Below are 72,089 nucleotides of genomic sequence, written 5' to 3'. Positions count from 1 at the left end.
TCCAGCCAATATTCTGATTCTCCCCTCTAAAAATTGCCCTCAGTTAATTATTCATGATTCCATGTTAACAAGTGAAAGTGATAAATGCCTACGCTATTATATAAAGAGCGTACACGATTTTTTATTATGAACACATTTTTTTTTTTTTTTTTTGTACAAATTGTGTGAATTAAATAAAAGAAATAGATTAATGCTAAATTAAATTGGAAAAATCACTGAATAAGAATTCATGGGAAATTACATCTTGATGAACAGAAATATATATAACAAATTAAAATACTAAAATGAGAAAAGAAAACAAACTAAAACTTGTATGATACCACAGTCTTCTTAAAACAGATTCGCTGTCTTACCATGAATGCTGGAGATATGTCGGCGTTTGTCTCTCAAGACACGACGGTTTAAAACCTGTTGACGGAGAAGCATTTTCTGCTTAGCTTCAGAGAACTGACAATGACAACACTCTCTCATACAGAAAGAAAACATTATAGGAACGGACTGACTATAATATGAGAGTAAAAAAATTTGTACTCGAACCAAAGAGTATGGTCTCCTTTTATACACAATGGGGAAAATAGAATGAGAGAATTTAGCTTATTTTTGTGATAATATTCACAATGTTGAGCATACCCTTATATAGTCATCTTTAGTAAGACATATGGCAAGGCCATGTGTACCTCATGACTTCTAAAACCATGTGTCCCTCATGGTCTAAGATACTATGATGGTCATATGTCCCTCATGGTTAAGTCATGTGTCTTTCCTGATTAGACCATGTATAAAATGCTCAATCATCATAAGACCAACTTTATGAGGTAATTTTCATTCAATTCTCAAACTAAAAAACCATTTTTCTGTCCAACACACTTGATTAAATTTCATAAATTTATTTGGTTAAACTTCATGAATACAAAAATAAAATAAAAAAGCATTTCAAGTTATATCACCAAAAAAAACCTTTTATAGGCATATATAAGAATATGTAAGAACAGAAAGCAGATGTAACCATCTATCTCAATGCCATAAATAAATAAATATATATATATATATGGGGGGATGTATTTTCTGAATACCAACACGTGGCATGGTGACGCCGACGTGTCATCCGAGGTGCCACGTGTCTTGGTAGTTATGCCAAGGTTATCTTTGGCGAGGCCGAGGTGATCTCCAAAGATATCGGAATCCGAGATAAGCGGATAAATGGATAAGGGGCAAGAGTCCTAGATAAAAGAGATGACTTTGCTAAGATAAGGATAAAGCTCTTAGAGGGTTTATCTTTTGAAGAATCCAAAGTAAGTATTGAATTGGAGTCCATAAAAGTCAAGCTTCTAGTGGGATTTGGATTGAGTAAACTATAAAAGAGAGGCACCCCCGTGGGTCTAAGGTACGCAGTTTTATACTCAAGCTTGTGAGTTTAGCACTTGATTATCTTTGAGAGATATACTGACTTGATCGTCGGAGTGCCCCGGGTAGAAGAACCACCGCCGGAGCCTTTTCTTTTTGTTACAGGTCTGTTGAAGCTATCTATTCTGCCGGTGCTCTCCAGCTGATTACTAGGCGGGCAGTGTGGTCAGAAAATTACCCACACAATTTGGCGCCGTCTGTGGGAATCTTAGAAGAATAGATGGCCAGTGACGGACAGAGGGAAAACATTGGGGGCGATACTCCCGCCAGGAGTGGCAGACCAATTGATCTTGACGTTGAAGGAGACAACCACAGTACAGAAAATCATGACCAGGGTCACGGAGAGAAAGACGTCGGCCAGGAGGGCGGTACTTCGAAGCCAACAGACCAAAGCAAGTATTATAACGAAGATAACCTTCAGGTATGGAGGGATAGGTGCCTACGGAGAGATGAGGAAGTAAAAGACTTGGCAAACAAGTTGGCAGATCTACAGTCAGTGGTCAACTTCATGATGCAAAACAATGTTATGCAGCCACCATACCCGCTGCAAGATACGCCGATGCCGGCAATTAACACCCAGAAGGGAGGAAGGAAAGCAATCCCCGAAGCCCCTCAGCACACCAGGAGTGGAAGGCACTCACACCGACCTTCCAGGGAATTCGGACGAGAGGAGCCGAGGCAAGAAGAGTCCCGAAAGACACATCAAATGAAGGATCCAGGGCATAAAGAACATCGGCATGTTCAAGGGCAGGCACTCTACTTTGACACAACCTATGGAGAAAGATCGAAACGGGCCCACCACGAGGCCGAAAGTAGTGTGCCAAAAAGATTGAAGTCAAGAGATAGCCGAGCTCCAGGTAGGAGTAAGGAAGACTTGAGGGATTACCTCAAAAGAAGGCAGCAGAATGTTGAAGCCGAGGTGACATCCCCAGTTAAGCCGAGAACACCGTTCTCGGTGGAACTGGACAAATTTGAAGCACCAAAGAGATTTAGTATGCCAAGGTTCCAAATTTATGATGGTAAGTCAGATCCCAACTTTCATGTTGGACTATACCTGAACTCAATGGCATTATACAGTGGGAACGAGCCGTTGCTCTGCAAAGTATTTCCCTCATCCTTTGGGGAAATTGCATCTGATTGGTTCCATAAACTACCGAAGGGAAGCGTAAAGACATGGGAAGGCCTAGCCGAGATGTTTGTGGCCAGGTTTGTAACAAACAAATTACAGCCCTTGAGGGTCGACGCCCTGATGGCTTTAAGAATCACCAAGGAAGAAAGCCTTAGGGCCTACGCGAAGAGCTACTACGAGGTGTTCAATCGAATACCCGAATGCAACTAAGAAATGGCGGTCGTGTCTTTCAAGAACTGCCTGAAAGATGACTGCCCACTACGGAAATCTTTGGCAAAAACATTGCCAAAAAGCATGGAGGAACTCATGGCGAGAATCGAGAAGTACGCTAGAGCTGAGGAAGATACGTCGGGAAACAAAGAGATGAAGTAGGAGAAGGGAAACGGCTCGCCGAAGCGAGGCCGAGGTACCAACGGGCCAACCAAACAAGAAACAGAATTGAAGGGTAAACAGGCAGTGACGACGGTGTTCCGAATCCTTATCCATAAAGTCCTAGACCAAATACGAAATCAACCCTATTTTAGGGCACCGGCAAGAGCACCAGGGAATTTATAGGAAGAAACGTTGGTAGGCGTTGTGCTTACCATAATGAAGAAAGACACCCAACTAAGGGTTGCAGAGCCTTAAAAGCACACTTAGAAGACCTAGTAAGGCAAGGCCATCTGAAGGACCTTGTTGATGAGGCCAGGACAAGAGAAGAACAGGCAAGATTGCCTCAAGCACTAACAGCACCGCCTCCCCCAGCACAGCAACCACAGGCAGGAGGACCACGGGTGGTTAATGTAATCCACTCAAAGGTGAACGAAAGCGACATTCGGGGAGAAACCCAAAGAGTAAAACACCTGCAGCACGTGAATCGGGTCGGATACAAAAGACCTCGGCCTGAAGAATGCCAAGGACCGATGATAACTTTCACGGAAGCCGACCTGGAGTTGGTCCAACATCTGCATAATGATGCCTTGGTAGTATCCCTCCAGGTTGGGGAATGCTAAGTGAAACGCATCCTGATAGATCAAGGCAGCTCTTGTGACATCATGTACATCAGATGTTACAAGGAGCTGGGCCTTCACCCTGACGACCTGGAACAATCCAGCAACCCTATGGTCGGCTTCAATGGAACACCGACATGGCCACTGGGCGCAGCAAGCGTGGAAGTACAAGCTGGTACTAAAAAGATCAAGACAGAATTTATGGTGATTGACACACCCTCGCCATTTAACATCATCTTGGGAAGACCATGGTTACATGCAATGGGGGCAGTTCCTTCAACACTGCATCAACTACTACGGTTCCCAATAGAGCATGGGATTGAAAAAGTCAGAGGCAATCAACTGCAGGCAAAAACTTGCTCCATGGCAGCAATGAAGACTACTTGCAGCATTCGAAAGCCAAAAGAGGCAAAGATTGAAGACGAGGACATGGAGGTCCTAGAAGATGTCGGCAAGGAGCCAACCGAAAAGAGTGAAGAGACACTAAAGAAAATCCTTGTCCAGGAGGGCGATGAAGAACGCTTCTTTCTTCTCGGTTCAGGCTTAGCCGAAGAAGAGGAAAGAGAACTGGAAGATTTTTTGAAAGCCAACATTGAGGTGTTCGCCTGGATACCTTACGAAATGCCTGGCATTGACCCCGAGGTCACTTGCCAAACACTAAATGTCGACAGGTCGGCAAAACCTGTAATTCAACGAGCTAGAAGACCGACGTTGATGCACGTCGAAGCAGTAGCAGAAGAAGTAGACAAACTTCTGGAGGCCAGGGCCATCCGAGAAGTTCACTACCCGACATGGCTATCCAACACAGTAGTAGTGAAAAAGAAGAACGGCAAATGGAGGGTCTGTGTAGACTTTACCAGCCTCAACAAAGCCTACCCCAAAGACAGCTTTCCTCTGCCCAAGATTGACCAGCTAGTAGATGCAACTTCAGGGCACGAAAGGATGAGTTTTTTGGATGCATACAGGGGGTACCACCAGATTGCCATGTACCCTCCAGACGAGGAGAAGACCGCGTTCATCACCCCTAAAGGCTTGTACTGTTACAAGGTAATGCCTTTTTGGTTAAAAAACGCAGGAGCAACATACCAAAGGTTAGTAACAAAGATGTTCAAGCACCTGATTGGCAAAACGGTAGAAGTCTACATCAATGACATGGTTGTGAAGACCAAGGAATCTAAGGGCCATCTTGCCAACCTAAAAGAAGTCTTTGATATACTTAAAACATACCGGCTCTGACTCAACGCATCAAAGTGCACGTTTGGAGTTGGATCAGGTAAGTTTTTAGGGTATCTGGTAACAAGAAAGGGCATTGAGGCCAGCCCAGACCAAATTAAGGCCATCCTAGAGCTGAAGAGCCCAACGTCGGCAAAACAAGTTCAGATGCTTACTGGAAAGGCCGCACCCCTAAACAGATTCATCAGCAGAAGCTCAGATAAATGCAGACCCTTCTTCAACTTGGTGAAAAAAGCCACAGACTTTCTGTGGATAGAAGAATGCGAAGCCGCTTTAACCGACCTAAAGAAGTACTTGACCACAACTCCAGTTCTCTCCAATCCAGAACCAGGGGAAGAACTGTTTTTGTACTTGGCAGTTTCAGAACAAGCAGTCAGTGCAGTACCAATTCGAGAAGAAAAAGGGGAGCAAAAGGCTGTTTATTATGTAAGTAAAACCTTGGCCGATGCAGAAACAAGGTATTTACCACTGGAGAAATTAATGCTAGCCTTAGTAATGGCTTCAAAGAAGTTGAACCATTACTTTCAGGTACACAAGATTGTGGTCTTAACAGAGCATCCACTGAAATCCTTGTTGCAGCAAGGAGACTTAACAGGAAGGATAGCAAGATGGGCCGTAGCCCTAGGTCAGTATGACCTGGAGTTCAGGCCGAGAACAGTAATTAAAGGCCAAGTTTTGGCCGACTTCGTGGCAGAATTCACCCCCGAAACCATCGAACATCGGGCTCCGTTGAGCCAGGATGAGCATTGTCCCAGCAAGCAAGGAGAATCCCAGCCAAAAGTAAAAGAGCAAAGGAAGGAAAAGCTCAGACCCTGCAACATCTACATCGACGACTCATTCAAACTATTCGTCGATGGAAGTTCGAACCGACAAGGAGCGGGGGCAGGAGTACTGCTGATATCTCCAGATGGAGAAATAATAGAACAGTCCATCCGTTTGGGGTTCAAGGCCTCAAACAATGAAGCGGAATACGAAGCATTAATTGCAGGGCTAAAACTGGCAGCAGCAGCAGAAGCAGATGAGGTAATAGTTTTTTGTGATTCACAACTTATTGTTAACCAGTCAACAGGTGAATTTGCAGCCAGGGACGAAAGGATGTCGGCATATGCAAAAGAGGTCATCAGATTGGCAACCCTATTTCAGAACTGTCGACTACTCCAAGTTAGCCGAGATGACAACACCCACACCGACGCATTGGCTAACGTGGCAAGTTCAATACAGACTGGAAAAACAAGGACAATTATGATCGACTATATGTCGGGCCCGAGCATAAAACCAGAGAACACAGAGCAGCAAGCAATGTGTGTGGACATTGGGCCAAGCTGGATGGATGCAATTGTTGCATTCCTGAAAGAAGGAAAGCTGCCAGAAGATCGTAAGGAGGCACACAAAGTCAGATTGAAATCTGCAAGATTCAGTCTGACAGAAGATGGACATCTTTACAGAAGATCCTTTACTGGACCTCTTTTAAGGTGCGTACACCCTTTGCAGGTTGAAGATTTCCTATATGAAATTCATGAAGGAATTTGTGGAAGTCACGCTGGGGGCAGATCATTAGCCCACAGGGCCATTACCCAGGGGTATTGGTGGCCCTACATGCAAAAGGATGCTGAAGCCTACGTGAAGAAGTGTGAACAATGCCAAAGGTTTGCACCTTTGATACATCAGCCAGCTGCTGACCTAAACCCAGTATCCAGCCCTTGGTCGTTTACCCAATGGGGCATGGATCTTGTTGGGCAACTTCCCCAGGCAACTGGGCAGAGAAAATACCTGCTGGTGGCAACAGATTACTTTACGAAGTGGATAGAGGCAGAACCTCTTGCCAAAATCCGAGATGTGGACGTCAAGAACTTTATATGGAGAAACATCATCACCAGATTTGGCATTCCAAAAGCAATAGTTGCCGACAACGGAACACAGTTTGACAGTAAACTCATCAAGAACTTTTGTGCCAAATTCAAGATCAAGAATTACTTTTCAACACCAAGTTTTCCCCAAATTAATGGTCAAGCAGAAGCATCCAACAAAGTAATTTTGGATGGAATAAAGAAGAGGCTACAGGCAGCAAAAGGAAAGTGGGTAGACGAGTTGCCCAACGTGCTTTGGGCATATCGGACTACGCCGAGAAGATCAACAGGGGAATCCCCCTTTGCCATGACTTATGGCACAGAAGCTGTCATCCCATTGGAGATCGGCATCCCAAGGGTCAGGACCTAGGGAGTAGAGAATGGCACCAATGACATACTCTTAGCCCGAGATCTGGATCTTCTGGAAGAACGAAGAGAAAAACCCGCAATACAGCTTGCAGTTTACCAGCAACAGCTTGCCAGAGCTTACAACAAGAAGGTCAATCCAAGAGATTTTCAAATCGACGACCTAGTCCTGAGAAAAGTCGTCGGCAACAAGAAGGATCCCAGAGAGGGCAAGCTTGGCCCAAACTGGGAAGGACTGTACAGAATTACTTCGGTATTAGGCCATGGCGCTTATCGGCTTGAAGATAACGAGGGAAAAGCATTGCCAAGACCTTGGAACACTTGTAATTTGAAATTCTTTTATCATTAGATGTGCACTATTTTTGGCCGATGTCATCAATAAAATCTTTTCCCTTTTCTTTAAAATACATATGATGGATAAAGCAACATATTGGTGTTTTTTTGAAGACATGAGTAATGAGAACCCAAGTAGAACTCAGGTTCACATTGGGGGCAGAAAGAAGACACAGATACTTAATTCACTTGTTGAAATTTGTAGCAATTTACAAGTCGGAATTAAGCTGATTCCTTATCTTCACTTGTTGAAATTTGTAGCAATTTACAAGTCGAAGTTAAGCCGAGATTATTCCTTAATTCACTTGTTGAAATTTGTAGCAATTTACAAGTTGGAATTAAGCTGATTCCTTATCTTCACTTGTTGAAATTTGTAGCAATTTACAAGTCGAAGTTAAGCCGAGATTATTCCTTAATTCACTTGTTGAAATTTATAGCAATTTACAAGTTAGAATTAAGCTGATTCCTTATCTTCACTTGTTGAAATTTGTAGCAATTTACAAGTTGGAGTTAAGCTGATTCCTTATCTTCACTTGTTGAAATTTGTAGCAATTTACAAACCGAAGTAAAGCCGAGGTTATTGGTTAAACACTTGTAGAAATTGACAAGTTGGTTAACCCGAAGAAGATGCTTAACACATGTTGAAATTTGTAGCAATTTACAAGATAACGTTAAGCCGACATGTGATCATATGTTGAAATTTGCAGCAATTTACAGGTTGAGATAAAAGCTAAGTATATTGTTTAAACACTTGTTGAAATTTGTAGCAATTTACAAGCAGATCATTGTCATAACCTAAGAAAAATTTACAGTATATGTTAACACTTGTTGAAATTTGTAGCAATTTACAAGTAGGTTAGACCGAGATCACTGTTTGCAAAGTACTTGTTGAAATTACTTGTTGAAAATACTTATCGAAACTTAAGAAAAAGTCTGCAAAGTTGACATTGAATAGTATATGTTTTACACTTGTTGAAACTTATGAAAAGATTGCAGGTCAGTATCTTGCTGAAGTAAAGCTTGTAGTTATTACACCCGAGATATGTAACCCCGAGAAGATTGCACAAACAAGGAAAGAAGTATGTAAATCATGCAAAATATTCTAAGTATAGAAACCACGCAGAAGCAATCAAAGAAAAGACAAAGATTCAAGCATTAAGAAAAGGAAAGCCGAGTTAACATTTACAAAATTGTGAGGCACGTCGGCCACGCAAAAGCTTACATTGTTCAGAAAAGATAAAGGAAAAAACAAAATACAAGTAAGCAAAAGAAGAACATAAAGCTAAGCGTCTTCTCCTCCAGATTGTTGGATTTGGAGATCAGATACAACCTCGGCCTCTTTCTCTGCCGCTATTTCGGTGTCAATTTCCTGAAGAGTTTATTCGACAGTCTTAACCTCGGAAAGAATATCGGCTGGAACAGTGTCAGGAATAGCTTCAGGGATAACCTCATCACCTTCTTCATCTTGAGTCAAGTCAAGGACTTGCTCATTCTGAGGAGGGGACTTAGCCCCATCAGCATCCTTTGGTTTTCTGACCAAAGCTTCATCATCTTCCTCATCAGCATCCTCAGTCTCAAATTCAGATTATCCTCTAGGTTGACTTGATAGAGTAGGAGTGGGGAATGGCAGAGGAATAGCATCGGCATTGCGGAAGGGTGAGTCAACAGGAAGATCAAGTTTCTTTATCAGGGACATCCAACCAAGGGAGAAGCCTCTGTTGCATGCCTGCCTGACCTGAAGTTTATACTCCTCAGTAACGTCGGCCATGCACTGGGCGTAAGCCCTCTCATCAGCTTCCTTGATCTCGGCTTTTTTGGTGGCCAGAGCCTTCTGAAGCTCTTTTTCGGCCAGGGCCTTTTTTACCTCGACTTCTTTTTTCTCGGCCTCGGCAACTTTTCGGATAGCTTCAGCAGACTCCGCTTTTTCTTTGGCCATCTGTTGGGCCTTAGTGGCAGCCTCGGCCTGATCTTCCAGCTTCTTCATCTTTTTCAGAACAGTTTTGTTTTCCTTTTTCAAGGCAGAAACCTCCCGCCTCATGTCGGCCAACTTCTCCCTCGTTTCAAAAGCTTGCATGGAGAGAGAATGTGTATATTGAATGGCCTGAAATAACCCAAGAGAAAAATTATTACACAAACCTTGCAAGTATAGGAAAAAGGGACAAAAAGACAAATTACCAAATGGGGGAACTTACTTGTACAGAGCATTGGAGCATGAGGGCGTAGTTCTCATACTCGCTCATCTTGGCATTTCGCTCAAGATCACCAGGAAGGAGAACAGCAGTACTAAGTGCCACGCCGACGTTTATGTCTTCGGCACTATCAGAAGGTAGAACAGGCTTGTCCTCCAGAGTGATTTGAGGCACCCAGGGGACTCTTGGTACTTTGGAACCCGAGGTCGTCGCAGACGATGACCTCGGCTTCTTCGATTGAGTGGACTCTAACGGCTGGGCCTCAGCAGACCTCTTGGCAGAAGCAGAAGCAATCTTTTTACTCATAGCCAATTGTGAGATGGGCAGAGCGTCCTCAACCTCAATCTCAGCGGCTTTGGCCTTGGGCTGAGCCTTTTTAATTCTCTTCGGCTTTGGTGGGGGCATGGTTTGCGTCGGTTAAGCGTCAGTATCCGTGGGAAGGTCGGCTAGGAGATCTTGGGCAACAGGCTTCGGGCGACCCATCTTAGCAGTTTTGACGAGTCGTCGCCGACGCTTCCTTTCTGGTATTGGGATTAAGTATGGGGCTGAAGTTGTTGGTTGGTCGGCTGGATTCGAGGTTGACCCTTGGTCAGCCCGAGATGTTGATGCTGTTTGTAGAGTGGTAACAGAGGGAGGAGATAGGCTCTTCTTCTTTCTTTTTGGGACGTCGGGCAATGTGGATTTGTATGTCTGAATAAAGTTCAGAAGGAGAGGTGCTTTCCTTTTGTAGACAGGCAAGTCCAAGAGCCTTTTCAGATCCTTGCTAAGAACGTAGGATTGGCGAAAGTCTTTCGGTAACTTACGAACGTCTGCAAGAAGAAACAAACATTAGAAACAGATTAAATATTGAAGACTTGAACAGAAACAACTAAAGTATTGACATTGGGCTCTTACCCTTGCCCTCTTCAATAGATTGGGGAAGAGGGTAGAGATGGGCGTCCTCGTCTGGGCCAAACTCCCAATTTCCCGAAGCAATAACGTAGTCATCTCCAGCCCCCTTGTTAGAGTCTGGGAGGTCAGCTACGATTTTGTATTCTGTCGACCTCGGCTTAAGATAATAAACGAAGCCTTTTTCCTTCAGGCTAAGGGGGCACATGGTATAACAGAACTGAATGTCGGCCAGGGTAATCCTAGCGTTCTCCTGCCTAGCCAAAGCTATGATGCCATTGATCACTCGATAAGAGTTTATGGCGAGTTGCATAGGGTTCAACTTGTAAAAGTGAAGAATTTCGCGAAAAAGAAGGTTAAGTGGGAGCCGGAGTCCGCACTCAGTAAAAGCTACTATAGGAAAGGGCATTGAATCATCTGTGGGCATGATAGAGTCATTATCTTCAACCAGCCTCAGATGGACATCGGCAGGAATTGAGAACTCCCGCCTGAAATACTCAAGTTTGGTCGGGGTATCTACCCTATGTCTCCACATACCCATAACGTCGGCCTAAAATCAGAGGGCTAGGTCTCAGAAAGAAGGTATTCTTAAAGGGTTATTGGAACCTCGGCAAAAACCTAAGAGAGTATTGGTACGGCTTGTTTCAGTTTTCCCTAAATTAAAGGTTCTACAAATAAATCCCAAGCCTAAGAACTATGAAGATGAAGATCAAAGGCATAGATCTGGAAAGGAAAAACAGAAAACAAGAAACAAAGTATGACGTTTCAGAAACGAAGAACAGAGGTATGGTTCTCAAAAGCAAAAGAAATACAGAAGTAAAAGGTCAAGAACAGTGGCAAGAAAAGTATTAAAACAATGCAAGTGTTCAAGATATGAGTAAAGTCATGGAATAGACGCATCCAGATGAATAGTTCAACAAATTAAAGGTTTGAACGGCGCAATAATGGCAGTAAGTAAACGAAAGCACATAAAAGAAATTGGAGGAACAGAAGCTTACCAGAACAAATGAAGCCGGAATGAAAGTCGCCGAGGTAAGGCAACGGTTGCAGACAAGACGGAACGACGAAAGCTTCGCTGGAAAGGAAGAATGAAGACAGTTACAGAGCTTGGAGCTAGAGCAATGGCGGGTTTGAGAAAGTTTAGAGAGAGAGAGAGAGCCAGAAAATCGAATGCAAAAGTAAAGAAATGAAAATGGAGAGAAAAGTTTTATCAAAAACTTGAAACGGCGGCAAAAGCAGGGCATTTATTACGCCTGGAGCAACGCACACGTCAGACGGCGCAGATGGGTGAAATACAGCTTTCAGGCGCGTCACAGACACGGGCCAATGAGGATAAAGCACGTAAGGGGGACGGTTGAGAAAAGGTGCATGACAGCTCATGCGCGTGGAGAAGTTCATTTGAGTTCTTGTTCTTTGATGAAGGCATGTCGGCCTAAAATGAATGATCTCGGCCAAAAAAGTTCTCACGCCGAGGTACTGAAAGAAAATACAGATATAGGTTCCATCACCTCAGAATGCCGAGGTAATAGAACCTAGGGGGCAGTTGTGGGGATGTATTTTCTGAATACCAACACGTGGCATGGTGACGCCGACGTGTCAGCCGAAGTGCCACATGTCTTGGTAGTTATGCCGAGGTTATCTTTGGCGAGGCCGAGGTGATCTCCGAAGATATCGGAATCCGAGATAAGCGGATAAATGGATAAGGGGCAAGAGTCCTAGATAAAAGAGATGACTTTGCTAAGATAAGGATAAAGCTCTTAGAGGGTTTATCTTTTGAAGAATCCAAAGTAAGTATTGAATTGGAGTCCATAGAAGTCAAGCTTCTAGTGGGACTTGGATTGAGTAAACTATAAAAGAGAGGCACCCCCGTGGGTCTAAGGTACGCAGTTTTATACTCAAACTTGTGAGTTTAGCACTTGATTATCTTTGAGAGATATACTAACTTGATCGTCGGAGTGCCCCCGGGTGGAAGAACCACCGCCGGAGCTTTTTCTTTTTGTTACAGGTCTGTTGAAGCCATCTATTCTGCCGGTGCTCTCCAGCTGATTACTAAGCGGACAGTGTGGTCAGAAAATTACCCAAACAATATATATATAATTCAAACCTTCAAGATTGATACCCGGTTTATCCCACAATTTGATCATTTCAAGGCATCTTTCTAACATTGAAAATGGCAAAAAAATTAAAATAAATACATAAACTAACAGGGCCATAATCAGCCGGGATATGGGGGTTTGGAGAATGCCTAAGCAGCTGATAAATTCAGAAACGATCAAACCTAGGCATGTTTGATTGGATGAATTAGAGTATTGGATTGGGGTTATTAATCTGTAAGTCTAATTATCTTATATTTGTTTTAACATTTTAGTTTAGGATTGTTAATCCAATGAATAATTAATCCAACAAAATTGTAGGATTATTAGTAATGGGGTAGGGGGTGGGATTATTAATCCCATGGATAATTTATCATATTAATCTAATTGAATAGTGAATACCACACTAATTTGATAGGATTATTAATACCTCACTATTAGTCTTGTAAATCAAACATGACCTTAGGATGTGTTTGTTTTGAAGGATTAGGGTGTGGGATTGGACTATTAGTCCCACTGGACTAATAGTCCATTGTTTGTTTCAATTTTTTGGCTCCGGACTATTAGTCTCATATTTGTAGGACTATCCTATCTCATGGGGGGATTATTTCCACGAGATTGGTATCCCATGGGATTAGGCTCTGAAATGTCCATTTTACCTCATGCAATTACTTAGCAAACAATTAGAAAATGATAAAATAGTCTTTTGAACATTTATAAATTATATTTTTAGTGTTGTTAATTTAAAATTATATATTAAATAAAAAAATTTACTTATAAATTATAAATTATAAATTTAATTTAATTAAAAATAATAAATTAAAAATTATGGCCTTATAAATTAAATTTTTTTAGTATTGTTAAAAAAATTAAATTTACATATTAAATAAAATTATTTTTTTAGTGTTGTTAATTTAAAATTATATATTAAATAAAAAAATTTAATTATAAATTATAAATTATAAATTTAATTTAATTAAAAATAATAAATTAAAAATTATGGCCTTATAAATTAAATTTTTTTAGTATTGTTAAAAAATTAAATTTACATATTAAATAAAATTATTTTTTTAGTGTTGTTAATTTAAAATTATATATTAAATAAAAAATATAAATTATAAATTAAGTTTATTTAAAAATAATAAATTATAAATTATGGCCTTATAAATTATTTTTTTAGTGTTGTTGAAAATTTAATTTATAAATTAAATAAAATTATTTTTTATTGTCGTTAATTTAAAATTATATATTAAATAAAAAATATAAATTATAAATTATAAATTTAATTTAATTGAAAATAATAAATTATAAATTATGGTCTTATAAATTAAATTTTTTTAGTGTTGTTAAATTATAAATTATAAATTATAGATTACAAATTTAAAATTATATATGAAATAAAAAATTATAAATTACAAGGGTAAAATAGTCTTTTGAACATTTATTCTTATCCAGTCCGTCTAACCAAACATTGGATTCACTAAAAATAATCTCATCCAGACGTTTAATCCCATGACTAAATAAACATAGGATACAAATCCAATCCAATAAAATAGTTCGGGGACAATGTATCTCAGGACTAACAATTCGATGGATTACAATCTCTCCTTATCTAGTCCGTCCAAACAAACACACCCTTAGGTCATGTTTGTTTGGGCGGACTGGATTAGCATTCCCATGACTAATAGTCCTAAGACTACGAATTCGTTGGATTATGTATCCTGTCTTAACTAATAGTCAAGTTTAAAATAATTAATCCGTACTTCAATTGTTTAACCAAACATCGGATTAATAATTTTATTGGACTATTAGTCCAATCCCAATCTCATGTCCACCCAAACAAACATGCCCTTAGAGTGTGTTTGTTTTGAGGGATTATTTCATGGGATTGGACTATTAGTCCATCCGGACTAATAGTCCATCGTTTGGTTTAATTTTTTTGTTTCGGATTAATTGTTCCTCCGGACTATTAGTCTCTCATATGAGGGTTATTGTATCCTAGGGGGACGGGTGAAATTATTTCTATGGGATTAGTATCACATGGGACTAAGGTGTGAAATGTCCATTTTACCCTTATATTATTACTTAATAAACAATTGAAAAAGGATAAAATAGTCTTTTGAACATTTATAAATTATTTTTTTAGTGTTGTTAATTTAAAATTATATATTAAATAAAAAATATAAATTTAATTTAATTTAATTAAAAATAATAAATTAAAAATTATGTCCTTATAAATTAAATTTTTTTAGTGTTGTTAAAAAATTAAATTTATATATTAAATATAATTATTTTTTTAGTTTTGTTAATTTAAAATTATATATTAAATAAAAAATATAAATTATAAATTATAAATTTAGTTTAATTGAAAATAATAAATTAAAAATTATGGCCTTATAAATTAAAAAATTTAGTGTTATTAAATTATAAATTATAGATTACAAATTTAAAATTATATATTAAATAAAAATTATAAATTACAAGGGTAAAATAGTATTTTGAACGTTTATCCTTATCCAGTTTAACCAAACATTGGAATCACTAAAAATAGTCCAATCCAGGCATCTAATCCCATGATTAAACAAACATAGGATACAAATCCAATCTAACCAAATAGTCCAAGAACAATATATCACAAAACTAATAGTCTGATAGATTACAATCCCCCTTATCCAGTCCGTCCAAACAAACACAACATTAATTTAGAATTTCATGAACAACTTTTGTAAATCCTAAAATAAGCCACCATACAATTAATGCAATGCAAACACACAATGAAGACTACACACTAAAGCTGACAGTAGAAAATTTTGATAATTGCCGGTGATAAGAATTCAGAAAAACACGACAAACTAAGGCCTTAGTTTTAAAGCCTCTTGTTATTTCTTGTTAACCCAAACCTGAGAGGAAAAAGAGGATCACAAGAGTTCTCTCCAACATGCATTGGCAATTGTTCAACACTTTTAAACCACGTTACCGGAAGTCGCCCTCGGAACTCATAATCTCCGAAGACGACATTTGTGATTCCACCTCCTTCGCTGCCAGGCAACCACGCAGCAACCAAACCATCTATCTTCTCCAAAAGTTTGGGCTTTAGAGTTAAGGGCCTTCCAGAGATGAGAATCGCCAATGTGGGAACTCTGTCAGCAATCGAGCTAATGAGTTCAGTTCCGTTATATTCACATTTCACGCACCTTTCTCATTTTCCTTTTCAAATTTCTTTCCAAATCTCCCAATCACAACGTAAAGGGAATTATGAGTTCTGGGTCATCGCCACTGCCTTCTACATATGGAGATTCACCCACTGCCACAGTGGCAAAAGAGAAATCTTGACCAGTAAAGGTGTCTGGTGATGGGTTTTTCTCGTATACCACTTCAGTTTTGTCTCCTACTGTTTCTTTGATAGCGTCCAAAATGGCTGTACATAGATTGTTAATGATCTCATAAGTCCAAACACTCACAAAACAAATGTAAATACATACATCATACATAGCAAGTACCAACTAAAACAAATATGCAAATGAGAAAAGTTAGGGATCATGAAAAAAAATTTATAAAAATGATCATGAAATATTTATGATTCTTGAATTATCTTGATTAGTGTGTGGTGCTTTATTTTAAGTGTAATTTAAGAGTCATAAATCTTTCATGATCATTTTCATGAAAATTTTTTTCATAATACCTCAAATTGGTTAATTATTTATTCTCAACAGAGTTTCAGCACAAAACAGGACTGTAGTGTTCAAAATCAAAACTAAAATAACGTTAAGTTATATGGATTAAATTTTATACAAACAATTATTTTGTGGGTAAATTACACTCACCTAGATTTCTGATAATTACAGGACCTTTCCTATAGTTTCAATAATTATAGAAATTACCTTTACTTTTGAAACTATTATTAAGATTCCTCCCACCATTAATCTTCTCTTAATTTATTTAACTGAATATGATGACGTCATGCTGATTAAATTGTATAGAATATGATGATATCAAATAGTAAATTTTACTCACCTTCCCTGAGGTTTTTCAATTATTAAATTCTATGCAATATTTAAAAAAATTCTAAATTGTTAAGACAAGCATATATATAGTAGAATAACCAAAAACATTACCTTATCTAAAAAAAAAGAGCTAATAAATTCACTATAGCAAATAGCAACACCATATAAGTTGTTATTATTTTTTTTATTATTATTATTATTATTATTTGTTCTCTTCTCTATTATTTTTCTCAATTTTTTTATCATTTTTTCTCTTTCATTAATGATAGCTAGCATCACCCAATATCATAGCAACTTACAAAACATGAATTTTTCTTTTGTTTTGTAAACATATTTGTGTACGAATTTTTTTTAAGAAAAATAAACATAAAGTGGAGGTGAATGTAATTTATCCTTATTTTGTTACTAATTTTTTTGTCAGGTACAATAAGGTGGAGGATGGTGTTGTCTATTATTATATATGTGCAAATATAATAGACTAAACAAAAACCTCCACATTTTAATAATATTTGCAACATGGATAGATAGCTATAGTAAAGCTGTTCTTAAAAATAAAAAATAAAAAAAAAAGATAGAAAAAGACAAAACACATGGAGAAAAAAAGATAAATTAATGCTATTTTAAAGCTCTTCTCTTACAGTTCTAAAACATTTTTCATAATATGCTTTTAAGTACAGAAGAGAAATGCATTCTTAAAAACTTGAAACAGAAAGTTTGTGCTGCTTCTTCTCTTCCACCCTTTTTCTCCCTTTTTTTTTTTTTTTTTTTTTTAATAATAAACAATATTTTTTTGGGAGTTTAACAATAACAATAGTGATCTATGCTGGGCATTACTGCTACAAACAAACACATACCGATGGTAATTCTGCCACTGGTTCCAGTCCAATTAAATGTCCAACCTCCGCACTGACATCCAAGATCATCAGCATGCGTTCCAGCTACAAGAATCTTTTGTAGAATTCCTATCTGACGGAAGAAATGGTTTATTTGTAGAGTAATCTCACGGAACTCAAATAATATATTAAATATTTTATCAAACTTTTTATGTGGTTGTAGGATTTATATATATACGTAGATTTGTATGAATTTAATAAAAATTTGATAAATTATTTAAAATTCATAACATTTTCCTTATTTGTGCCCTTTCCATTCTTCAGCAGTACCAAGGAATAGCGAACTGCTTCAAGTGCTAGTTCTCTGTGCATCTGAAACATTATTACAAAGGCCAAACTTTAGAATAAGGAATGAAAATGTTTCTTTTCAAATTCACTACGCAAAAAGCTCTTATGTCTAATTCAAGTATCGTAATTGTGTGAGTAAATTTCTGACTACACCATCAATTTAATATTCAATTGGAGAGCACTGACAGAATAGATGGCGCCTGAATAGCCTGTAACAGAAAGAAGAGATTCCGGTGGTGGTTCGTCCACCCGGGGGCACTCCAACGATCAAGTTAGTTAAATATCTAACAAAGATAACCAAAGTGCTTAACTCACTATTCAGAATATGAATTGCGTACCTTCGACCCATTGGGGGTGCCCCTCTTTTATAGCCAACTCAATCCTAGTCCCAATAGAAGCTTAACTTCAATAGACTTCAGCTCAGTGCTTATCTTGGACTATCCAATAGATAAAAATAAACTCCCTAAAAGCTTTATCCTTATCCAGGCTGAGGTCCTTCCTCATTCTAGGACTCTTGTCCCTAATCCGCTTATCCCGAACTCCGATATCTTCGGAGATAATCTCGGCCTAGCCGAGATCACCTCGGCGTCACCTTGGCCACGTGTTGGTACTCAGAAAATATATCCCCACAACTGCCCCCTAGGTTCTATTACCTCGGCATCCTGAGGTGGTGGAACCTATTTCATCATATCGTATAGCATGTCGGTTATCTTGCTGTATCATCCATTTACCGAGGTCATAATACGTCGACTTCACACGACCAGGTCCTGTAGTCTGTCTCATCAAGGCTTTTAGAACCAATGACCTTGTTTTATTCGAGTTTATTTAGCCGAGATCCTCCTACCAGCTGAGGTCATTGCTTCATTAAACCAAGAACTCCAAGAGTTTTATCACGCGTATGAGCTGTCACGCGAAATAAATCAACCATTTTTGCTACGCGTCTTCCCCTCACTGGATCGTACTCGATACGCGCCTGTAAGTTGTCTTGTGTCTGGGTGCGTCGTCTGACAAGCACGTAGCCCTAGACGCATTGATGGTATTTTGCCGCCATTCTCCACGTTTTGATCAAAATCAATTCTCTCTCTCTGTCTCTTCATTTTTTGCATCATCGTTTCTGAAGTATCCAACTTTTTCTCTCTCTCTAATCTGTCTTTGTTCAAGCTTTTCTAGCTCTGCAACGTGCTCCGTTCACCTCCTCCGACGTGATTTTCACCGCTCCGTCGCTTTTGTAACCATCGTCTGACTTCAGCGATTCTCATACCGACCTCACTTTCTCTGGTAAGCCACTATTCCTCCTGGTTTTCAGTTCTTGATTTCACTGCGAACTCTGTTGTATTTTACAAAGTTGCTTATGTCTTCGATCATTTTTAATCTGTACCTTGATTTGCACCACGTGTTTGAGTATGTTTGCTTCGTGATTCTTTTTTTGCCCAATCTTTTCTCTAATATTCACACACTACTCACAAATTTGTTCACTTTTGCCACTGTTCTTGGCTTCGCAACCTTGTGCACACTTTGTCACAATGTTCTTGATAGTTCGTCACTGTTCTTGATTCTGAAACACGTTCTTGTTTTCTGTTTTTTGTGTCTTTTCCAGATTCATGCCTTCAATCTTCGTTTCCGTAGATATAGGTTTGAGATTTTCTTGTAGAACCCACAAATTTTTAGGAAAAACTGAAACACATTCCCCTTAAGATCTCCACAAATTCTTACCCCAGCTCACATTTAGGTTTTAGCCGAGGTCCTTAAAAAACTGTCACAAAACACTTCATTCCAAAATCCTACACCTTTCCCTCAGGCCGACATCATGGGTATGTGGAAGCATAGAGTAGACACCCTGACCAAGTTAGAATACTTTAGGCGGGAGTTTTCCATCCCTGCCGACGTCCACCTCAAGTTGACAGGGGAGGAGGATTCCATTATGCCCGATGTGAACCTCATGTCTTTCCTAGTAGTGGCCTTTATCGAGTATGGACTTAGGTTTCCACTTGACACCTTTTTTCGAGAAATCCATCATTACTATAAATTGAACCCAATGCAGCTTACCATCAACTCTTACCGAGCTATCAACGGTATAATAGCCTTAGCCAAACAAGAGAATGTTAGGGTTACTCTTGCCGATATTCAGTACTGCTACGCTATGTGTCACCTGAAATCAGAAAAAGGCCACATCTATTACCTCAAGCTGAGATCCACTGAGTACAAGCTCATTACCGACCTCCCAGACTCAAACAAGGGTGCTAGAAAAGATTACTTCATCGTCTCGGGCAACTGGGAGTTTCAACCAAACGATGACCTCCACCTTTATCCCCTAAGCCGAACAGTTTTTGGGAAAGGAGATGATAAAAGCCAAGTGTCACATTTCCTTGCTCTCTTTTTTAGAGTTTTCAATATTTTGTTCTAATGTCAGTGCTCTTCTTTTTGCAGTTCTTCCCCAGCCATCAAAGGACTTTTGCAAGTCTTTCTTCCCCAGCAAGGACTTGAAGAAGCTATTGAATTTTCCCATCCACAACCGGAGAGCCCCTCTGCTACTCAATTTCATTCCTACTTACAAGTCGGTTCTTCCCGACGTTCCAAAGAAGAAGAAGAGTCAGTCTCCTCCGTCTACCACTACTCCTCCAGCAACCTCGTCATCTCGGCCAGCTCAAGGGTCAACCTCTGATCTAGCAAAGTAGCCATCTACCTCAGCTCTACAACTGATCCCACCATCTCAACGCCGACGATGACGCCGAACTGTTTTTGCTGCTGAGATGGGCTGCAAGAAAGCAGTCGCTGAAAACCTCTTGGCTGACATCCTATCCTCCGTCGACGCTCAACTAGCACCAACTCAGCCTCCAAAGTCGAAACAAAAAAGGCTGAAGAAGGCTCAGCCAAAGGCAACGGTGACTCAAATTGATACTGAGGACACCTTGCCAATTTCAAAATTAGCTTCGAGCAAGAAAACCCCCTCTGTCCCCGAGAAGAAGCCCGCAGAGGCCGAACCATCCCAATCAACTCGGTCAAAGAAGCCGAGGTCCGAATCTGCCACGATCTCGAGGCCCGTGAAAGCAGATGCCCCCTGGGCCTCCCAGATCACCATCGAGGACAAGCCGGTCAGAGCTGGCGATAGTGCAACTGATATTGAAGTCGGTGTCGCCCTCTCAACGGCTTTGCTCCTTCCAAACGATCTCAACCGCAATGCCGAGACGAGCGAGTACGAAAACTTCGCTCTGATGCTCCAGCACTCTGTTCAAGTAAGTCTTCCACACTTGGTATTTTTCTTTCTCCATTCTTTCATACTCAGAGGATTTTACTAACTTTTGTTCTACTGACTTTCATTCAGGCGATCCAGCACGCCCACTCTTTCTCAATGTAAGCTTTTGAGATGAGGAATGAGTTGGTCGACAAAATCAGGGAGGTCGTTGTTTTACAAAAGTCCCTCAACAGGGGCAAGGACAAATTGAAGACCTTGGCAGATCAAGCCGAGGCAGCTGTAAAGGCTCAGGACGCGGCTGAAGAGAGAGTTGACGCCGCAGAGGCCATTAAGAAGGTCCTTGAAGCCAAGAAGAACGAGGCCTTAATAAAAACTACTGAGGCTCAAGCCGAGCTCCGGGCTACCCTGGCCACAAAAGATGCCGAGCTCAAGGCCGTCGATGAGAAGGCATACAATGAGGGGGTGGTTGATGTCATGGCAGACTACAAAAAACAAGTGAAGCAAGCATGCAACAAGGGTTTCACCCTTAGTTGGATGGCTGCCCTCAAGAAGTTGGACGTCCCCGAGGACTCCCCCCTCAAGAATGCCGACGTCCTCGCTTTGCCATTCCCCCCTACTCCAAGCCAATCCGAAGACAATTTTGAGTCTGAGAAGGAAGCTTTGGTGAGGAAATCGAAGGAAGCTGCTAGGGCCAAGTCCCCTACTCCAAATTAGCAAGTCCTGGACTTGACTCAGGATAAGGAGGGTGAGGAGGTCTCCAAAGATGCTACTCCTGAGAAGGCAATATCGGTCCCGCCTATTGCCAATAAGAGCCTCGACCAAACCCTTCAAGAAATAGATGCCAAGCTCGCGGCTGAGAAGGTTGCTGTCTTCTTAGCAGTCTTTCGAACTCCAGAATCAACCAGCCAGCGGCGCCGAAGAGTCTTAGTTTTGATGTTTGTCTCCTTCTTTCTGTACTTTGTACTTTGGTTTTCCTCTTTTTGGAATATTTGTAAGTTTTCAGTTGGCCGGCATTCCATCTTTTGAATGTTAATACAACTTCCTCTCCTGAATGCTTGTATCTCTGTCTTCCTTTTATTGTCTTGTATGATTCTATACTTAGAATAATTTGGATGTCTTCAACATACACTTTATCTATACGATCTGCTCGGGGTGATATACCTCCGTTATACCCACCAACGGTTTATCTCAGCCTGGACTTAACACCAACATCCTTCAACATGACCTAGGTTTAACTTCAACTTGTGAATTTTTTTTAAATTTCAACAAGTGTTAAACATGATCTCGGTTTAACTTCAACTTGTAAATTTTTCTCAAATTTCAACAAGTGTTAAACATGATCTCGGTTTAACTCCAACTTGTAAATTTTTCTCAATTTTCAACAAGTGTTAAATATAATCTCGGTTTATAAATTTTTCTCAATTTTCAACAAGTGTTAAATATAATCTCGGTTTAACTTCAACTTGTAATTTTTTCTCAAATTTCAACATGTGTTAAACATGATCTCGGTTTAACTTCAACTTATAAATTTTTCTCAAATTTCAACAAGCGTTAAACATGATCTCGGTTTAACTTCAACTTGTAAATTTTTCTCAATTTTCAACAAGTGTTAAACATAATCTCGGTTTAACTTCAACTTGTAAATTTTTCTCAAATTTTAACAAGTGTTAAACATGATCTCGGTTTAACTGATCTTGGTTTAACTTCAACTTGCAAATTTTTCTCAAATTTCAACAAGTGTTAAACATGATCTCGGTTTAACTTCAACTTGTAAACTTAAGTTTCAACAAGCGTTAAACATGACCTCGGTTTAAGTTCAACTTGTAAACTCAAGTTTCAACAAGTGCTAAACATGATTTCGGTTTAACTTCAACTTGTAAATTTTTCTCAAATTTCAACAAGTGTTAAATATGATCTCGGTTTAACTTCAACTTGTAAACTTAAGTTTCAACAAGCGTTAAATATGACCGCGGTTTAACTTCAACTTGTAAACTCAAGTTTCAACAATTGTTAAACATGATCTCGGTTTAACTTCAACTTGTAAATTTTTCTCAAATTTCAACTAGTGTTAAACATGATCTCGGTTTAACTTCAACTTGTAAACTTAAGTTTCAACAAGCGTTAAACATGACCTCGGTTTAACTTCAACTTGTAAACTCAAGTTTCAACAAGTGTTAAACTAATTTTAGCTTGTACATTCTACCTTTCCAGGAATCATTTTCCAACTCTCTGCCCCCTAATGTGAACTTAAGTTCCACTTGAGTTTTCATTATGCATGTATTCTAGAAACATCGTCAACTATCTTATCAGTCATAAGTGTAAAAAAAAAAACAAGCTAAAACTTTATTTATTACTTTGGCTAATAACAAAGAATAAGAAAGTCTAATGATAAAAAAATTTCAGATTGCAAGTATTCCAGGGCCTTGGCAACTCTTTGCCTTCATTATCTTCATGTCGATATGCCCCATTGCTCAATACCGAGATGATTCTATAGGGTCCCTCCCAATTCGGGCCAAGCTTGCCTTCTCTGGGATCCTTCTTGTTGCCGATGACCTTTCTCAAAACGAGGTCACCGACTTGAAACTCCCTTGGGTTGACCTTCTTATTATAAGCCCTGGCAAGTTGCTGCTGGTATGCCGCCAGCTGAATTGCAGCTCTCTCTCTCTTCTTTCTTCTAGCAGATCCAGATCTCGGGCTAATAATACATCATTAGTCCCATTCTTTACTCCTTGAGTTCTAATTCCTGGGATGCCAACCTCTAGTGGAATTACTGCTTCTGTGCCATAAGCCATGGCAAATGGGAATTCCCCCGTTGATCTTCTCGGCATAGTCCGATATGCCCAGAGTACACTCGGCAATTCATCCACCCATTTTCCCTTTGTTGTTTGTAGCATCTTCTTTATCCTATCCAAGATAACTTTGTTAGACGTTTCTGCTTGTCCATTGCTTTGAGAAAAACTTGGGGTCGAAAAATAATTATTGATTTTGAATTTTGCACAGAAGCTCTTGATTAGCTTACTGTCAAATTGTGTTCCATTGTCTGCAACTATTGCTCTTAGAATCCTAAACCTGGTGATGATGTTCTTCCATATGAAGCTCTTCACATCCACGTCTCGAATCTTGGCAAGGGGTTCAGTTTTTATCTACTTGGTGAAGTAATCTGTTGCTACCAGTAAGTACTTCCTTTGCCCAGTTACTTGGGGCAGCTTTCCAACAAGATCCATGTCCCACTGGGCAAACGGCCAAGGACTGGATACTGGGTTTAGGTCTGCTGCTGGTTGGTGTATCAGAGGTGCAAACCTTTGGCACTTTTCACACTTCTTGACATAGGCTTCTGCATCTTTCTACATGTAGGGCCACCAATACCCCTGGGTAATGGCCGTATGAGCAAGTGATCTGCCCTCAGCGTGCCTTCCACATATTCCTTCATGTATTTCGTACAAAAAATCTTCAACTTATGAAGGATGTACACAGCTCAAAAGGGGTCCAGTGAAGGATCTTCTATAGAGATGTCCCTCTGTTGTCAGACTAAATCTTGCCCATTTCAATCTAATCTTGTGTGCCTTCTTGTGATCATCTGGTAGTTTTCCTTCTTTCAGGAATGTTATTATTTCGTCCATCCAGCTTGGTCCTATGTCCACACACATTACTTCACGCTCTGTCGTCAATGGTTCGATGCTTGGGCCCGACAAGTAGTCAACCATTATCGTCCTTGCCTTTCCAGGTTGTATTGCACTAGCCAGGTTGGCCAGGGCATCGGCGTGACTGTTATAATCTCGGCTAATCTGCTGTAATTGGAAATTCTGAAATAGGGCCATCAATTTGCCGACCTCCTTCACATAGTCCGGCATCCTTTCGTCTCGGGCTGCGAACTCGCCTGTTGTGTGGTTGACTATAAGCTGAGAGTCACAGAAGACTATCACCTCATCTGCTTCTACTGCTACTACCAGTTTCAGTCCTGCAATCAGTGCTTCATACTCCGCTTCATTGTTTGAGACCTTGAACCCCAAATGAATGTATTGTTCTAGTATCTATCCATCTGGAGATACCAGTACTACTCATGCCCCCGCTCCTTGTCGGTTTGAACTCCCATCAACAAACAGTTGAAAGGAGTCACCGATGTAAATGCTGCAGGGCCTGAGTTTTTCTTTCTTCCTTCCTTTGTTCTGTTGCCCTCGGCTGGGCTCCTCTTTGCTCGTTTGGCTATCGTTCACCTTGGCTCAACGGAGCCCGATGTACTATGGATCCTGGCGTGAACTCGGCTACGAAGTCGGCCAAAACTTGGCCTTTGATTACTGTTCTGGGTCTGTATACCAGGTCATACTAACTCAAGGCCACTGCCCACCTGGCTATTCTGCCTGTTAGATCTCCCTGCTGTAATAAGGACTTCAATGGATGTTCAGTTAGCACCACAATTTTGTGGGCTTGAAAGTAATGGTTCAGCTTCTTTGAAGTCATTACTAAGGTCAGCGTTAACTTCTCCAAGGATAAATACCTGGTTTCTGCATCAACCAAGTTTTGCTTACATAATAAACAGCCCTTTGTTCCCCTTTTTCTTCTCGGATTACCACTGCGCTTACCGCATGTTCCAAAACTGCTAAGTACAGGAATAGCTCTTCTCCAGGTTCTGGATTTGAGAGAACTGGAGCCATGGTCAAAATACTTCTTCAAGTTGGCCAGGGCGACTTCACATTCTTCTGTCCATATAAGAAATCTGTGGCCTTCTTCACTAAGTTGAAGAAGGGTTTGCATTTGTCAGAACTTCTGCTCATGAACCCATTCAGGGCTACAGCCCTTCCAGTCAACATTTGTATTTGCTTCCCCGATGATGGACTTTTCAGTTCTATGATGGCCTTGATCTGATCTGGGCTGGCCTCAATGCCCTTTCTGGTCATTAAGTATCCCAAGAACTTACCAGATCCAATTCCAAATGCGCATTTCGATGCATTGAGTTGGAGCCGATATGTTTCGATGGTCCTTAGGTTCCCTGGTCTTCACGACCATGTCATGGATGTATACCTCCACTGTTCAGCTAATTAGGTGTCTAAACATCTTGGTTACCAATCTCTGGTAAGTTGCTCCTGCATTTTTTAACCCAAAAAGCATCACTCTGTAGTAATACAGTCCTTTTGGGGTGATAAACGCAGTCTTCTCCTCATCTGGGGGGTACATGGCTATCTGATGGTACCCCCTGTAGGCATCCAGAAAGCTCATCCTTCCATGCCCTGAAGTGGTATCCACCAGTTGGTCAATCTTGGGTAAAGGAAAATTGTCTTTGGGACAGGCCTTGTTTAGGCTGGTAAAGTCTATGCAGACCCTTCATTTACTATTCTTTTTCTTCACCACCACTGTATTCGATAACCATGTCAGGTAATTTACCTCTCGAATGGCTCTGGCCTCCAGAAGTCTGTCTACTTCCTTTTCCACTACCTCAACATGCATCAACGTCGGTTTTCTTGCCCGTTGGATTACAGGTTTGGCCGACCTATTTACGTTCAGTTTATGGCAAGTGACCTCGGGGTCAATGCCTGGCATTTCATAAGGCGTCCAGGCAAACACTTCAATGTTTGCTCTCAAGAACGCCTCCAGTTCTTTTTCTTCTTCTTCGGCTAAGCTCGAGCCGAGAAGGAAGAAACGTTCTTCATCCCTCTACTGGACGAGGATTTTCTTCAAGGTTTCTTCACTCTTCTCGGCTGGCTCTTTGCCGACGTCCTCTAGGACTTCCACGTCCTCGTCTTCGATCTCTGCCCTTTCTGGTTCTCGTATGCTGCAGGTGGATTTCATTGCTGCCATGGAGTAGTTCTTTACCTGCAGCTGATCCCCTCTGACCTCCTTTATCCCATGCTCTGTTAGGAACCGCAATAGCTGATGCAATGTTGAGAGAACAACCCCTATTGCGTGCAACCATGGCCTCCCCAGGATAACATTGTAAGGGGAAGGTATGTCGATTATGGTGAACTCTGTCTTTATCTTCTTGGTGCCAGCCTGCACTTCCAAGCTTGCTGCTCCCAGTGACCACGTCGGCGTTCCATTGAACCCGACTATTGGGCCATTGGATTGCTCCATATCGTTTGGGTGAAGGCTAAGCTCCTTGTAACATCTGACATACATGATATCACAAGAGCTGCCTTGGTCAATTAGGATGCGCTTCACTTAGCACTCCTCAATCTAGAGGGATACTATCAAGGCATCATTGTGCGGATGTTGTACCATCTCCAGGTTGGCTTCAGTAAAGGACACTACTGGTCCCTGGCACTCCTCAGTTTGAGGTCTTTTCTGTCGAACTTGGTACACATACTGCAAGTGCTTTACCTTCTGGGTCTCCTCCCGTATTTCGTTTTCGTTGACCTTCGAATAAATTACATTAATCACCCGAGGTCCGCCTGTCTGCAGTTGCTGTGCTCGGAGAGGTGGAGCTGCTGGTGCCTGAGGCAGTCTTGCCTGCTCTTCTCTTGTCCTGGACTCATCTATAAGGTCCCTCAAATGGCCTTGTCTTACCAGGTCTTCTAGGTGTGACTTCAGGGCTCTACAACCCTCAGTCAGATGCCTATCTTTATTATGGTAAGCACAATGCTTTCCGAGGCTTCTTCCATAAACTCTACTGGTACCCTTGCTGGTGCTCTAAAATAAGGTTGGGTTCAAATTTTATCCAAGACTTTGTGAATTGGGATTCGGAATACAGTTGTGACTGCCTGTGCGGTCCTCAGTCCTATCTCTTGTTTGTTGGATCTGTTGTTACCTCGGCCTCGCTTCGGTGAGTCGTTTCCTTTCTCTTGCTTTGTCGCCTTAATCCCTAGCGTGTCTTCCTCGGCTCTGGCATATTTCTCAATTCTAGCCGTAAGCTCCTCTATGCTTTTTGGCAATGTCTTTGCCAATGACTTTCGTAGTTGAGAGGGGGATTTATGATCTGGAATTGGACCGGGGTAACGGCCGAGCAGGTTGAGAGCCCATTGGTGCATGGGGCCGAGATGATCGACTATCCGCACGGAGATGGGCTACCAGAATTTGGGCCGGGCAGAAATTGGGCCGAGTGTGTGCCGCCCCAGACCGTAAAGAAGCTACTCGGCAAGGCAGTGCTCGGTTGGACCGAGCTGCTTGATCAGAGGATGGTGGAAGCCAGACAAGCTGAGTGACCGGCGCCCGGAAAGGCGTGGTCAGCCGAGGTAACCGTTTGATCGGCAAGAAGGCCGACCACAGAAGGTGCCCCAGGCTCGGCTTTGCCGAGATGGCGCCTAGCCCGGTCCTCCCTAGGCTTAGCCAGTAAAGTGCTTGGGTATGAAGCACAGCACAGTCATGGATAGAGAAGCTCGGCTACCGAGCTCCAACTGAGAGGGCAGGCAGTTGGGATTAGGTGATGTTCAGCAAGGTTTATGCTGACAGATGGGATAGCAGAGCCACGTGTCGGGAGATAACTGGGAGTGGATATGAGGCGCAGAGGGTATATAAGCATGTCTGCGCCCCCCATACGGGACAGATGAACACTTTGTAAGAAAACTCCTACACTCTGAACATTCCTCTCTCTCTCTCTATCCTAAGGTGTGTGCTAACTTGATCGTCGGAGGGTTTTTCCGGCCACACACCGCCGGGCAGCTCACCGTTATTCGCTCGGAGGTGATCGGACATAAACGGAGCTTGGAAGAAAGGAGTACGGGCTTGCCGGAATATTTGCTCCCCGTACAGTAGTGCACAATCATCTTTTAGGTCATTCTTGAAAGACACAACCGCCATCTCTTGGTTGCACTCGGGTATTCGGTTGAACACCTCACTGATTCTCAGAGCCATCAGAGCGTCTACCCTTAGTGGTTGTAGTTTGTTTGTCACGAACCTAGCCACGAACATCTCGGCCAGGCCTTCTCAGGTCTTCACACTTCCTTTTGACAATTTGTGAAACCAATCCGATGCAATTTTTTGAATGATGAAGGGAACACCTTGCAAAGCAACAGCAACAGCAACGGCTCGTTCCCAGTGTACAATGCTATCGAGTTTAGGTATAAACCGACGTGAAAGTTGGGGTCCGACTTACCATCGTATATCTGGAACCTCGGCATACTGAATCTTTTTGGGGCCTCAAATTTGTCCAACTCCACCGAGAATGGTGTTCTCGGCTTAACAGGGGAAGTTACCTCGGCATTTTATTGCTTCCTCTTGAGGTAATCTCTTAAGTCCTCTTTGGTCCACCCAGGAGCTCGGCTATCTCCTGATTTCAGTCTTTTAGGTGCACTACTCTCAGCTTCATTGTGAGCCCTTTTCAACATTTCTCCATTGGTTGCATCAAAGCATAACTCCTGCCTTTGAACATGCCAATGTTCTCTAGGGTCTACTTCCTTGGTGCGTTGTGTCCTTCGAGATTCTTCCCTTCTCGACTCTTCTCGCCCGACCTCCCTTGAAGGCCGGTGAGAATGTTTTTCGCTCCTGGTGTGCTGGGGGCCTACTGGGATTGTTTTCTGCCCTCCGTTCTTGGTATTAGCCGCTGGAATCGGCGTGTCCTGCAGTGGGAATGGTGGCTGCATGACGTTGTTTTGCATCATGAAATTGACGACCGATTGCAGGTCTGCCAATTTGTTTTCCATCTCCTTCATCTCTTCGTCCCTCTGTAGGCATCTATCTTTCCATACCTGGAGGTTATCCTCGTTATAGTACTCGTTTTGGTTTGATTTCTTCAATACGTCGCCCTCCTAGCCGACATCCTTTCCTGCGTGATTCTTATCACGAGTCTCTTCGTTGCAGTTGTCTCCCTCGACGTCTAGGTCAATAGGTCTTCCATTTCCAGTAGGGGTGTCGTCTCCAACCTTCTCTTTCTGTCTATCGTTGGCTATCTATTCTCTTTTCTTTCCCACAGACGGCGCCAAATTGTATGAGTAAATTTCTGACCACACTGCCAACTCAGTATTCAACTGGAGAGCACTGGCAGAATAGATGGCGCCTGAATGACTTGTAACAGAAAGAAGAGATTTTGGTGGTGGTTCATCCACCCGGGGACACTCCGACGATCAAGTTAGTTAAATATCTCCCAAAGATAACTAAAGTGCTTAACTCACTATTCAGAATATAAATTGCGTACCTTCGACCCATTGGGAGTGCCCCTCTTTTATAGCCAACTCAATCCTAGTCCCAATAGAAACCTAGCTTCAATGGACTTCAGCTCAGTGCTTATCTTGGACTCTTCAATAGATAAAGATAAACTCCCTAAGAGCTTTATCCTTATCCAGGCTGAGGTCCTTCATCATTCTAGGACTCTTGTTCCTTATCCGCTTATCTCGGACTCCGATATCTTTGGAGATAACCTCGGCCTAGCCGAGATCACCTTGGCATCACGGCCAGGACATGTAGTACCCCGACTGATACGTCGGCGTCACCTTGGCCACGTGTTGATACTCATAAAATGTATCCCCACAGTAAAATAGTAACAAAAAATTTTGTTTGAAAATGTTGGGAAACAAATTTAAGATTGGAAAAATCACATATAGTCAACAGTCTGTGAGATGGTACAAAATGAAGGTTTTATTTTCTAGTCTAATGAAAAGAGATCAAATACACATATAATTTTGTAAACTTACCTTACATGCAATTGTGTCTAGCAGAGACTTATCAGCCATGGGATAGTTAAATAGACTAGAAACAAATTTCAGTCTCAGAATTCTTTTAACAGTATCATCAATCCTGGCCATCAGTATCTCTCCTGATTCCACCAGAATCAGATACAGATCCATCACTCTCTGCACTGGGCAGACCTACGATGAGAAATCAAGCATTCTCAAATGGTTCTTAGTCGTCTCTCTCTCTCTCTCTCTCTCTCTCTCTCTCTCATACACACATAGGAACAGGAACAGAAACAGAGATCAAGAGATGGACATCAACAAGGAACTGAGGGCAACGAACAAGCAAACATTTCGCAACTTCTTCAATCAAGATGTAACTTTATTCCTCTCTCTCTCTCTCTCTAAACCTTCTCATCTCTCTCAATCGCTCTCTTTGTAAATTAGGAATAGAAGGACATCTACACACGAGATCAAAAACATGATGCATCACAAGCGCCATCGATTCATCCTCAACATCTTTCATTTCTTTGCTTACGAGGAAGGTCACTTAGCTTGCAGGTCTAGGGGAGCTCCAGATCCAAATTTTGTTTTTTTTTTATTGTGTTGTGTTGTTTGTTTTATTCATTATTATTACGAAAATTTCCTTTTTGTATTGTTGTTGGTGGTTGTTTAAGATTTAGGGTTGATATGGTTGAAGATGAAGATTGAATAGATATAGTCAAAAAGGCTCAGATCTATTCTCAATTTCCTTTTTGTATTATTGTTGGTGGTTGATCTAGACCTAGGGCTGATGTGGTTGATGATGAAAATGAAGATTGAACAGATATGTTCAAAGAGGCTCAGATTTGTTCAATTGGAAAGATAAAAATCTTACCAACAATATGCTCTATAAATACATATATGAAAATTTTGTACAGATAAGAACAAATTTCAACATACAAGGGAAATGTGCTCTATAAATTTTAACAGATAGGATAAAATTAGCAATTTTAACAGATAGATAATTTGGTTTGGCTTGATATTTTAACATATAAAAAAAATTGGACAAATATTTGAACACAAAAGGAGAAAAAATTGAACATATAAGCAAAAAAAATTAAACAGATAGAAAATGATTTGAACAGATAATCAATGAAAAGTCAACATATAAAAAAAGTCAACAGAGATAAAATTAGAAACAAAATATCCTCTAAAATTAATAAAATAATTTCTCACCAAACTATTTCACAAATAGTGAATTTCTCACTAACAAAAAAATATTTATTGGACCTACTACTTTATACAATTGTTAGGATAGGCCTGCCAATAATTAATCTTTTTTAAAATTACAAAAAATAATTAATATTTTAAACAAAAAAGTTAAGAAGTGTTTACCCTTACTATTTCTGGTTTGTGATTTGTGTACCCCCACATGACTTTGTGTCATATGGTGCCCATCACCATTGATTGAATTATTTAATCCAGTTTAGGATCATGTGGTATGTGCTTGTAACCTTACATAGCCCACCGTGGGTCTACACAATTGGACGGCTCGCGTCACTGCAGCCAATAATTTAACTCAATAATATTTTAATATCTGATGGCCTATTTTATTTTATTTTTATTATTTGTGATCGAATAATTAGTTTGATGTCCACTCTTTTTTATTCACTTCTCCAATCCAAATTTAACGAGAATTTTAATGAAAAAAACTTTGATGTAGAGGTGTAAAGTTTATCGATTAATGATGAGCTCTTTAACGATAAAGAAATTGTGGAAGATATTGAAACTTTTGATTCAATTGCTTGTAATAATGCATTCAATAATTTAACTCGTTTACTTTTTAATATCTAAGATGGGGAATTGACTTGATAGTCTATTTTATTTTTTATTCTTATTTTATTATTTAAAATTAAAGAATTGGTTTGATGGTCTACACTATTTTATTTAGGAAAAATTAGTCTAAAATCTCTCTCTCATTTTTAGTAATGAAAGACATCCACAGTATTATTTTTTGATGTCTAAGGCCCCTCCCATCTATCACGGAGAAATTCAGCCCCGTTGATTGTTGTTTCTCTTCTTAAGCTTATTTGCCTTTGTTATTCCAATCCCACCACTATCTCCCTCTATCCTCTCCTCTCTCTCTTTCTCTCTCTCTCTTTAATGGCCAATTTCAAACCCTAATCTCTTTCTTCTGTATCCCTCCGATCATGAGACTCATTGGCCGCCTCTACTACCCGGACTTCGACGACGGGGATCCCAGCAAGAGTTACCAGGTCCCCATCGCCATCACCTCTGCCATGGTCGCCATCGCACTCTTAGGGACCGTCATCGGTCAGCTAATCTTCAGATACCTCGGCGTTCGTATGGGCCGACGGTGTGTCTACGACCTCGCACTCATGTGCATCGTGCTCAGCTCTATTAAGTGTGAATTCTCTATCTGCACTTCCCCAACCTGTGTATTGGTGAGTCTGGGTTTTTTCAGGTTCTTGCTTGGTGTGGGGATTGGAGGGGAACTGAGCATATACCACCACCAATCATGACTTCAACTTCCCAGCTTATTCAAAATAAATAAATAAGTTGCAACAAGAAACTATTTAGACATTTGGAGACATTTATGGAAATTGAATTGGCCATTCTCTTTTCTTAGAATTTCATTGAAATTGTAGACCTTGATGATGCCTTTGAGGTGCTTAACTAGCTCAGAATCCGAAGAAGGCTCGTGAGAATGCTCTGAATCAATTGCTTTGGAAATCAGAGAATTTCTCTAGACTAAAGAATTTCTCTGGACCAAATCAGAGAATTTCTTTGGACCAACCCAATTTTTTCTGAAGCAGAGCACTAGTTCAACCCAGAGAAAATTGAGTCCAAACTAAAGAATTTCTCTGGACCAACCCAATTTTCTCTGAAGCAGAGCATTAGTCCTCATTGTTGTCCAGAGAAATTTGGAATTTTCTCTGTGATGGTCTAAATAAATTTGGAATTTTCTCTGTAATTTGTCCAGAGAAATTCTCTGGATCGAATTTTCTCTGAATTGAATTTTGTCTGGATTGATGTTGAAGGACCTTAGACATCATGAAAATATTGAGTGTCCTTTATACTATAAAATTATAATACCAGAGACCTTAAAAAAAAAAAACCCTTTTATTTATTTATTATTATCATTTTATTTCTTTACAAGTATGGGAAATATTACTACTATAAATCCTGGAATAAGCCACCATACAATAAGTGAAATGCAAACATACAATGAAGGCTACATACTAAAGCTTAGGACCTCTGACAACTGAGCTACTATGCAAGTTGGTGATAAGAATTTAACAAACACACTCAGAGAAACTAAGGCCTTAGTCTGAAAGCCTCTTGTTATTGCATCTTAACCCAAATCCGAGGGGAAAGAGAGGATCATAAGAGTCCTCCCCAACATGCATTGGCAATTGTTCAACACTTTTAAACCACGTCACTGGAAGTCGTCCTTGGAACTCGTGATCTCCGAAGATGACATCTGTGATTCCACCTCCTTCGCTGCCGGGCAACCAAGCAGCGATCAGACCGTCTATCTTCTCCAAAAGCTCAGGCTTTAGAGTTACGGGCCTTCCAGAGATGAGAATTGCCAATGTGGGAACTCTCTCAGCAACTGAGCTAATGAGTTCAGCTCCGTTAAAGGGAATTATGAGTTCTGGGTCGCCGCCACCATCTTCTACATATGGAGATTCACCCACAGCTACAACGGCAAAAGAGAAATCTTGACCGGTAAAGGTGTCTGGCGATGGGTTTTGCTCGTATATCAATTCAGTTTTGTCTCCTACTGCTTCTTTGATGGCATCCAAAATGGTTGTACCTAGATTGTTAATCATCTCGTAAGTCCAAACACTCAGAAAACAAATGAAAATACATATATCATACATAGCAAGTACCAACTAAAACAAACATGCAAATTGGTTAAATATGAGTTTCTTATTCCCAAACAGAGTTCTAGCACAAAACAGGACTGTGGTGTTCAAAATCAGAACTAAAGAACTTTAAGTTATAACAAATGAATTTTATACAAGTAATTGTTTATTTACTTATATTTTTTGTCAGGGAGAGCAAAGCGGAGGATCATGTTGTCTAGTAGCTGTGTGCAAATTGAATAGACTAAACAATACCCAACACATATAAATAACATATAGGCTTTAAGCATGGAAGAGAAATGCATTCTTAAAGAACTTGAAACAGTGAGTTTGTGCTGTTCTTCTCTTCCATCCTTTTTCTCCTTTATTTATTTATTTATTTATTTATTCTTCCTAGTAATATATAATAATTTTAATTTTGGGTTTCAGAATAATAATAGTGATCTATGCTGGGTATTACTGCTACAAAACACATACCGATGGTAATTCTGCCACTGGTCCCAGACCAATTAAATGTCCAACCTCCGCACTGATATCCAAGATCATCAGCATGTGTTCCAGCAACAAGAATCTTTTTACAATTCCTATCTAATGGAAGAAATGGTTTCTTTGGGTCCTTTCCATTCTTCAGCAGTACCAGGGACTTGCGAACTGCTTCACGTGCTAGTTCTCTGTGCATCTGAAAAATTATTACAAAGGAAAAACTTTAGAAAATGCCACCTTTAAATTAAGCTTCACTGTTTGTCTTAATATACTCCACTATTAAACTGGAAAGACTAATAAAAAAAATGGATGCAAAAAAAGGAATTAAAATGTTCCTTTTCAAATTCACTAGGCAAAAGCTCTTATTTCTAATTCAAGTAACATAAAATATTAACAAAAAATTCTTTTTGAAAATGTTAGAAAAAAATTAAGATTGGGAAAAACGCGTGGTCCACAGTCTCTGAGATCATACAAAATGAAAAGTAAAGCCAAACTAATTCAGTGGTTAGAAATGAAGGTTTTGTTTTCTCCTCTAATGAGGAGATCAAATAGACTTATAATTTTGCAAACTTACCTTACAACCAACTGTATCTAGCAGAGACTTATCAGCCATGGGATATTCAAAGAGACCGGCAACAAATTTCACTCGCAGAATTCTTTCAACAGCATCATCAATCCTGGCCATCGGTATCTCTCCTGATTCCACCAGATTCAATATATCCTCCAGAAATAATTCATATTTTAAAGGGACCATCACCTGACAATTTTCTGCGTAAGAAGCATGAATTATACGAAAGAGAGCCCTTAGTTTATGCTTTTAGAACTAAAGTGTTGTCAATACCATATCAATTCCTGCATTGACTGCAGATGAAATGCAATTGCGATAGTTTGAGCCGTGAGGATCAGAAAGCTTGTCAAGTGCTTGCCAGTCTGAAATCACAAAACCCTGCAGCAGAAGTTCGCCCTGAGATTCATCTAGATGAAATGGGTGAAAATAAATAAAGAAAAAATATTCATAATTCAGCCTTATCTATGTTTAGGAACAGTTGTAACTTGTATCTACCTAATAAATCAAACAAATTTGCAGTCTCACAAGATGGCAAATGATCCACTCTCATGTATGATGATAAATATTGAAATCTTGTAGCATACTATGACAGAAAAAAATGAAAAAAAGGGCCACTTAAGGATATACTTTTTCCAATGAATATCATTTTAGTTACCTTAAAACCCAGCTTATCTTTCAAAATCTGAGTTAGGAGAAAATGGTGAGAGTGCATTTTGGTTCCATTCCAGCTCGAGAATGATGCCATAACTGTGCAAACTCCTTGAGAAATACAGTCCAGATAAGCTGCCATGTGGATCCTCTCTAAATCATCATATGACGCTAAAGTATTCCCTTCATTTATACCTTTGTCGGTACCTCCATCACCAACGAAATGCTTGGCACATGCAACAACCTTATCTCTGGAATCAAATGAGTCAATCAATGCAAACATCTTCCAAAGGGTTAAGAACAGTAAGCAATTCAACAGCCAACACATAAATCCAGTACAAGATTAGATCCAGAATGTGTCTAGAAAGCAGTGCCATAAGTGGGCACAGAGGCTGGAATGTGCAAAACAATATATTTAATTTATAGATATAAAAGCAGGTGACACAATTTTCAGCCATATTCTGTAGACGATCAAGTAAGCTCCATTAAGTTTTATTTAAAGCACCATTCAACATCAGTGAAAATCCTAAATCTTGATGCCAATGCTTTTTTGCAGTCCCTTCTAGAATGACAATCTTGTTAAGATTCTCGTTGTAGTGATATTGGGGATGGGAAAAAAAGGGGGAAATGGATTGCTTGAATAATAACATTGGATTGAAATTTAACAGGTTAAACGGTAGCAAGTGATTGACTTTTCTCTACCTTCCAGCTAAAAATGGGTAGCCCTTCGGGTGCCCTTCAGGTGGTTGCCCCTGCAAGCCTGATACAATGGTAGTCATCTTTCGAACAATTTCAGTATCTTCACCGTAACACTCATAGCATCGTCCCCATCTGGGATCTCTGCATACCTGTCAAAATTCAAGAATGACTAATAACTTGATAAACTATAGTTGAAGACAAAAGAAAGGATCACAAGAAAAAAAAAATTAAAAATAAAGCAAGTAGAAATAATCTCCCTATGCCAACAAAATTGTCTAGCCCTTTAAACTCACCTTAAATCCTAGTTATCAATCCTCTTTGAGAGAATTCAAAGGAGTTCACATTGATCAGACACAATTATGTTGTAATTGTTGATTCAATGTACTTTATTGTATTGTGAATGTGTGATACATTATAATGAAAACAAGCAAGTGTAGAGCTGAAACAAATTAAACACAAAATGATATCAAGAGAAGAGTGATTATCAAAAGTAGAACCACTTACACCAATGCAGGGAGCAAAATTATAGGGAATCCCACTAGCCCTAACTTCAAGAGCCGTCGCAACCCCAATTTTATACGCCAAATCTGTGTCTCTACAGCACACATTTTTCCAGAAATTAGCGTTTCAAACCAACAACACTACTAAAAATTCACTTCCTAATCATCAATGGATACAAACAACAAATTGCATGTGAAAGAAGAAACCTGGTGGCTCCAAGACTAATGTTGTGAGGAAAAATGGTGGCACCATAGACACTGTTGTTGCCATGAACAGCATCGATCCCATAGATCAACGGAATCCCGAGCCGTGACTCAAGTGCTGCCTTCTGAAATCCGTCTACCATGTCCGCCCAATCCGAAGACAGTGCCTTCTCGAACGGTCCACTTCCACCAGCGCTCAGTATACTCCCTGCAAAACACACAAATCAGCGGGAAATTATTCAATAATCTTGGAACACCACGTGACCGCACTCCAAGAGAGTCACCAATTACTTAGCTCCATATTGTTCCCCATCTCCAACATAAATCGTGAGTCCCTACCCCTCTCTACCAATCAAAACCTTATAGTTATGTTCCGAAAATAATGAATAATCACCCCAAATCAGCACACACACTGCTAAACTCAAACCAGGACTTCCTAAAACCAAACCTGCTATATGATACTATATTAAAGAGTACAACACAGTTACAATCATACATAATAATATACAAATAAAAAAAAATTATACATTCATACATAATGACGATGCTCATAATAACATCTAGTACCATTTTGATTCATAATTTCAAAACTCCACCGCCTCATTCATACATACATATGTATCTATCCATCTACATATATATATATATATATATTTAGAGAGAGAGAGAGAGAGAGAGAGAGAGAGGACCTATGGAGAGGTCACGGAGGACGGAAGGAGTGGCGACGTCTCGTTCGATCTGAGTCATCTGGCCGAGCTTCTCTTTCAAGGTCATTCGAGAGAGCAAATCCTTGATTCTAGACTCGATTGGTTCGTTGGGGTTCTTGTATACGCAATTCATCATCATCATCGTCTCTTCTACTTGGCTCATTGTTTTTTTTGGATTTCACTCTCACCCACTGCGACAACACAGTGGACTTCGAGATCGGAGTGTGGAGTGAAGTAGTAAGGAGAGAGAGAGAGAGAGCATCTTGGGGTATGGAAACAGAACATTATATATATAGCGGGAAAAATAAGAGGGAAGTTGTTGAAGTTTAGGTGAAGCTGGCGGTTACAGCTGATATTCCCCTACTGTTTGTTTATTTATTTATCACCACATGACATATACTTATCCATTTTTAGGATTGTGCACGAGTTAATTATTTGATCATTTAATAGTATTATTACGTATCATTTATTATTGAATATCTATTATTTTATTTTTAAGAAATTTAATAAAAAAAATATTATATTTTATTATTTTAATTCATTAAGGGCTGGTTTGACAACCTTAAAAAAAATTAAAAAATTATCTAAAAAGTTAAAAATTTATAACTATTCATCAAAAAAAAATATAAAAAAATTAATATACAAATATTAATACATATAAAATAGATGGCCCAAGATTGGTACTGACGTGATGTAAAACTTGGTGATAGAGACCAAAAAAAAAATTCTGTGTATATGTACATAATTAGATGGTAAAGTTGGGCCTATGGGCCCCCCATGGGTCCCATTTTTCTAATCTGAACCATTCAATATGTAGAACTCATCTAGTACTGCATGCCTGTAAAAAATCACATTTATCGGATATCGATAACTACATGATCCAATCAGTTTTGTATTAAAATTGATGGTATTATAGTTAACAGATAACAAAAAAAACTAACACGATCAGATAGCCATCGATATCTAATTAACGTAATTTTTTACGAGCATATAGTACTCGACAAGTTCTACACATTTAATGGTTCCAATTAGAAAAACGGGACCCTTGGTGGACCCCCACGGGTCAAACAACACCATCTAATCAAAGCCCGAGAAGGAGACAATATTTTCTCATCTACTCACCTGGCAGACTCTACTGCCAATCCGTACGGCCTCCTACTATATCTTCTCCTACATACTTATTTATATAATTTTTTAATACATATTTTTTCAAAAAAAATCAAAAAATTAATCCAAATAAAAAGTACACTTATTTAAAATACCCCAAACAATCCCTACTACTAATCGCGTCACAATAAGAACAAAAATATATATACTTTTCTACTTAAAACACCCCTCCCTCACTAATTTCACTTTCACTTGGCTATCACCGGCGTGGATTTACATATTGAGAAATTTTGGTGGCACACCACCCAATAATTTAACTTATTCATTTCATTTTCTTTCTAACTTATTCAAGTTTCCAAATTATATTCTATTTGCTTGGAATGATTAATTGGACATTTTGATAATTTTTGTAAGAGACGTTGTCTTAGATCTGCAAGAGAATAGAGAGGATTTTTCTATAACAAAAAAAAAACATCTAAGATGAAGGGATTGTTTTGGTGGTGAAGGTCATATCCATCGACTTGATGTCCATGGTTTCAAATCATGTTGCTTCATTCTCGAGTTTTCTTTTCTTTATTTATTTATTTATTTATTTATTATTTTTAAAAATATAAATTGAAGTTAGGATATAGGGGCAAAGGTTGGTGGATTTCAGTGTTTGACTTTGTAAAGCTGAGTGAGAGAGAGAACTATAATTTGAGTTTAGATTTTGAGTTTTCAACGATTTGAAATAATTTAAATAAATATATTTTAAATAAGCCTAGGGGTTGTGGCATTGTGGTAAGGTTTTGGAATTTAAACCCCAAGGTCACAAGTTCAATTTCTCCCTTGGGCCAACTCCCTGGGCGAAGCACTGTTGGTTAAGAGGTTGGACCTCAAGGATGCCTAATCAGCTACTTGGTGTGGGTTTAATACTCCCCCACTGTGCGAGTCCTGACTTAATCGAAGCTTCCGACCTTAGGAGGTCGGGACAAGCTTCCAGGTTATAGTCTCTTACTCGGAACGGACAACAGGACACTCTGGTGATCTCCTCATGGGGCGCTGCCTCTCGGAACGGACAACAAGACACCCTGGTGATCTCCTCATGGGGCACTGCCTCTCGGAACGGACAACAAGACACCCTGGTGATCTCCTCATGGGGCGCTGCCTTGACGGACAACAGGACACCAACAGGACACCAACAGGACACTCTGGTGATCTCCTCATGGGGCGCTGCCTCTCGGAACGGACAACAAGACACCCTGGTGATCTCCTCATGGAGCGCTGCCTTGACGAACAACAGGACACTCTGGTGATCTCCTCACGGGGCGCTGCCTCTCGGAACGGACAACAGGACACCATGGTGATCTCCTCGTGGGGCGCTGCCTTGGACCTGCGGGAGGGTGGGAGGATTTTCCTGTAACAAAAAATATATATATTTTTTTTTTTTTTTAAAAAAATATTAAAAAAATATATAAAAAAATAAAAAAGTGATATGATCCAAATAAATATATTTATTTAAATAAGTATACTTATTTAATTTATATCAAATAGTTCAAATTTCAAAAACTCAAAATCCAAACCTTATATCCGTTTGGGAAGGGCTAATTTGGCTATTTTAGCCACAAAAGACAAAATAGACTATTTTAGCCACAAAAAAAAACACATCACATCCAACCCATAATCATTACACTCTTCTCTCACCAAAAAAGTCAAAAAAAGCCAAAAAGTCAAAAAACTCTTCCCAAACCAGACTTTTTAGCCCAGGCTAAAATAACCAAAAAAATCAAAAAGTCAAAAAGCCAACCTACTTCCCAAACCAACCAAACTTTACAAGTTATGAAACTGTCCATATGGGGCACTTAGGGTTGTAAACGAACCGAGCCGAGCCGAGCTCTGCTGAGCTCGAGCTCGGCTCGTTTACTTATCGAGCTCGTTTATTGAGCTCGAGCTCGAGCTCGGCTCGATAAGGAACTGGGTTCGAGCTCTGCTTGGCACGGCTCGATAAATTTTTTTTAATATTATTTATATTATTTAATATATAAAAAATGTATTTATATATATTTATATATTATTTAATATATAAATAATATATTTATTATATAATTTAAATAAAGATAAACGAGTCGAGCTTATGCGAGCTCGAGGTCGGCTCGTTTACTAAACGAGCCTAATATTCGAGCTCGAGCTCGGCTCATTTGCTAAACAAACCGAGCCGAGCCGAGCCCTTAACGAGCCGAGTCGAGCTTGTTTATAAACAGCTCGGTTCATTTGCAGTCCTAGGGGCACTGGGAAATTTTGAAGAAAAAAAAGTGTTACAAGACTTCAAACTCTGTACTTTGGCCTATTTTGGAAAGTGAGTTATAATTCACTTCTCAAATTATAACTCATTTTCTCTCTCACAAAAAAATTGTTTATAAGCTGTTTATAAGTAGCTTTTCATCAAAAAACTGATTATAATTATCTTTCCAAAATAGCCTTTATATAATAATATAGATACACAATTATTTACCTATAACCTAACCTTTTGCTCTAATGAATATTTTCGAGCAGTAGTTTAAACATGGGAATTTTAAGAGTGAGAGATCAAACACTTGGAAAAAGTAGCTTAGTGCATCTAGAAATAGAAAATAGAAAATAGAAAATAGAAAATGAAAGAGAGAGAAATAATTAGTAATAGCTTAACCCAGGGTCCATAAATCAAATAATGCTAGGTTGCTTAACTTGTTTTGGCCTATGAATTAATTGAGGCGTGGTCAAGTTAGTAAGGTGTGTTGGGCATGGTTGGATTTGGTACAAGTACTAACACATCTTAATTTTTAAGAAGTTATTAGACACAAGTCATGTGATATTTCATGCTACTCATAAATTAAAATGTATTTGGTTGGAAGATTTGGAGAGGGATTTGGAAAGAGAAAGGGAAAAGGTGTGTGAAATTAGGTGAAATGTAAGTATATTTTATTCACATCTCACCTAACTTTTCCCTTTCCCTTTTCAAATCCCTCCTCAAATCCTCCAACCAAATACAGCATAATATTATCATTACATTAGATTCTATTTGTGAGTCTCTACCTTGTAAATAGGAGAGTCCACTTTATTTAATACGTGTTAAATAATTTTTAATTTTTTTTACTAAAATATGAGATGACAGAAACTAACATGTACGAGATGAATTTTTAATTTTTTACGAAAATATATACAAAAAAATAAAATGAATGAAAAAAAATATTTGACTTTTGATGTATATTGACTATTTTAGTGACTTTAACTTTTAAATAAAAATATTTACTTTCTAAACGAGGCCTAAGTAATGTGCAACAACATGTGTGAACACAAGTCATTGAATCGTTTCAACTACGTCAATAAAAATATAGCTGAAAAATGTAGCTAGTTCGACAAAATTGAACTATAACTACTTTGAATAAGAAACACAAATCTTTCCACAAAGTGGAAATGGTAATTTTGCAAAAATAAAACACTTTTAAAGTGTTTTCTTTGTCATATTGTGATATCGTTTATCAAGAAAAACTTATCTTTTCTTTTATTAAGAATGCCTATAATATTGTTAAATATTAATAACTGCTAACAATTTCTAATTCAAACCATCTTCCTCATTCCTTAAATAATAAAAAATAATTAGATACAAAATTGCAAACGCATTGTGATTGCACCAACTGCTAATATATATTGTATATATATAGTGTTAAAATTTACCATCACCTACTACCAATTTACCTTCACCTACCACCACCTACCACCACCTACTCCTCACCTACTCCTCACCTACTACACTCACCCTCTCCTATATAATGAGCCACTCACCATTTATAATATACACAACAATATACATCAATCAATAATACATACAATTTATCTCTATCAATATATTTTACATGGTATCAGAGCAAGGTTAAGAAACTAGTAATTCTGCTTCACCGGCGGGCAGCAACTTTGCCTTGGCCGTCCGCCGGACCTCTACACATGCCTCCCCCCTCCTGTCTCTCTCAAAACCAACCAGGCACCATTCCCAACCCCATCTTCTCTCCTTCCCATATTCACAGAGGAAGACCAATCTACATACATATATCCACATACCCACACACACGCATATATATCACCATTGATTCACCAAAATGGATGGACCCAGATTTGTGATTGCAGCATCAGAGGCCTCATCAATGGCGACTAACTCAGGCCTCTCTCTCCTCCAACTCCTCCCTACCTTCGTCTAATCAGCTCAAACCCTAGCTCGCCCTCCTCTCTTCACGTCGGCGCCGTCAGATTAGGATCCGACGGTCGGATCTTCGTCGGCGTCAACCTTGAGTTCCCTGGTCTCCCCCTCCACCACTCTGTCCACGCCGAGCAATTTCTCGTGACCCACCTCGTCGTACACAGCAGAACCCCCAGGTGTCACCGGTCAAACCACGAAGTCCTTGTCCAAAGAGCAGCTTGGACAAAGGGTTGAACTCAAGCTTCTCAAAGGACCCACTCTTATCATCTCTGGTTCGGCTATAGCCAACCGAGGCTTTGGTCCAAACCAGTACAGAAATGTCTTCCCATAAGCCCTTGACCAGTTGTAGTAGTCCGGCATCGCCCTCTGAACAATGTCATGGTTGACAGTTATCGGCCTCGATTCGGCTTCGGCAATCATGCGCCGACTGATCTCGGCCGAGTTTCCGAGGATCGGACGGTAGCTAGGCCCCCCTATGCCTTGCTTCCTAAAGTGTCGTTGAAACTTCAATGGAACCCATATGATTGAGTGTATGAATTTTATTAAGAGGACTGAGATGTGGAGTAGCAACATCCTCATCAGAAGTAGAATAGCCATACACTCTGTGTGTGTGTGAGAGAGAGAGGTTGGTTCAGTCATTCCTTTTTCATCATGGTCTCCACTTCTTTTTTTCCTTCCTGTTCCTCACACCACTTTCTTTTCTTTTTTTTTATATTTATTTTAATCCATCTTTTGAAAAGCAAACAAACCACATACTCTTTCTCTTATTTTAATATATCTCTATATATATATATATCTATGTTTATTTTATATATATATACATCTCCCTTTCTTTACTTTTTTCATTCTTTCCACACACTCATGTTCCCCACTCAATTTTTTTACTCCATCATTCCACCGCGCACTTCATACCTATTTATTATTATTATTATTATTATTATTATTGTTTATTCTACTTTTTGACAGGTTATTATTGACACTACCAACCCATCATTCCACCGCCCACTCCATACCTATTTATTATTATTATTATTATTATTATTATTCTTCTTCTTATTAAAAAAAAAACAAAAACAAAAACAAAAAAAAAAAAAAAATTTACAAATTTGCACCACCACTCATATTTTATTCATCTCAGGGCACAATCCCGATCACACTTTTACACAAAAAAAAAAAAAAAAAAAAAAACACAACCACATCCACCGGCGGGATTTTTTCTTCTCTACTCTGCCGCAGGTCTCTTCTTCTTTCCTCCATCCTGGGCGGCCCTTGACGGTGCTGCCTCCGTGTTGCTTCCTAGACCACCAAGCAAGTTGCCTCCTCCCTGCTCCTCCACTCCAGCATATGGTGGACCTCCAAATCGGAACATCACGGTGGCCTTCCGCTTCAGCTCCTTGTTTTCTGCCTTTAGCACACTCATCTCTGCTCGCGCATCCTTATACATGCGTTGGAGCAGAGCCAGTTGGGCGTTTAACTGCTGCACCTCATTTGTCCTACTCTGCAGCCGGTTCGACAAATTTGTGACCGCCGTCATGGTTTCCACACATGACTTCAAAGTATACTGATTGGCCTCCACATCCGACTGCACTGCCATTCTTTGCTCCACCGACCGCATCAGAAAGTTCAACGGAGCAAACTCCGGGGCGCTTGGTTGAGGTTCCAGTGCCACCGCACCAGTTCTCTCTCTTGTTGACTCGTTGAGGTCGGGAAAGAGGGTGAGCAGCCCGCGGGAAGACGAAGCCATTTTTCTGGGCTACAAAGTGTTCCACAGTTTCTCTCTCCGCAGAGGCAGAGTTTTTCAGAGAAGGGTTGGTTTCAGAGGTTTCAGAATGGTATGCCTCTGCCTCTGCCTTCGTCTTGGTTAAATAACCAAGGCAGCCACGCGTATCGCACGCCACTTGACGCCCGACGACAAACGGGCGCGCCAACCAAGACACTCACGTGCCTCGCCATCATGTCCGGCACACCTTTTGATGAATTGGGCACGCCTTTTGATGGCACGCCTTTTGAACAATTGGGCACACCTTTTGAGGGTGCAACTTCTACAAGGGTCCGACAAGACTCTGTAAACTGTCCCGACATAGATTCCGGTTAGTTTCTACAAGGGTCCGACAAGACTCTGTAAACTGTCCCGACATTGATTCCGGTTAGTTTCTACAAGGGTCCGACAAGACTCTGTAAACTGTCCCGACATTGATTCCGGTTAGCTCCTTCATGGGTCCGACAAGACTTTATAAACTGTCCCGACATTGATTCCGGTTAGTTTCTACAAAGGTCCAGCAAGACTCCGTAAACTGTCACAACAACTGACACAACATTGTCTGCTACAACGGTCCGACATGACCCCATAAACTGTCTTCTACAACGGTCCGACATGACCCCATAAACTGTCTTCTACATCGGCCTGACACCGCCATCTAGTGTCCTCTACAACGTTATGACACCACCATACAGTGTCCTCTACACCGTTATGACACCCCCATACAGTGTCCTCTACAACGTTATGACACCACCATACAGTGTCCTCTACAACGTTATGACACCACCATCCAGTGTCTTCACCAATGGTCTGACACGACCATACAGTGTCTCCTATCCTCTTTTATTTTTATGTATTTTCTTGTTTTGTTACTCTCTCCAAACTCAAGTTGGTTAGTTTCTATCCTCCTTGAGTTTGCGGGGGCTGTTAAAATTTACCATCACCTACCACCAATTTACCTTCACCTACCACCACCTACTCCTCACCTACTACACTCACCCTCTCCTATATAATGAGACACTTACCATTTGTAATATACACAACAATATACATCAATCAATAATACATACAATTTATCTCTATCAATATATTTTACATATAGCACAAAGTCCGTGGGTGTTGACATATAAGAGAGAAATTTGACTAACCTGTTGCATTAGAGAGAAGAAGGTTGAACAATGATGCAGCAGCAAATCATGTTCATGCTAACAGCAATCGAAAACTAGCAGGTCAAACATCCACTGGGTATATTTCACATGCAAATCAACCACCCCAAGGGACTCCAAGGATATTGCACATACACATCCAATTACACAATTACCATGAAATCTGTATGATATTTTTCTAAATTTCAAATGCAATTTGCAAGGTCTTCCCATTTTACAAGGAGAAATAATCACCAAATTTTTTGGCAGTGCACAATGCTTATTTCACATTTAGTTTTACAAAGCTAATCAGTTCAAATGTCCCTCTCTGTTGCTTGTCAACCCAAAACCCAAGCGAAACAATGGTTCAGATGAGTTCTTCCCAGCTTCTTCAACCCTTTTAAACCATGTCACAGGAAGTTTTCCTTGGAACTCGTAATCTCCAAAGATAACATCTGTTATTCCATCTCCTTCGCTGCCGGGCAACCAAGCAGCAACCAGAGCATCCACCTTTTCCAAAAGCCACGGCTCTAAAACTAAGGGCCTACCAGAGATCAGAATCACCAATGTGGGAACTTTGTCAGCAACTGAGCTAATCAATTCAGTTCCATTAAAAGGGATTACGAGCTCTGAATTGTCACCCATGGTTTCGGCATATGGACCCTCACCCACTATTACAATGGCGAAAGAGAAATCTTGATTTGCAAAGGTGTCTTGTGATGGATGTTGCTCATATATCAAATCTGTTGTCTCTCCCACTGCTTCCATGATAGCTTCCAAAATGGTCGTGCCTAAAAATGTGAATCATCACATCAGTCTAATGTTAATAATATCCATCTAATACACATTAAAAAGTCGCAAGATTTTGTCAATTAAGTTTCTGCCTCCAACAGAGTTCAAGTAAAAAAATTAGACTATCGTGTCAAAACACAGAATGGCCATTTGGTTGTCCCAAAAATGTGAATTGGACCATCTCAGAAGTCACACATTCACATATTAGATATGTTTGGCTATTCAAATGAAACAACTCAAAAACTTACAAATTATAGTTTCTTTATGAAAATTTAAAATTGTTCATCATGCTTTTTGAACATAGTTACCTTATCTAAGATCAGAAGATTTAAAATCTGTTCTATTGGAATGCCCACACAAAATCTTGAACTAACAGATCTATATTTTCACAAATTTTTGAATTAGTCAATTCCAAATGGAATAATCCAATTCCAGCAGCCAAAAAAGGTCCCTAACTGTGAACTTTTATAGTCCTTCACATATGCAAGAGAAGTTGGGTCAAACCACCTTGAAATAAATAATTAACATCAAATACTTGTCAACTATTGCATGCCACAATTTTCTACGATCCACGCATTTACGTAGGCACGTAAATTAACATGTATGTGTCAACGTGTATGCATGACGAGAGTTTGTCTTTTTATTACCATCATCGTCACCACCACCATTAGCTGAAAACCATGCCAATAATCAATTATTTTCTAAATTTTGTAAATCAAGAATTTGTTAGTAGTGATTCTGTACTGGGCATATTGCCACATATTACATACCAATAGTAATTCTGCCACTGGCTCCCATCCAAGTAGCTGTCCACCCACCACACTGATATCCAAGATTATCAGCATGTGTTCCAGCAACAAGAATTCTTTCAGCATTCCTGTTTAAAGGAAGAAACGGTTTCTTTGGATCCTTTCCATTCTTTAACAGAACTAAGGACTTGCGAACTGCCTCTCGCGCCAGATCTCTATGCGGCTGAAGCAATATCATAACGATAAGCATGTCACTTATAATAATTGACACATATGACTAGAGTAAATTGGCTGTCCAAAACAATGTACAAGCATGGACTACTTGAGTAGTGAGTGATAAAGGACACTAGAAATACAACAACCAATTATGAATTTGTTATTATGTGTAAAGATTTCTGAAATGAAAGTGTTAGTTCAGCTTTGGCAGAAATAAACCTTCTCTTGTTCCTATCAAAGTATTTAGTATGGCCAATGAGTAATGTATCAAATTTTGCAAGCTTACCTTGCAACCAACTCTATCAAGCAAAGATCTATCAGCCAAGGGATATTCAAAAAGTCCAGCAACAAATTTCACTCTCAGGATTCGTTCAACAGCATCATCAATCCTGGCAATAGGAATCTTCCCTGATTCCACCAGATATGTCAAATCCTCCAGAAATAATTCATACCTAAAAGGCACCATCACCTGCAAATATTGTTAGTGAGAGAAATAGAGGCATTAATTATGTGTAGAAAGGAACCTTCTGGTTTGGGCACTGGGGAACTACAGTTTAATCTCTACCATGTCAATTCCAGCATTGATGGCTAACAAGACACACTTTCGATAGTTGGACCCAAAAGGATAGGAAAGTCGGTCAAGTGCTTGGGAGTCAGAAATGACAAAACCCTGCAGCAGAATGTTGCCTTGAGATTTATTTGTTTGTAATGCAGTTTGGGGTTACATTCATATAAAAAACACAAGACGTGAAATAGATGCTGGAGCTACCACTAGTACAATGTCTTGATGTATTTACTGAAAGCAAATATGATAAATGAAAACCAGAACTCAACTATATGATTCCAAGTTTTGGACAACTTGTAAGATGCACTAATAAGGAAAACTGTAGATAAAAATTGGCAAAAATGAAACCCAGATATAAAGTTAGATATTTGAAAAATTACACCAAGTCAAAATGGGAAACCTATTTCAGGAAGAAAAAAAAACGGCACTGTATGCTTTCCGAATAATATATTTCAAGTTCTAATACCTTAAATCCCAGCTTTTCTTTCAAAACTTGTGTAATGAGAAAATGATCAGAGTGCAGTTTCCTTCCATTCCAGCTAGAGTAGGATGCCATAACAGTGCAAACTCCCTGAGAAATACAGTCCAGATAAGGCGCCATGTGGATTCTCTCTAACTCATCATATGATGCTATTGTATTCCCCTCATTAATACCTTTGTCGGTACCTCCATCTCCGACAAAATGCTTGGCACATGCAACAACATTCTCTCTGAAATTAAATAAGTGTATCAATGTTAACAATCTTTGATGGACAAACAAGCATATCAACTTCCAGTATAAACATTGAATGCATGAGTACAGAAGCTTGAATGCAGAAAACAAAATTTTCCAATATGATCAACATCCAAGAACCAGCCAATATTGATGTGATGCCACCTAATTAACTTTCATTCAAGCACTGAAAGGTAAAATAAGCTCTAAACAATATTAATTAGCATCAATGCAACAATGATAATTTAAAAAAATTAATATCAATTCTTCTCCTTTGCTCCCTTAATTAGTAGGCTAAGAAGCACGGACACGGATACAGATGCGGATATAGGAAAAGTGATTTCAAAAAAATAGGGATACGGACACAGCAGGGACACGACAATAAAATATGTTTTCATATATTTTTATTTGCTATCTAGATTAATATTACATCCACAAACAATTAATATTAACAAAAACTAACTCTAATTATATTTTTTTAATTTAAAAAACTATTTTTAAATTAACATTTACCATTTATATATTTTTTATGGATGATCCATTAAGTTTTTAAATTTAAGAAAAAAATAATAAACATTCAACATTTAACATTCATCAAAAGCACTAAATAAAATGGAAAAAAAGACAACTTGGCATGCTCCTAGTGTGTCTCCGAAGTGTTTCCTGAAAATAAATTAATAAAATAAGGGGACACATCATGTGGTGTGTCTCATACGTGTCCCCGAAGTGTCCGCGTGTCCGACACAGATACGGCACTTGTTTTCAAGTGTCGCTGGTTCATAGTCAGTAAGTAGGACTCCCTTGGCAGATGCTATTAATTGCTTGAATCATAATAAATCATAGAAGATGCAGTATCCTCTCTACCTTCCAGCTACAAAAGGGTAGCCTTTTGGGTGTCCTTGAGGCGGCTGTCCCTGCAAGCCTTTAACAAGGGAAGTCATATTTCTCACAATTTCTGTATCTTCACTGTAACTCTCGTAACATCTTCCCCATCTGAGATCTTTACATACCTATCGGCATCGATTCAATTCAAATTATTAGCAGGACAACTATTATTCAAGAAAAAAGAATTGTAAGAAAAAAGGACAAGCACACACACACAAGAAAGAGACAAAATAATTCACCTACATCGACATATACAATTAAGCTCAAGGTTTTAAATAACGGTAGTGGTTACCTTAATGGTAACAGTAGTGTTGACGCGATTGCAGGGTGTAATGGCTGTCGCGTAACCGAAATCGTGAATGTTTTAATTCTTCGCAGAGTTTTAGAAAAACATATTGATATGCATGTTTTTATTTCACAATCACATTTAGGCCTCGTTTGGGAAGTAATAATTTTAGCCTAAAAGTTAAAAAGTTACTAAAAAAACCAAGAAGTCTATAACCTATACCAAAAAATCAAAAATTCCATTTTTTCTCTATTTTTTGCACATCTTTTCGTAAAAAATCAAAAAGTCATTCCAAATATACAATTTTTTTCACCTCATATTTTAGCCAAAATTTCAAAAAGTTACTAAAATAGCATATTTCCAAACGAGGCCTTAGTAACGTTCAAAATTTATTTATTTATTTATTTTTGTTTAGTTTTAAAACATGATCCAATTTATATACTAATTTTTATACTAGTTTTAAGTTGCTATATTTTTTGCTTTACTAATTATACTTATGGATAACTTTCAATCTGTGAAGAAAAAAGTGAAGTATGTTTAATATTAAAAATAATAGTCTCATAAATATAAATACAAAATATCAACATAATAATGTAAAAGTACATAACATGAAATCTAAATTTTATTCAATAAATTTAACATAAGAGATATAGATATAAGTTAATATTCAAATATAATTAAATGAAAAAGTCTTGTAGAATTTGAATATTAGACATTCAAAACATGTATAGATAAGATTTTTATTTAAATTTTATGTAACTAAAAAATAGAAATAAAAAATAGCATTATATACAAAATTTTAAAAAATAAATTAAATTTTAAAAAATAGACGCGTAATGGCCATAACAGTGTTGCAGCAACAATGTAACAGCCGTTACAGCCTTTATGTAACGGTGGCGGCCGTTACAGTTGTGAATTTCAGTCACACTGCTATAATGACCATAACCGGTGGCAGTAAGCACCCAACCGTTACGTAATTTCGTTACGTAATTTCGTTACGTTCGTTATGTAATGGTTGCGTAATGGCATTAAGTTACTAAAATTATATACTAGAATTTTCATGTTTAGAAAATATTAGAAGTTATCTCAAATACAAACACAAAGCGAAGAAGAAAGAACCAAACCAAAAGCAAGGTGTTTAATAATTTAATCAGCAAGGCATAAAAACAAATCTAATTTGATGACTTAAAGCAATAAGAATTAGAATTAACAGGACAACTATTTCCAATTCCCATTTTGTGCCCTTCCATTAGCATGATTGCACGTTTCCCTTAATTTAAACAATGACAACATTGTGCCATATAGACGTATCAGATTCAAAGTAAACTAGTGATGCAAAATCACAAACATACCAAGCAAAATACAGACAATTAACATGGTTCAACATAAATCTTTGATACATGGATGATCAATTTGAACCAAAATGAACACAGAATGGTCTGATAATAATCCGATTAAATAATCTAATATAAAAAATTATGAGAACTTACAGCCACACAAGGAGCAAAAGTAAACTGAGCGCCACAAGCCCTAACTTCAAGAGCAGTTGCAACTCCAATCCTCCTAACCAACTCTGCATCTCTGTCACACAAACTAACACTCTCTCAAGCAATGATTCTATAAATAAGCAACAACAATAGTTACATATAATACCTAGTAGCTCCAAGGCCAATGTTGTGAGGAAATACAGTGGCACCATAGACGTTGTTGTTGCCATGAACAGCGTCAGTACCGTAGAGAAGTGGAATCCCGAGGCGAGACTCGAGCGCAGCGTTCTGGAATCTGTCAATCATATCGATCCAATCGGACGACGTTGCTTTCTCGTACGGTCCACCACCGCCGGCGCTGAGAATACTCCCTGAGACATCAATGAATCGAAGATCAAACGAAGAAAATGCATAAAAACAGAGAGAGAGGGGGAGAGAGAGAGAGAGAGAGACCGACGGAGAGGTCTCGAATGGCGGAACGAGTGGCGACTCGTCGATCGATTTGAGTGATCTGGCCGATCTTCTCGGACAAGGTCATTCGAGAGAGTAAGTCTTTGATTCTGGATTCGATTGGGGAGTTAGGGTTTTTGTAAATGGGATTGTTGTTCATGTTCTTGGCTTTTCTACTACTACTGCTCCTTTTGTTCAGCTTGAAGAACCAGGCGCTATGGATTGAGAGGTTGGGTGTGAAGTTGCTTCACTGCACTGGTTGACTTCCTTGCGTTTATATAGCTGCTGTTCCGATGTTATCGAGCAACTGTTGCATTGAGAACTCTCGCGTGATGTTGTTTTTCAAAGATGAATATTATATGTATTAATTAGTGTATTGATTAATGTATTAATTAATGATATGGTATAAGCGAGCGATCTCTAATATTGTATTTAGGCCTTGTTTGGATGGTAATTATTTTTAAAAAATATTAGAAATTTTATAAAAAATTATTATTAAAGGTCTTATATGGGTGTGTGATTCACATGAATCATATTGTGTAAGTTCCACACCTATGTAACACATTTGGTAATTTTTTTGAGATTTCTATTATTACTCAATTATTTTAGTCAAAAATTTAAAAAATCGCTATAAATTATCAAATAACTTTTTCTATTTTTTTGTAGAAACGCAAAAAATTATTAAAAATAATTTATTCCAAACGAAACCTTAATCTTTCATTAAATTTAAAATTCATAACAAATATTAATCTTTTCAGTTTTAATTTTTTTTATCAAATTCATATAAAATGATGAGATAACAAAAAAAAATTATTAAAATGAAGGAAGCTTTCAATGTAAATCAAAATTTTACAGGTAATCATTGCTTACCAAGAGGCCAGGTGACCGCGTTCGGATCCTCTAGAGTATTTTTTCCTGAAGTGATCTCTAGAGTAGTTCTTTATAGCACGATACCTATCCCACTAGAGTAACCAAGGGCTGAGATCAATTCCTCTTAAAAACGACGTCATTTTGGTGATAGAATTCAAAAAATATATATATATTCCCTCAGTTTTCAGAACGAAACTGTAAGTGAGAGAGAGAGGAGGAGGAGGAGAAGGAGAGAGAGGAGGGGTTGAGCAAGAAACCCAGGAGTTCGCCGCCAAAAGCAGTACAAAATGAAAGCCGAAATCTTGATTTTGGTTGGAAAGTAATTAAAAAAACAATTGATGACCCAAATTTTCTGTGGGTTTGATTTCAAATTTTCAAATCTGGGTTTGATGTCAAACAAATTGATGATTCAATTTATTTTTGTTTGAAACATAAAATGAAAAGCAATTAATCTGGCCCCTTTCCCACCTCTCTTTCTCTTCTTCCTCTTCCTTCTTCTTTCCTTCTCATGCCGCCGATCGGCCGCCGCTCCTCTTCTCTCCTCCAACTTAGCTAGCAATCAAAAACCTCGAAAGTATTACAAAAACATAAACACAGGGGCCAACTTTTCAACCAATCGAAACAATAAACAATAAAAGAAGAACATAGAAAACAATGTTCCAACTTTTGATATTCCTGAAGGCATGCACAGAGCAAACCATAGAACAATTCCTGAAGCCAAAACAATGTTCCAACTTTTCTCAGATGAAGAACATGAAGAAGAAAAAAAAGAAGATGAGAGAGAAGAGGGGAAGGAGCAGAGAAGGGGGCGACAGTGGGTGGTGTGGGTTTGGGCAATCTGGAAATCTGCAATAGATTTTTTTTTGGTCCTTTATCCCCCACCAAAACGACGTTGTTTTGATGGGTGATTGATCTCAGCCATCAGCTCCGTTAGTGGGACAGATGTCGTGCTATAAAGAACTACTTTAGAGATCACTTCAGGGAAAAATACTCTAGAGGATCCGAACGCCAGATGACCGGCAGGATCTCCTCCCAAACAACTTGTGTGTCAATCGATTAGAGGGAAATAAGTTTTACTAAGAGCATCTCCAATCCATCCTCCATATCTTCAAATATGGAGGATCCTCTCAAAAAACAACTCCAACCCATCCTCTATATCCTCCTCCATAGGATGAGTTTATCCTCCAAATATAGAGGGAGGATGAAAAAATTGAGGAGACTTTAAAACACTATTCACTCTATATTTCTTAATTATATTCGAAATAACTTTTAATGTGTGAATTTAATTTTTATAAAAATGACATCAATAAAAAGTATAAAATCATACCTTTAAAATGAGTATAATATTAAATATGTTTTACAAAAAATTTTAAATTAAATATTTATTAATGAACAAAAATTACTTTTTGATTGGAGTTTGAATGAAAAAGATGAAGGTTTGTAGTTGGAGTTTGAATGAATAGTGACCTCCTCTATATTTACTTTTTGAATAAAAAATATTATTTCCATCCTCTTGAGAAGAGGATGTGGTTGGAGATGCTGTAACAGTTGACCTCCAAGCCATGAAATATGAGTATTTCGAAAAAATATATCGTATCCGTATTGAGTACTTATCGGCGTATGGTATCTCGTATGGTGCTTCTACTATGTATTGGGTAGATGAAATACGTGCTCAAAATTTTTTTTATTAATTTTTTGCTTGTCCAGACGTACCTAATATATACCTAAGTCATACTGTACCTCTATTGAAATAATATTTTCTTACTCTATACCTAAGCCATACTGTACCTATGTTAATATAATATTTTCTTATACTACAGAAATAAAACTCCTTTCACTATATTTCTTTTTTATTTTTTATTTTATGCTTAGCATGATTTTAAAATTAAACTATGGTTTGTAAGTTATTTAATATATTGCCATTTAGTTTTGATTTATACTTTTACTTTTGACATTAAATGTTAATTGTAGTTTGGACCTTGACAAATTAAACTATTTAATTAATTTTTTTATTAGTCTAAATTAGAAATAAATATTTTTTTTTACAAGCGTATCAAGGCATACCTGTAATCTTTTTTTTTTTTTTTGAATTACACCATATCAGCGTACTCATATTGTACCAGTACCGGTACTCATACTCGTATCTGTGCTTCATAGCCTCTAGGACATCCTCCCGAACAATTGAGTTTGTAAAAAAATCTTATGAAAATTTAAGTTTTGGCATTGGAGACTTGGAGTAGATGATAACATCAAATTTTTACTCGAATTGATGAAACCTTTGATTCAATGTTAGAGATGCTATAACATAGTGCAATCATATAAAAAAATTAGGATCCTTTTTGGGGGGTGTTTGGGAACTTAGTTTTTGGGGTTTTTTTCACTTCAAGACAAATGTTTTATAAAATCAAAAAAAATAAATCCAAACAAAATATCACATCAAACTCCATAATCATTTCACTTTTTCTCTCATAAATATCACATCCAACCATAAAAAAAACTAACTATCTTCCAAAACACAATTTTTTTTTCTCCAATAATATCCTACAACTAAAAAAACTACAAAAAAATCCATTTCCCAAACACCCACTTTGTGTTTCTATTTTCTATTTTTGTTTTTGTCTTCTTTTTTTTTTAAATATTATTTTCATTTATTTTAAAAATAAATTTTCACGTTATCCTCCCACTCCTACTTCTGGAAAAGGGGTCACTGTTATGCTAAAACTATGGTGTCTCTATTTGAGGTGTATTATGACATTATTTTTATAATCCAAACCATCACTTTGTAAGGTTTATTAAGTACTTCATGCCTAACAAACATCATATTAATCGGATATCAATAACTATATGATCAATAACCAAAAAAATAAATAATAAGTTTTTATTTTGAAAAATAGCATAAACAATATGTAATTCGATCATATAGTTACTGATATCTAATTAATATGATTTTTGATAGGCACGAAGTACTGAACAAACCCTACAAAATGACGATTTGAATTATAAAAATAAGTCCATAATACACCTCAAATAAAAGCATTACGGTTATTACTGTACTTTTAACACAGCACTGACCCATTTTCCTTCTACTACCTCCTGCCACCACCTACCACCACTGATTGCTGGCGATCATTCTTTAGCAACCAGCTAATTATTGTTGTGACTTTTGATAACCTATTGGCAGCCCTTGAGCCACCCGTAAACTTTGGCAATCTTGTGACGACCCTCCTGCCAACTCATGACCTTTGGCCACTTGAGTTTTCAAGGGATTATGGTGAAATAAAAATGGAGACCTATATTTACAAAGAAAAAAAAATTACTCTACCGATTAATATAAAAATAGATATTAAAATGTATTCATACAAAGAAAAAAAAAATTTCAAAATTAGGAAAACTTTATTCAGTAAAATGTATTGGATGTGAATTGAATTAATTGTAATTTATTGAATATGTTGTTTATAAGTATGGTTGCATTGTTATTTATTGAATATATTATGTATGAGTGTGATTAAGATTGAATTTATTGTTTATTTCATTAAAATCTGATAAACAAAGAAGGTGAAAAAAATTAAGACAAATTTATTTATTCCACTAAAATCTGATAAAGAAAGAAGGTAAAAAAAAATAAAAATTAGGATGCCGATTTTGGGCCACCAATATTTTGTATGTGTATGTAGTATTTTTCATTAAAGGGCCACTAACATTTTGTATATATTTTAATTTCAATTGGACCAAACCACATTCATAAACAAATATGGCCTGACAAAATATTTTTGGGTCCTTTAGATTGGCCCTAAAATAACAAAAATAATTTGGGCCTATTTATATTTGTAATATATTATAATACTTTTCTAAATTTGGAGACCCTGTTTTGGGCCAATTTTTTTGTGCCTACGGCACATGCCTCAATGGCCTTAGTCCAAGGCCGGTGATGCCTTTGGCGACCAACTTCAGCCACCTCCCACCGTCACTCATCACATCCATACATTCATCCTCAACGATCGGCCACCACTTTTGACAACTAACCAAATATATTTTTCTATTGTTTTAAAATTTGTTTTCAAACTATTTTTACATACCAAACAAGTTTTTTATTTTTGTTTTTAACAAAATAAAACAAAAAACATGTTTCCTGTTTTTTGAAAACATAAATAGGAAACTCACAGTGTTAACAAATGAGTCCTTAATAATTAGAAAGTAAAAGTTAACATATTTTCACTTTAACATAAAAAAACATTTCATTTCAATTTTTAGAAAATCAATTTTTTTTAACTTATTTAAGTTATTTTTACCTAATAAATTACAAGTGAAAGGTGCATCAAACAATTTAGCATACATTCTAAAAATATATATATACACATCTCACATAAATTGTAACAAACAACTCTATTATTATTGAGTATTATATTTGTAAACAAAAACTTCCAATATTTACTATTTATAAAACTACAAAATACAGCATTAAGAAATTCTCGACAATGGCTTCTTTCTATGAAGCTTTAGCAAATTTCAGAGGTCAAAATGCAAAACATTAAGAACCAAAATCAGAGGACTTCTGATTTCTACCCATCTCACTATTTCCTGTGAACAACAATTGATTAGCAGACTTACTGTGGTCAATCAGTACTTTTGGCTCCAAAAGAAGAAAAAAAAAAAAAAAAGGCTCGGAACATGACATTTTCAACCTTTTCAAATCATGCAGGCTCTTCTCTGTATTTGTTTTCTGCCTCTGTGTTGTGATCATTTCCTCATGATCCCGATGGTTTTAAAGTTGTGGTTGACAGATTATGCTACTAAACATCATCTTTAATCAAATCTTTGGTTTTGCCTTTGCTTTTTGCTAGATGGTCCAATCCATCACTGCCCTGACCAGTCTTGGGCATGACATTCTCATGATCAATTGATTTTCTATTGTCTTCAGTATCTTTGGTGTTGTGTAAGTCATCATTCCTCACCGTAGGTTCAGATTCAGTCGGTTTATTGGATTTGCCTTCATCATTTTCGATAGTACTTGAATCAACTACTTCTTCCTTTTCTGATTGTTCAGCAAAATCCACTGATCTCATTAATCTTTGGGATTCAGCTTCAGTGTCACCAACACTAGATCCCAAGTCCTCCTCACCAACCTTGGCATTGAGTACCGACTCATTCTCATTGGAAATTATATTGTCTTCCCCAATCGACCTCCCCGGATCAGCTCTAGACTGTTCCTGTCCAGTGTCACAAAGTTACAAATGTGAATCTATTATCCCTATCAATTAACAAAATCAATTTTTTTTCTTTATTATTATAAAAAAGTTGCATAAAAAATCAACTACCATGGAGGCAACAAATAAATAAAAATAAATATTTGAAGCGAAATAAACTATAATTAAGTATAGTTGTTTACTATATGTCAGCAATGAATCTTCTGTCCCCAAATCCGTATGTCCTTTTGTCTCAATGCACTCCCAACTATTTGTAAACATACATAGTATTATAATACTAAGTATATTTACACATTCCATGACCCTACAGCTGAGAGTATATTGAGACAACGGGATTTAGGGACAAAGGATTTTGAGCCACTATATGTGACAGTAGCATAGAGATAACTAGGAGCTTATATGCTAAAGATGGAGAAAAAGAAAATTAACTTTAGTGTAATTAAAAATCTCTTTGGTGTAAGATAGTTTTAAGATTAAGTATATTTTTCATGGCTTAGTACCCCCATCCCTAAACCTTTGAACTTTTGGTTGCAACCAGAGAGCAAGAGAAAAGATACTACTTTATATTCTTCAATTAACAACACACACACAACAGAACCAACTGTTCAACATCATTTTACCTCTCTTTCTTTAGAATTTAAAGAAATAATTGAATCGTCAATTTGATCTTCTGGTTTGGATAGACAAACATCATTTGCTTCAAACGCAGTCAAATTTTTGGATTTGCCTTCAACAACTTCACTGGCTTCGAAGTTATCTTTGCTGTTAGTTGGCATTGATGGGCCTCCAACATCATTAGATTTCATTGATTCTTCAAACTCTTCAATTCTTTTAGTGGTTCCTGAATTCTCATTTGGTTCCATTGGTTTTGACTTGCCAATAACATCTCCAGTGTTAGTCAATTGTTCAAGTCTGCCTCCAGGACCTTCAATATTGGTTACATCAGACGGTGCCATTGGATCAGCAAGAGCCTCCTGCTTGATTAATAATTTTTGCTGCCCTTCGTCTTCTTCAACAGATTTTGAGTCCAATTTTTCTTCATTCTCATTACTCGTTGAATCGTTTATATTACAATTGAGGCTGTCTTCTTTGGTGGACTTCCCATGAGAATTGGGTGGTTCCTGTTAATTGCCACAGGAATGCATATATTAGTTTATCTATCTTTTTTTTCTTTTTGCATAACGTAATATGTGCAATTAGTTAAATACATGTGATCTCGTTAACACGTCAAAAAATAAGAAGGAAGAAAATAAAATTTGAACTGATAGAAAAATTTGAGTGGGCTTGTCCGTGATTGTGTGTGTGTTGAGAGAGAGAGAGTGCAACCAGGGGCGACGCCACAGCATAGCTTGTGGTGTCACTTGAACCCCCTCAATAGAAGAAAAAATTTATTTTACTTTGCATATAATTTTTGTTTTAGAAATGTGTTATCATAACTGACCCCACTAAAAAAGTGACTTTGAACCCACAAATTTTTAGGCTTATTAATTATTTACAAATCAATTTCAACATATCACATTGTACCAAACACTATTAGAATAAAGGAAATGGAATGATTATTCTATCAAAATATTCATTGCTATGTTTGGTTGACTAAATAATTAATGAAAATTACATTACAAATGGAATAATTATTCACTATTGTAAGGGGATGATCATTCCATAAGGAAGCTAAATGAATGATCATTACATTCCATTTTATCTCATTCCAATAAATCAAATAAAGCATTACAACTTATTCAAAGCATTTTAAGCATTAATATAAAACTCCATAATTTTAAAAGCTAACTTTTATGTTTTTTTCAAGTGGGACATTGAACCTACATAAAAATTAATCTTGGCTTATTTTTTTCTTTAAAATATTTTATAATATAAAATACAATATATATTTTTTGTTTTCGTTAGATATTTTTGCCTTTCAATTGACACCATTGACTTAAATTCCTAGAGTCGCCATTGAGTGCAACACAGTAATTATTGTTAACAAGCATAAAGATATATGGCCAAAAAAACTCCCAAGCCTCAAAGTGGCTTTGTTCATGTTTTAACTATCCTAGATGGTATTGACTAACCTGCAAATTGCCTGTTGAATCTTCCATCAAATGCAGTGCATTTTTAGGCATAGTCGCTGTTAAATTTTCTGGTGGAAACCCATCCAACAGATTATTTTCTTCCATCTCTGTTTCAGATTGTGGGACCCCCCTGTGTGTCTCCTGATCAAAACTTGATATGGAGGCTTGATCAATAGGGAAATTTTCCTGTAACACAGACTTGGGTGACGAGGATGAACTTGTGATGATGGGAACATGTTCAACCATGATTTCTGGCATCAAAGCTGGTAGACTGGGATCACTAATCAAACTTTGGTTAAACCCAAATAGTCCACTTTCTGCAGTTCCTGTCAGCATAACCGATGCAATGGGTCCATCAGTACTTGGGCAAACCCCATATATTCCAATTTCTACAATTTTTTGTTCACTTTCTTCAGGTGATTCCAAAATGTCATTGTTCTGAACTGAGTTTGAAGTCACTGCTATATTTTCAAAGTCAGCCTGATTTGAATGCTCTCCTTCATAATCATTCGCAATTGGTTTATATGACTCCAACATGTTTTGATCTTCACCCCTTTTTCCAGATTGGCCTTCAATATACTCAATGTCAATAGAATTTGATATTCTTTCCTCAGGTATTCTTGAGAGGGCCCCTGCATTTGCTTCCTTGGGCAATATGTGGGATTCACTATTTACGTCATCGATGGTTTTCAAATTTCTCATGTCATCATTGGCAGGGACTTCTGAATCATTCACACCGGAAATGGAGTTCAACTCCTGGGTAGACTCTTTAGGAGGATTAGATGGTTCCTGTTCAAATCATAACACGTACAAATCATCAATTTTTGGATCTTGATTTTCTCCTCTTCTTATTCTCTTTCTCTCACACGCATACAATCATTTTTAGCATATATAAGACATTATATGCATTAAGATTGGAAACAGAAAAATAAAATATTGATTTTGCAAAAAACAAATTACCAGAAATGAGCATTACCAACGTACCTGGCCATCTAAGATTCTTCTAAATTATGATAATTGTGATATTTTAAGTGCAAGTTTTACACTAACAGAGATATTAGTTACTGCTGACAAATTAAGCGGTTCATCCGCAGGAAACGCTAAAAACAAAATAATCTATAAAATGGTCCTGTTTTTCTTTTGTTGTTATTGTTTCATTTGAACTTCTCAAGCTTCAGCAAGTGATTTGCTTACAGAGATTTACAAACTAACATATCCACTGTTTATTATTGTAATGTTGACTAACCTATACTTTTTTAGATCTCTATTATCAGAAGGTAGGCCACTCAACCCTCCAAATAACTCCATTTTTATGCACAATCGGGTTAAACTTTCAGGTAGTTGTTCATCCAATAAATCCAGTGCATCATGGTGTGGGATGCATGTGTGAGTGTGAGAGAGAGAGGGAGGAAGAGAGGGAACGAGGGAGAGAAAGAGAGATTAACCTGTGAAAAAGACAGTGAAGTAATATCTAACATACTAAAGAGAAATACAACATTCATAGTGTCTGATCTCCTCGAGTGTTAAACTGTCTTGGTGTACATTTTAATTATGCTAATTACTGCAGAACAATGACTAACCCGAAGTTCTTTATGATCTTTACCATAAGATGGGTTAGCTGTTGAATCCAGTGACAAATTCAATGCATTTTGAGGGGCCAGTGGAGTTAAATTTTCAGGTAGCAAATTGTCCAACGAATTAATTTCTGCCATCTGTTCATCAGAATTTTGGACCTTTAGGTGCGTCTCTGGATCAGTGCACGATGAGGAGGTTTGCTCAATTGAAACCATTTTGTGTGAGTCATATTTAGGAGACAAGGATGAACTTAATGGAATAGGAACTTTTTCAACCATCGATTCTGGCAGCATGGCTGATGGAATGGGATCGCTAGAACTCTGGCTAACCCCAGAAAAGCCAACATCCATAGCACCTCGTTCACATTCTTTATCTTGAATTGATTCCGATATGTCCATTTTCTCAATTTCCCTTGATGGGGAGTCCTTATGTTTAGCTTTCTTTTCAAGCTGTGCTTCAAAATCTTCAGATGACTTCGAATTTACGTTTTCTTCAACTGGTTTATATGACTCCGAGAAGGTCTGATGGTCTCCCTGTTGTTCATATTGGACTTTATCAGACAAAATAGGTTTTAAAATAATTTATTCGTAAGGTTTTTAAATTGGTTTCTTCAATACCCGTCTTTAATGATATTTGTGTTGTTTCAATTGATCAACGACACTTAAATCTGTTAATTCCTTACTTGTATGAATATTTTAGGAGACTGATGCACACTAAAATGTAACAATATGAAAGAAACAAGGGAAAGGGATATACTATTCTGCATGATGCAACTTTCTTTTAACCTTTTATGTTATTTATTTATTTTTTTTGTTTTGTTTTGGGTAGTTATAGTTACAAAAATAAAGCTTTTGAAGCCTTAGTAATGGTCTACCATCGTAGTATAATCATTTACATTATCATTATTCATTATGGTTGTGTTGACTTACCTGAGGTTTTTCAAGATCTCTATCATCAGACACTGTTAGAATTGAGCTTTCAGGCAATAGTTTATCCGAAAAATTATTCTCTACCATATCTGCACTTGATTGATGGTCCTTCGTTTGTGTTGTGTGATCAAAATCTGACAAAGAGACTTCACTAATTGGAACGTTTCCCTCTGTCACAGAAGTGGGGGGCAAGGATAAACTTGAATCAGGAGGACCTTCTTTGGCTATTATTTCTGGCTGCATTACTGATGCAATTGGATCAGTAGAATTCCAGTTATACCCAAAAGATCCAACATCTACAACACTCTGTTCATCTTCTCTATCTTGGATATTCTTATTCCCAATCAAATTTGATCCCTGTTCACTTTGCCTTTTGAATTCTCCTTCAATACATTCAGTAGAATCTGAATGATCACTTTCTGGAAGTCCATAATCACCTTCGGTAATCTCAGCAGGTTCTGTATTGTTCATGGTACGAACTGACAGGTCCTCTGGAGCCTCTTGCTTGGTCAAGATGGGGGCTTCACCATATGTGTCTTTGATAAATTCCATGATTTCTCTGTCATCTTTTGCAAAGACTACTTGATCATTCATATCGTGAATGATATCCGCCTCCTGGGTAGATTTCTCTGGTGAATCAGATCGCTTCTGTTTAGTGTCATGATAAGAACAATGATTAGTCCAATTACCATTTCTATTTTTATCTTTCATACAAGCACATCATATACACAACAATTCTAAACAATTGTATGCAATAACATTAAAGAAAAGATCATTTTTTTTTATTTTTTTTGCCAGATGAATATGCTCTTTGGGTTTTTGTTTCCCCCTACAAGTAAACACAGTCGAAATGTGCTTGAATTGTGCCACATTACTCTTGAATTTGCTCTATTAGATGTAAGAAATTGACTGACCTCTGGTTTTCCAGAATCAATATGGTGAGATGGGTGAGCCTGTAATTTCTCAGTTGATTGTTGTGCATTTTCTAGTGTTGACAAAGCCAATTTTTCAGTTGACAAATCCTCTGAAGAACAAGCACTCGGTGGTTGGACCTCATCATGAGCTTTGCCATTCAAAACCATTAAATGGGCTTGACTGCCATCAGGTAATTCAGTTTTTGAAGGTGACACACTTGTGTCAATGGAATCTTGTTCAACTACAGAATTGACACAATGAGATGGGCGAACCTCTGTTTTCTCAGCTGATTGTTGTGCATCTTCAAGTGTTGATGAAGCCAATTTTTCAGTTGACAATTCTGCACTTGGTGGTTGTGCTTGGACCTCATCACGAGCTTTGCCATTAAAATCCATTAAATGGGCTTGACTACTCTCAGGTACTTCAAGTTTTGAAGATGACACACTAGTGTCTATGGAATCTTGGTCAACTACTTTTTCTGGCAACATGTCTGATTCAATGAGATCCTCAGATTTCTTGTTGTTTCTTGAAAATCCGACTTCTATAAGATCTTGCTGACTAACCTCATGTACTCCTCTTGATCTAGACTCATTTTCGTCCACTTCGGATAGCTGAGACGAGGCGACCCACACTTCCTCACCGCCACAAGTGGTCTGCTTGTCCAAATCCACATCCCCATCAGACATCAAATGTTCTCCATCCGAAGGTGAGATGGTTTCATCAACTGTCAACGTAGGTGAACCAATGTCTGACACCTCCACTTGCAAGTCAGAGGCTATGGAATGTGTACGATTGTGATCATACCCATTATCTGCACAAAAAAAGCGTTCCCCCCGTCCTTTCTTCTCAAATGAAGATGGAATGCCGTCATATAAAAGCTCATTTCTTGAAGCATTATTCTCTCTATCTATGTTCTTCCGAATTGAAAAACTGAGGGATTTTAAGATTTGTTCTTTGTTAGCATCGGAGAATGGCGGATTCATATCTGATGAAGATGATGAGCTTGACTCACCACTGGCATCTCTGACTAAGTTTGACTCTGTGTCAACTTCACTCCTATCATCTTCATGATGAATGTCAACCAAATTGAATACTTGTTCAGAGGCTTGGCCTTGTTGTGTGTCAAGATCACGAGAACTGTTAATGTGCATCATGGACTCACCTTCTTGAGATGATTCTGGTTCAATTTGCTTGCTGGGATCTTCCTTACCTGCATGGCAAATTGGCAACATATTGACTCATGTTTGTATAGCACACGAAAAACCTCTGTTTTCTTTTTGAAAAATTAGAAACTATTTTCACATAAATAAACACAAAAAAAGATAATCTTTAATTTGCAAATATTATTTTTGCCCCAAAAAATTTAAAAATACATGAGAGTTTTTTTAATAATGTTTTTCACCGAACTATTTTTTGATTTTTTTTTTTTTTATTTTAGAAAATAGGTGTAGGAGGTGGGGGGAGAGGGATTTAGACCTCATTTACCTGATTGCTTTCTTATTCCGGAGTATTCAGGTATCTCGGCAACCCTATGCTTGGTATCAAAATTAGGACAATAAAAAGTTTCACGCCGACTTTGATCAAATTCTACTGGCCCCGGGAAGAAAGCCCCCAAACTGAAGCTCTCGTGTCTGCAAAACATCATGTCCTTTTGGGGAGCGGCCACAAACTCTTCTTCAAAATTGTCCTCCATGAGATTAGGTTTTTCCTCTTCAGGATCATAAGGAAGGTCGAAAGGGTTATGCATTGGTAACAAAACAGATGGAGCTGAACCAGGGGTGGGTGAAACCGCAGCCTCACCAGAACTATTAGGAGGGAAATGGTTAACTTTTGGTATGAGAATGGAAGCGATTTGGCTACAAGGATCATTGCTACCCATGTTCATCAATGTCCTTCTGACCTGTATACTCAACAATTTCCTTGCTCTTCGCTTCGCAATTAGGCTCTCTAGCCTCTTGTTCCTTTCCATCTCTGAAATCCCGAGATCCATAAGATTTTTCTGATCAACCTCGGTCCATTCTACAGCCTTGTTTCCATCCTCTTGTGCCTCTTCCTCATCTTCATCTTCCGCATCATCTGAACTTTCAACCTCTAACTCACCTCCACCGCCATTGGATTTGTCACTCATTCCTTCAGATACATTGCCACGTCCAGGCATTGACCCTTGAGAAGCATCAATCAAACTCTCAGCACGATCAATCACAGAATCCACTTTCACTTCTCGTATTTCTTTCGCGTTTTCCTCTATCAGAGCAGCTTTATCAACCAAATCATCATTGGAAATAGCTGAAAACACCATATCTTTTTCTTCCACACCCTCCTGCATAAACACTTGTTTGTCTTTCTCTTTGACATTTCGTCGTATAACTGGTAGGGGTTGTGTGGAAGAGTTTTCTACTACGATATTGTCCTCAACAAAAGTCGGTTTCTGGGAAGGAATCCCTTTTGCATTTCTTAAATTTTGTTGATGAATACGGAAAATGAGTCTAAAAACCACAACAATGAAGATGAGAATCGGCAAAGTGTAAACTAGAAAGGTGAAAACAGGAAGAAGAAACATGTATAGAATGGAAAAGAACAACAAAATACCCGAAAAAATTGGGTATTTCTTTGCAAATGTACAAGAAGATACAACAAAAAAATGAAGAACTCTCCATATACAAACTTGTATGTTCTTCACGTCAAGACCCATCTTTATTTCTCTAAATTGATCTACTTTCTCATGTATTGATCTTACTCTTCAAGAACAATGCTTGTAATGGAATCAAACTAATCCAAATACATTGTAACTAACAAAATTATGCATTGAAAAAACAAACAAAAGCAATGTGGAGAAAACTTTTACTTCACATAAAAATGGAAACCAATCAAAATGGCTGGTTTTTCTTTGTTTTGTTTCTGATACTAGTGATTTGGGTTGGTAATTTTTAGAAAACTTTTTTGTTTGGCGGACAGTTTAAGTAGATCCTGCAATTTAGGATTTGTCTACCATTTTTTTGTTCCTGTTTTAATGGGATCCATCTTTGAAGTGGCAGTTGAAAGATGGATATAAAAAATTAAAAAATGCCAAAATTAGAATGCAGGTACCCATGAGAAGTGGTGTTGGTTGTTGATTTTAAAATGTAGTAGATAGAGTAGCAGTTTGCGCACGGTTGCTTGTTTTCCAAAAAGGGCTGGGTTTGCCTCCGGTCTATCTGTTGTTTGGACATGTGGGATTTATCCATCTAATAAGAGCATCAGTGATGTGGTAATTTTAAAAATAAAAAATAAAAACAAAAATAAAGGTCAAAATATCAAATTATACAGTGGGACTCATAAGTTAGAGCTCTTTTAAAACTCACAATTTAGAGGTCTCAATCATTTTTTGATTTACAATAGATCACAATAGTTTAAATCATTTATTTTGTAGAGTTTTTCTTATATATTGTTTATGAATTTTTTTTATGTTAATCTTTGTATTATATTTGTCTAAAAAAATTGATGATATTTTTTCATAATCAATATACACAAATGATATGTAATGAAATAAACCGTTTTAATTATCGAGGACGGATAACTTTTTACTTCTATTTTTTTTCAAGGAAAATGATTGGTGGCCCTAAAAAAGTTGCCCCTAATACCCCTAATTTCTATTTCTGGAAACTATTTTTTTTTTTACTTTCTTTTTCCTTTTTTTTTTTTTTTTTTTTACCTTAAATGGAAATACGGGGCATTCGAGCCCCGTGTTTTCGGGCCCTGAATCACGGCTGTTTTTTCAATTATCAACTTTTTACAAAAGCCTTTAAATGCGTAGTTGGACACCAAATTCCTACAATTGAATAGATTTAGGGATTGTTTGGAGTGTCTTAAATAAGTATATTTTTTATCTTTTTGAATTAAAAAATTAAAAAAAAAATAGATGTTTGGGTTAATTTTTTGTCTTTTACGAAAAAAAGTATAATAAAAAATTGTATAAATAAAGTGTATAGTGGAAGAAAGTTGACAGAGCTATACGGCTGCCCTAGCATGTCTTACACATAAAATAATTGCCTCCGTCGGGGCAAAGTGTTTGGATAGTGATAGTCGGTCTGTGGGGGCCACCATGGGTCCAATTTTAATAATCTGAACCGTTCAATATGTACAACTCGTCGAGTGTTATGTGCCTGTAAAAAATTACGTTGATCGGATATCGATAGCTATATGATTGGATCAGATATCTTTCAACAGTTAACTATCACATCATCCGTTTTATTTATACAAAACTAATTTGATCATATAGTTAACGATATCCGATTAACGTGATTTTTTACAGACATATATTACTCGACGAGTTCTACATATTAACGGTTTGGATTATCAAAACGGAACCCTTAGTGGGCCCCCAATGGCCCAACATTACCATCAAACTTTGTGGCTTTATATATGTAATTTTGTTTTTTTTGTCCAAAAATTATATAATGGCTTGATCTCTATCGCAAGTGTGTGGGTGATTTTCTGACCACACTGTTTGCCTAATAATCAGCTGGAGAGCACCGGCAGAATAGATGGCTTCAGTGAACCTGCAACAGAAAGAAAAGGCTCCGGCGGTGGCTCTTCTACCCGGGGGTACTCCGACGATCAAGTCAGTATATCTCTCAGAGATAATCAAGTGCTAAACTTACAAGCTTGAGTGTAAAACTGCGTACCTTAGACCCACGGGGGTGCCTCTCTTTTATAGTTTACTCAACTCAAGTCCCACTAGAAGTCTGACTTCTATGGACTCCAATTCAATGTCAACTTTGGACTCTTCAAGGGATAAAGATAAACTCCCTAAGAGTTTTATCCTTATCTTAGCAAAGTCTTCTCTTTTATCTAGGATTCTTGCCCCTTATCCATTTATCCGCCTATCTTGGATTCCGATATCTTCGGAGATCACCTCGGCCTCGCCAAAGATAACCTCGGCATAACTACCACGACACGTGGCACCTCGGCTGACACGTCGGCGTCACCATGCCACGTGTTGGTATTCAGAAAAATACATCCCCACAACTGCTCCCTAGGTTCTATTACCTCGGCATTCTGAGGTGATGGAACCTATATTTGTATTTTCTTCCAGTACCTCAGCGTGAGAACTCTTCGGCCGAGATCATTCATTTTAGGCCGACATGCCTTCATCAGAGAACAAGAACTCAAACAAATTCCCTCACGCGCATGAGTTGTCATGCATTTCTTTTCAATCGTTCCCCCTTCGTGTTCTATCGTCATTGGCCCGTGTCTGTGACGCGCTTGTAAGCCGTCTTTCACCTGTCTGCGCCGTCTGACGCATACGTTCCTCCAGGCGCAATAAATGCCCTGATTTGCCGTCGTTTCAAGTTTTTGATAAAACTTTTCTTTCCATCTTCATTTCTTTACTTTTGCATTTCGATTTTCTGGCTCTCTCTCTCTCTAAACTTTCTCAAAATCCGCCATTGCTCTAGCTCCAAGCTCTGCAACCGTCTTCATTCTTCCATTCCAGTGAAGCTTTCGTCGTCCCATCTTGTCTGCAACCGTTGCCTTACTTTGGCGACTTTCATCCCGGCTTCATTTGTTCTGGTAAGCCTCTGTTCCTCTCATTCCCAATTTCTTCTATGTACTTTTGTTTACTTACTGCCATTATTGCTCCGTTCAAACCTTCGTTTTGCTGAACTATTTATCTGGATGCGTCTATTCCATGATTTCACTCATATTTTGAGCATTTGCATTATTTCAATATTTTTCTTGCCACTGTTCTTGACCTTTTACTTCTGTATTTCTTTCGCTTTTGAGAACCATACCTTTGTTCTTTGTTTCTGAAACGTCGTTCTTTGTTTCTTGTTTTCTAGATTTCTGCCTTTAATTTTTGCTTTCAATCTTTGCCTCCATAGATTTAGTTTTGGGTATTGTCTATAAAACCTTCAATTTTTAGAGAAAACTGAAACAACCCTTACCAGTATATTCCTAGGGTTTTGCCGAGGTCCTGATAACCCCTTAAGACCACCTTCTTTCTGAAACCTAGCTTTCTGTCTTTAGGCCGACGTTATGGGTATGTGGAGACATAGGGTTGATACCCCGTCCAAACTTGAGTACTTTAGGCAGGAGTTCTCCGTCCCTGCCGATGTTCACCTAAAACTGGCTGGGGATGATGACTCCATCATGCCTACCGAAAACACCATATCTCTCCCTATTGTAGCATTTACTGAATATGGACTTCGGCTTCCACTTAACATTCTTTTTCGCGAGATTCTGCATTATTATAAGCTGAACCCTATGTAACTTACTATAAACTCCTATCGAGTAATTTTTGGTATCATCGCCTTAGCCAGACAAGAAAACGTTAGAATCACCCTTGCCGACATACAATATTATTACACCATGTGCCCCCTTAGCCTGAAGGAAAAAGGTTACGTCTATTACCTCAAGCCGAGGTCTACTAAATTCAAAATCGTAGCCGACCTCCCAGACTCCAACAAGGGGGCTGGAGATGACTACTTCATTGTCTCTGGAAATTGGGAATTTGCTCCAGACGAAGATGTCCATCTATACCCTCTTCCTCGAACGGTTAAAGAGGGCAAGGGTAAGAGCCCAGTGTTTTTTTTTTTACTTAGTTGTTTCTTTTCAAGTCTTCAATATCTAATCTGTTTCTAATGTTTGTTTCTTTTTGCAGACGTTCGTAATTTACCGAAAGACTTTCGCCAATCCTACGTTCTTAGCAAGGATCTGAAAAGGCTCCTGGACTTGCCTGTCCACAAAAGAAAAGCACCTCTCCTTCTGAACTTTATTCCGACATATAAATCCACACTGCCCGACGTCCCAAAAAGAAAGAAGAAGAGCCTATCTCCTCCCTCTGCTACCACTCTACAAACAGTATCAACATCTCGGGCAGACCAAGGATCAACCTCTAATCCAGCCGACCAACCATCAACTTCAGCCCCATACTTAATCCCAATACCAGAAAGAAAGCGTCGGCGACGACTCGTCAAAACTGCTGAGATGGGTCGCCCGAAGCCTGTTGCCCAAGATCTCCTAGCCGACCTTCCCACGGATGTTGACGCTCAACCGACGCAAACCATGCACCCACCAAAGCCAAAAAGAATAAAAAAAAGCTCAGCCCAAGGCCAAAGCTACTGAGGTTGAGGCTGAGAATGCTCTGCCCATCTCTAAACTGGCTGAGAATAAGAAGACTTCTTCTACTTCTGCAAAAAGGTCTGCTGAAAACCCACCCTCTGAGTCCACACAGACAAAAAAACCAAGATCGGCCTCAGCTACTACCTCGGGGTCCAAGAAACCGGATGTCCCTTGGGCTCCCAAAATTACTTTGGAAGACAGGCCAATTATGTCCAGTGAAAGTGCCGACGACATAAATGTCGACGTTGCCCTCAGCACGGCGTTGCTTCTTCCGGGTGACCTCGAGCGAAATACTGAGTACAGTGAGTATGAGAATTACGCTCTAATGCTCCAGCACTCCGTTCAAGTAAGTGTTCCTGCTTGGAATTTTCTACTTTCTTTCTGTTTCATACTTAAAATATTTTCTAACACTTCTGTTTTCTTTCAGGCCATTCAGCATGTCCATTCGTTTTCAATGCAAGCTTTTGAAAACAGGACAAAGTTGGTTGATCTGAGGAGAGAGGTTTCTGTCCTTAAAAAGGAAAACAAATCTCTTCAATTAAAGATGAAAAAACTAGAAGACCAGGCTGAGGCTGCCACCAAAGCCCAAACCCTTGCCGAGGAAAAGGCTGAATCTGCCGAGGCTATTAGAAAGGTTGCTGAGGCCGAGAAGAGAGAGGCCGAGGACAAAAGGGCCCAGGCGGAAAAGGAACTTCAAGATGCTTTATCTACTAAAGATGTCGAAATCAAGGCGGCCGACGAAAAGGCCTACGCCCAGGGTATGGCCGACGTTACTGAGAAGTATAATCTTCAAGTCAGGCAGGCATGTAACAGGGGCTTCTCCCTTGGTTGGATGTCCCTGATAAAGAAACTTGATCTTCCTACTGACTCACCCTTCCGCAATGCCGATGCTATTCCTCTGCCGTTCTCCCCTCCTCCTCCATCAAGTCAACCTGGAGGAGAATCTGAATCTGAGTCTGAGGATGCCGATGAGGAAGAGGATGAAGCTTTG

The 72,089-nt window shown here is 38.4% G+C and overlaps 3 protein-coding genes and 1 pseudogene across 8 annotated transcripts; all 4 read right to left on the bottom strand.

Moving 5' to 3' along the window:
- Positions 1 to 15,337: 15,337 nt before the first annotated feature.
- LOC114290384 (uncharacterized) lies at positions 15,338 to 30,559 on the bottom strand (annotated as a pseudogene).
- A 2,933-nt stretch (positions 30,560 to 33,492) lies between these two features.
- LOC114257730 (uncharacterized) lies at positions 33,493 to 38,337 on the bottom strand. The gene is made up of 9 exons (XM_028197511.2): positions 38,052 to 38,337; positions 37,366 to 37,570; positions 37,163 to 37,253; positions 36,662 to 36,807; positions 35,967 to 36,210; positions 35,585 to 35,689; positions 35,318 to 35,500; positions 34,738 to 34,939; positions 33,493 to 34,208 (listed from the first exon to the last, which is right to left on the bottom strand). The coding sequence occupies exons 1-9, from the start codon at positions 38,230 to 38,232 to the stop codon at positions 33,715 to 33,717; spliced, it is 1,851 nt and encodes a 616-aa protein (XP_028053312.2). The 5' UTR covers positions 38,233 to 38,337; the 3' UTR covers positions 33,493 to 33,714.
- An 8,125-nt stretch (positions 38,338 to 46,462) lies between these two features.
- LOC114257731 (uncharacterized) lies at positions 46,463 to 52,782 on the bottom strand. 4 transcript variants are annotated; one of them, XM_028197513.2, is made up of 9 exons: positions 52,436 to 52,782; positions 52,149 to 52,353; positions 51,986 to 52,076; positions 50,189 to 50,334; positions 49,079 to 49,322; positions 48,613 to 48,717; positions 48,334 to 48,516; positions 47,853 to 48,054; positions 46,463 to 47,081 (listed from the first exon to the last, which is right to left on the bottom strand). In XM_028197513.2, exons 1-9 carry the CDS (start codon positions 52,590 to 52,592, stop codon positions 46,600 to 46,602), a joined length of 1,815 nt encoding a protein of 604 aa, XP_028053314.2. In that variant the 5' UTR covers positions 52,593 to 52,782; the 3' UTR covers positions 46,463 to 46,599. The 4 variants fall into 4 exon arrangements, with proteins under 4 accessions (XP_028053314.2, XP_028053313.2, XP_082761595.1 ...); XM_028197512.2 differs by having other exon boundaries at positions 51,986 to 52,088; positions 52,436 to 52,766; XM_082905469.1 differs by lacking the exon at positions 48,613 to 48,717 and having other exon boundaries at positions 52,436 to 52,767.
- A 4,887-nt stretch (positions 52,783 to 57,669) lies between these two features.
- On the bottom strand, positions 57,670 to 67,086 carry LOC114257732 (uncharacterized). 3 transcript variants are annotated; one of them, XM_028197516.2, is made up of 7 exons: positions 65,483 to 67,009; positions 63,997 to 65,207; positions 63,083 to 63,730; positions 62,159 to 62,686; positions 60,579 to 61,367; positions 59,127 to 59,627; positions 57,670 to 58,509 (listed from the first exon to the last, which is right to left on the bottom strand). In XM_028197516.2, the coding sequence occupies exons 1-7, from the start codon at positions 66,687 to 66,689 to the stop codon at positions 58,093 to 58,095; spliced, it is 5,301 nt and encodes a 1,766-aa protein (XP_028053317.2). In that variant the 5' UTR covers positions 66,690 to 67,009; the 3' UTR covers positions 57,670 to 58,092. The 3 variants fall into 3 exon arrangements, with proteins under 3 accessions (XP_028053317.2, XP_028053318.2, XP_028053319.2); XM_028197517.2 differs by having other exon boundaries at positions 57,670 to 58,503; XM_028197518.2 differs by lacking the exon at positions 62,159 to 62,686 and having other exon boundaries at positions 65,483 to 67,086.
- Between the last annotated feature and the right edge of the window lie 5,003 nt (positions 67,087 to 72,089).

The sequence above is a fragment of the Camellia sinensis genome, chromosome 14 (assembly GCF_055761805.1).
Source record: "Camellia sinensis isolate YWXY chromosome 14, ASM5576180v1, whole genome shotgun sequence".
Taxonomy (NCBI): Eukaryota; Viridiplantae; Streptophyta; class Magnoliopsida; order Ericales; family Theaceae; genus Camellia; species Camellia sinensis.
Note: the sequence above shows the minus strand (reverse complement) of the source record. Positions and strands in the feature narration are given on the sequence as shown.

What these genes read in the sequence shown, in the direction of transcription:
- LOC114257730 (XM_028197511.2), bottom strand. Translation starts at nt 38,232, where the DNA reads ATGAGCCAAGTAGAAGAGACGATGATGATGATGAATTGCGTATACAAG. An exon ending in ATTTTGCTCCCTGCATTGGT is followed by an intron (nt 36,808 to 37,162) that starts GTAAGTGGTTCT and finishes GAATTTTGACAG; the next exon opens with GTATGCAGAGATCCCAGATG. An exon ending in CAGTGGCAGAATTACCATCG is followed by an intron (nt 34,209 to 34,737) that starts GTATGTGTTTTG and finishes TTAACAATCTAG; the next exon opens with GTACAACCATTTTGGATGCC.
- LOC114257731 (XM_028197512.2), bottom strand. Translation starts at nt 52,592, where the DNA reads ATGAACAACAATCCCATTTACAAAAACCCTAACTCCCCAATCGAATCC. An exon ending in AAGAAAAGCTGGGATTTAAG is followed by an intron (nt 48,718 to 49,078) that starts GTATTAGAACTT and finishes ATTCTGCTGCAG; the next exon opens with GGTTTTGTCATTTCTGACTC. An exon ending in TCAATGCTGGAATTGACATG is followed by an intron (nt 48,517 to 48,612) that starts GTAGAGATTAAA and finishes CAATATTTGCAG; the next exon opens with GTGATGGTGCCTTTTAGGTA.
- LOC114257732 (XM_028197516.2), bottom strand. Translation starts at nt 66,689, where the DNA reads ATGGGTCTTGACGTGAAGAACATACAAGTTTGTATATGGAGAGTTCTT. An exon ending in GAGATCTTGAAAAACCTCAG is followed by an intron (nt 62,687 to 63,082) that starts GTAAGTCAACAC and finishes TATGAACAACAG; the next exon opens with GGAGACCATCAGACCTTCTC. An exon ending in AAGATCATAAAGAACTTCGG is followed by an intron (nt 61,368 to 62,158) that starts GTTAGTCATTGT and finishes TGATTTGAACAG; the next exon opens with GAACCATCTAATCCTCCTAA.